The 72089-nt window shown below is 43.6% G+C and overlaps 2 protein-coding genes across 3 annotated transcripts; one reads left to right on the forward strand and one right to left on the reverse strand.

Moving 5' to 3' along the window:
- The first annotated feature begins 5954 nt into the window (after positions 1-5954).
- Positions 5955-19924, forward strand: cfap144 (cilia and flagella associated protein 144). The gene is made up of 4 exons (XM_070863386.1): positions 5955-6102; positions 12640-12699; positions 12811-12914; positions 19676-19924. The coding sequence occupies exons 1-4, from the start codon at positions 5973-5975 to the stop codon at positions 19784-19786; spliced, it is 405 nt and encodes a 134-aa protein (XP_070719487.1). The 5' UTR covers positions 5955-5972; the 3' UTR covers positions 19787-19924.
- A 10358-nt stretch (positions 19925-30282) lies between these two features.
- Positions 30283-49171, reverse strand: zbtb43 (zinc finger and BTB domain containing 43). Of its 2 annotated transcripts, none has more exons than XM_070862630.1 (2): positions 49109-49171; positions 30283-35963 (listed from the first exon to the last, which is right to left on the reverse strand). In XM_070862630.1, exon 2 carries the CDS (start codon positions 35958-35960, stop codon positions 34521-34523), a length of 1440 nt encoding a protein of 479 aa, XP_070718731.1. In that variant the 5' UTR covers positions 35961-35963; positions 49109-49171; the 3' UTR covers positions 30283-34520. The 2 variants fall into 2 exon arrangements, with proteins under 2 accessions (XP_070718731.1, XP_070718733.1); XM_070862632.1 differs by lacking the exon at positions 49109-49171 and adding an exon at positions 42392-42424.
- Positions 49172-72089: the final 22918 nt, after the last annotated feature.

The raw sequence follows: 72089 nt of genomic DNA on the forward strand, positions 1-72089 counted from the left end.
AATAGCGGATGCATTGACAGTCATTTTCCAACATTCCATTGACTCTGGATCAGTTCCTATGGAGTGGAGGGTAGCCAATGTAACCCCACTTTTTAAAAAAGGAGGGAGAGAGAAAACTGGAAATTATAGACCAGTCATCCTGACATCGGTAGTGGGTAAAATGATGGAATCAATTATTAAGGATGTCATAGCAGCGCATTTGGAAAGAGGTGACATGATAAGTCCAAGTCAGCATGGATTTGTGAAAGGGAAATCATGCTTGACAAATCTTCTGGAATTTTTTGAGGATGTTTCCAGTAGAGTGGACAGAGGAGAACCAGTTGATGTGGTGTATTTGGACTTTCAGAAGGCTTTCGACAAGGTCCCACACAAGAGATTAATGTGCAAAGTTAAAGCACATGGGATTGGGGGTAGTGTGCTGACGTGGATTGAGAACTGGTTGGCAGACAGGAAGCAAAGAGTAGGAGTAAATGGGTACTTTTCAGAATGGCAGGCAGTGACTAGTGGGGTACCGCAAGGTTCTGTGCTGGGGCCCCAGCTGTTTACATTGTACATTAATGATTTAGACGAGGGGATTAAATGTAGTATCTTCAAATTTGCGGATGACACTAAGTTGGGTGGCAGTGTGAGCTGCGAGGAGGATGCTATGAGGCTGCAGAGTGACTTGGATAGGTTAGGTGAGTGGGCAAATGCATGGCAGATGAAGTATAATGTGGATAAATGTGAGGTTATCCACTTTGGTGGTAAAAACAGAGAGACAGACTATTATCTGAATGGTGACAGATTAGGAAAAGGGGAGGTGCAACGAGACCTGGGTGTCATGGTACATCAGTCATTGAAGGTTGGCATGCAGGTACAGCAGGAGGTTAAGAAAGCAAATGGCATGTTGGCCGTCATAGCGAGGGGATTTGAGTACAGGGGCAGGGAGGTGTTACTACAGTTGTACAGGGCCTTGGTGAGGCCACACCTGGAGTATTGTGTACAGTTTTGGTCTCCTAACTTGAGGAAGGACATTCTTGCTATTGAGGGAGTGCAGCGAAGGTTCATCAGACTGATTCCCAGGATGGTGGGACTGACATATCAAGAAAGACTGGATCAACTGGGCTTGTATTCACTGGAGTTCAGAAGAATGAGAGGGGATCTCATAGAAACGTTTAAAATTCTGACAGGTTTAGACAGGTTAGATGCAGGAAGAATGTTCCCAATGTTGGGGAAGTCCAGAACCAGGGGTCACAGTCTAAGGATAAGGGGTAAGCCATTTAGGACCGAGATGAGGAGAAACTTCTTCACCCAGAGAGTGAACCTGTGGAATTCTCTACCACAGAAAGTTGTTGAGGCCAATTCACTAAATATATTCAAAAAGGAGTTAGATGTAGTCCTTACTACTAGGGGGATCAAGGGGTATAGCGAGAAAGCAGGAATGGGGTACTGAAGTTGCATGTTCAGCCATGAACTCATTGAATGGCGGTGCAGGCTCGAAGGGCCGAATGGCCTACTCCTGCACCTATTTGCTATGTTTTTATGTTTTCCTGCTACTGGGGGGCATCAGAGGCCTTGAGAGGTTAGGGGGGAAAGGGGGGCGGGGATCCGAGGCCGCGGGGGAAGAGATCGGATGCCTCGGGTGATGAGATCAGAGACTGGGGGAGAGATCGAGGTGATGTCGGAAGGGTCGGGATGGGGGCTTTCAGATCGTGGGGGGTGGGCGAGGCAGGTACGCTGGATCCAGCGGCTAAGTGGAAAGGCACTTACCTCCTGGATCCAGCAGTCCTTGCCTTTCTTTGGCTGCCCCGTTCCCCGAGGCCTGGGAAACCCGGCCCGCCCCCACAATTAAATTTAAAATGGAGCTTCAAAATGAGGCACGCACCCTCATTATAATATTTAAAGTGGCAATCCGCCTCCTGCAAGCAGGTTGGCTGCCCCTTCCTGCATTGCATTAAAACCGGAAGTGGGCAGGCTGGGGTCAGGATTCAGATTTTTTATAATTTAACCTCTCACCTGACCCAAACCCACCCGTTTTTTGGGATTAAAATTCCTCCCTATTAGTCGGCATTCACATATACAACGGTAGTAGGGTTGCCAACTCTGGTTGGGGGCATTCCTGGAGGGTTGATCACCTGACATTCTGACCACATGATGCCTGATCATGCCTGAACAAATGACCTCCGATCGCATGACATTCGATCACGAGACATTTGTTCACATGACTTCTACAAATGCCATTGCTTTTATCTTCTAAAAGGTTGGGTCCCCTGTAGTTGAGTATTTTTGCTTGTCATCATCATAGGCAGTCCCTCGAAATTGAGGAAGACTGGCTTCCACTTTAAAAAAGTGAATTCTTAGGTGACTGAACAGTCCAATATGGGAATTACAGTCTTTGTCACAGGTCGGACAGACAGTCGTTGAAAGAAAGGGTGGGTGGGACAGATTTGCCGCGCGTTCCTTCTGCTGCCTGTGCTTGATTTCTGCACGCTCTCGGTGACGCGACTCGAGGTGCTCAGCGCCCTCCCGGATGCACTTCCTCCACTTAGGGCGGTCTTTGGCCAGGGACTCCCAGGTGTCGCTGGGGATGTTGCATTTTATCAGGGATGCTTTGAGGGTGTCCTTGAAACGTTTCCTCTGCCTACCTTTGGCTCCCTTGCCGAGTAGGAGTTCCAAGTAGAGCACTTGTTTTGGGAGTCTTGTGTCTAGCATGCGAACAATGTGGCCCGCCCAATGGAGCTGATCAAGTGTGGTCAGTGCTTCAATGCTGGAGATGTTGGCCTGATCGAGGACGCTAACGTTGGTGCATCTTTCCTCCCAGGGGATTTGCAGGATCTTGCAGAGACATCATTGGTGGTATTTCTCCAGTGATTTTGCTTGTGGTTTTGCACCAGCAGCTGCTGTGCGACAAGTTCGAAGAACCAGGAAACTACCTGTGAGCAAGTGAAGAGGGGAGACCGAGGACCCCCTCCCCCCCCCATTTCAGAGACTACCCGAATGCTGAGAATCCCTGATATTAGTGCACTTCCGAATGCTGAAACCTGCCATTCCCGAGCCATGAACTCTCCAGCTTCTTCCACACGGTCGTGGCTCTCCAACAGTGACATCGCTAATCCAGAGGCTTCACTAACAGCAGCCGGTGATGTCATTAAAGTGGCCGGGGGTGGGGTTGCGTACTACAGCAGGAAATTTTTTTAAATCGCTGGATCTCCCGGGTTGCTAGAGACAGCGCTCGGGGGAGGAACCCGGGATTCCTGGAAACTCCTGGCCATTCCGCAAGGGTTGGGAACCCTAGATGGTGGGATTGTCCATGTTCCTGCATAAACAGCGTGGTAGGAAACCTCTCCTGGAAGGGTGGTAAGTTGCTTAATTGGCAGCTTTATTGGCCAACTCCAGGCAGGGAAGGGGCGAGGGGGACAAACTTTATGCTCAGGGGGACACAAAAGTTCAAAGTCCCACATGACTTTTAAAAATTACACTGGTCATGAAGGAACATTGCATTTACATTAAAGCGTTTTTAAACAAACCTTTTAAGCGGTAGATTTATTGCTAAATTAATTAAAAACCTATTCTAACTTTGATGAAGCTTTAATCCAGAAACTTCATAAGGATTAAAATATTGAGCAAGTATCTTTGAGTTACTATAATTCCCCATTCAAAATATTTAAAAGATCAGTTGATACTTCCTTACTTTTGCAAATCAACTCATTACCATCTGATTACCCCTTCTTATTACTGGTTATCCCTTCTTAGATCCCCATGACATTGTTCATGGTAAATCAGAAGATATGCTGTCAATTGTGTCACATAATGCAATCTACAATGTACTACAAGTCCTGTCTATCTGACCTGTCCCTTTATGGACATAAAATCTAACAGGACCAGCACAGAAATCTGATCCATTGCTCCTTCTGGGTTACGTGCTATAAATAGCCACATCCTGAGGTCAATTAGAGTCTAGTTCTTGTTGCTCAAGAAAGTTTTATCTTATTTAGAAAATACTTGTTCATTAATAGTTCAGTGATACTTGGAATTCTTAGACAGGTATTTCTTTTTAACTAGAGGCAACATTTGGACATTTTGAACAGTTTTTTTTAGGATCTGGGCAGGTTGTGCAGTGATGCTGTGGACACAACACTGCCAGCGCTGGCCAGGAATGGGAGTGCGGGACAGACTGGAGAGATGGGACACGGGCAAAAACAAAGTCTGCCTACAAGGCTACGGTCCAAGAGCTGGGAAGTGGGATCAGGCTGAATAGCTCTTGCGGACACGATGGGCCGAAATGGCCTCTTTCCGTGCTGTAAATTTCTATGATTCTATATCAGTGGTTCTGGGACTAGTCTAAGTGTCCGATGTGAAACAGAAAAAACATTTTCCCATAAGGATTTCCTCTGGCGAAGGCAGTCAGTTTGCCATTGCCACATAATAATACCCTTTTGACTTGGAGATTCCCTAATCTCTGATAAGACACACATTCTTCACATTTTTTTCACAATACATTTCTGTTAAGTGTTGGTAGCACAAAAGTTTAGGCCGACACTCCACTGCAGTGCCGAGGGAGCGCTGCACTGTTGGAGGTGCTTTCTTTTGGATGAGGCATTAAACCAAGGCCCCGCCTGCTCTCTCAGGTGGATGTAAAAGATCCCTTGGCACTATTTCAAAGAAGAGCAGGGGAGTTATCCCCAGTGTCTGTTTGTGGGAGCTTGCTGTGTGCAAATTAGCTGCTGCGTTTCCTACATTACAACAGTGACTACACTTCAAAAGTTTTTCATTGGCTATAAAGGCTTTGGGACGTTAGGTGGTCGTGAAAGGCAATATATAAATGCATGTCTTTGTTTCTTTCATGTTTCTTAACAAGAGCAGTATTGATGACAAGATCCAACACCACCTCCAGTGCGGCAGTGTGGCCTTCGGCCGCCTGAAGAAAAGAGTGTTTGAAGACCAGGCCCTCAAAATTATCACCAAGCTCATGGTCTACAGGGCCGTAGTAATACCAGTGATGTCTCCGCAAGATCCTACACATCCCCTAGGAGGACAGATGCACCAACATTAGCATCCTGATCCAGGCCAACATCCCCAGCATTGAAGCACTGACCACACTTGATCAGCTCCGCAGGCCACATGGTTCGCATGCCAGACACGAGACTCCCAAAGCAAATGCTCTACTTGGAACTTGTCCACAGCAAACGAGCCAAAGGTGGGCAGAGGAAACGTTACAAGGACACCCTCAAAGCCTCCCTGATAAATTGCGACATCCCCACTGACACCTGGGAGTCGCTGGCCCAAGACCGCCCTAAGTGGAGGAAGTGCATCCAGGAGGGCGTTGAGCTCTTCGAGTATGGTTGCCGAGAGCGTGCAGAAATCAAGCGCAGGCAGCGGAAGGAGCGTGCGGCAAACCAGTCCCACCCACCCCTTCCCTCAACGAATGTCTATCCCATCTATAACAGGGTCTGTGGCTCTCGTATTGGACTGTTCAGCCACCTCACTTTGGGAGTGGAAGCAAGTCTTCCTCGATTCCGAGGGACTGCCTATGATGATGATGATGTAAAAGATCTATTTCAAAGAAGAGCAGGGGAGTTATCCCCAGTGTCTGTTTGTGGGAGCTTGCTGTGCACAAATTGGCTGCTGCGTTTCCTGCATTACAACAGTGACTACACTTCAAAAGTACTTAATTGGTTGTAAAGGCTTTGGGACGTCAGGTGGTCGTGAAAGGCGATATATAAATGCAAGCCTTTGTTTCTTTAATGTTGATAGTTTAAAAATAAATATTTTTATAGTTAACATTTCCGTTTCCCATCGGTTACAAACCAGTCTTAAGAAAAAAATACAGTTAGTTAAGATAAAATTCTAACGCAGTTTGCTGGTTGATTTAATCCGCGGGGCGTGTTTGAGGCGCCACGTGTGTTTGGGTTCGTGTGCTGGTTACCTGGCAACAGTGCAACAATCCGTGTGTCCTTTAGCAGGAGAGAGCTTCTGAACAAGGGACTAAGAGGATGGCGCGACCGGTAGAGAAGGCACCAAAGGACTTGGTGCATCAACTTGCAATTGACCGTGAAACGATCAAGAAAGAACTGCGCTCTCAGAAACTGTACACACACTTCAGCATCAACCCCCGCACGAAATGTAAGTGCTCAGTCCGGAGAGTGAATGGTTACTGTGCGCCCTGTTCGCAGCCTCCTGGACAGGAGACGTCCGTCAATTCTGAATCTGTGCATCAATTCACAGAATCCAGCAACATCCCGCAATTGGAATTCAAACTGAAAAGCAACAAATGCAAAAAAAACACCACCTCGGCAAAAAAGAGTAGGAGTAAATGGGTACTTTTCAGAATGGCAGGCGGTGACTAGTGGAGTACCGCAAGGTTCTGTGCTGGGGCCCCAGCTGTTTACACTGTACATTAATGATTTAGACGAGGGGATTAAATTTAGTATCTCCAAATTTGCGGATGACACTAAGTTAGGTGGCAGTGTGAGCTGCGAGGAGGATGCTATGAGGCTGCAGAGTGACTTGGATAGGTTAGGTGAGTGGGCAAATGCATGGCAGATGAAGTATAATGTGGATAAATGTGAGGTTATCCACTTTGGTGGTAAAAACAGAGAGACAGACTATTATCTGAATGGTGACAGATTAGGAAAAGGGGAGGTACAACGAGACCTGGGTGTCATGGTACATCAATAATTGAAGGTTGGCATGCAGGTACAGCAGGCGGTTAAGAAAGCAAATGGCATGTTGGCCGTCATAGCGAGTGGATTTGAGTACAGGGGCAGGGAGGTGTTACTACAGTTGTATAGGGCCTTGGTGAGGTCACACCTGGAATATTGTGTACAGTTTTGGTCTCCTAACTTGAGGAAGGACATTCTTGCTATTGAGGGAGTGCAGCGAAGGTTCACCAGACTGATTCCCGGGATGGCGGGACTGACATATCAAGAAATACTGGATCAACTGGGCTTGTATTCACTGGAATTCAGAAGAATGAGAGGGGATCTCATAGAAACGTTTAAAATTCTGACGGGTTTAGACAGGTTAGATGCAGGAAGAATGTTCCCAATGTTGGGGAAGTCCAGAACCAGGGGTCACAGTCTATGGATAAGGGGTAAGCCATTTAGGACCGAGATGAGGAGGAACTTCTTCACCCAGAGAGTGGTGAACCTGTGGAATTCTCTACCACAGAAAGTTGTTGAGGCCAATTCACTAAATATATTCAAAAAAGAGTTAGATGTAGTCCTTACTACTAAGGGGATCAAGAGGTATGGTGAGAAAGCAGGAATGGGGTACTGAAGTTGCATGTTCAGCCATGAACTCATTGAATGGCGGTGCAGGCTAGAAGGGCCAAATGGCCTACTCCTGCACCTATTTTCTATGTTTCTATGTTTCTAAATGCAGGAAAGCTTCAACTGGAACATGTTGAAAATCGACAACGGGGCCAGTCAGTATCTGTGGAGAGAGAGTATGAACATGTCAAGGTTTTGGGCCCTTATTCAGCATTGGAAAAAAAAATAACCACGCCTTTTAGTTGAATCAAAAAAGGAGGGGAAATGAATAGGCAGATCCTCCAAGTAGAGGGAGGAAGGTGAACAGTTGAATAACTCGTAACTTGCTTGAAAAGAGAAACAGGAGATTGCTAGATGATGTAAAAGATCTTCTCATTCAGATCTTCTTCTTTTGCAGTCCCTCCAAGTCGAGGATGACCTGCTTCCACACTAATACGAGTTCTCAGGTGACTGACGAGTGCAATGCGGGACCCACAGTTTCTGTCACAGGTGCGGCAGACGGTGGTTGAAGGGACGGGTGGGTGGGGTACTTGGGTTGTCGTGCGCTCCTTCCACTTGGCTTCCGCGTGCTCCCGGCGAAGAGACTCGAGGTGTTCGGCGCCTTCCCGGATGCTGCTCCTCCACTTTGGGCTAGGGATTCCCAGGTGTCGGTAGGGATGTTGCACATTTTCAAGGAGGCTTTGAGGGTGTCCTTGAAGCATTTCCACTGCCCACCTGGGACTCGCTTGCCGTTTCAGAGCTCTGAGTAGAGCACTTGTTTTGGGAGTCTCGTATCGGGCATGCAGAAGATGTGGCCTGTCCATCGGAGCTGATCAAGCGTGGTCAGTGCTTCGATGCTGGGAATGTTGGCCTGAGCAAGAACACTGACGGTATGCCTATCCTGAAAATGGATTTACAGGATCCTGTGGAGGCAGCATTGGTGGTACTTCTCCAGTGCTTTGAGGTGCCTGCTGTACATAGTTCATGTCTCTGAGCCATATAGGAGGGCGGGTATCACCACCACTCTGTAGACTATGAGCTTGGTGCCAGGTTTGAGGTCCTGGTCTTCAAACACTCATTTCCTCAGATGACCGAAGGCTGCACTGGCACATTGAAGGTGGTGTTGGACTTCGTCATCGATGTTTGCCCTTGTTGACAGTAGGCTCCCAAGGTATGAAAAATGGTCCATGTTGTCCAAGGCCTCATCATGGATTTTGATAATCGGGGGGCAGTACTGTGTGGCGGGGGCAGTTGGTAGAGGACATTTGTCTTATGGATGTTTAGTGTAAGGCCCATACTCTCATATGCTTCGGTGAAGGTGTTGATGATAGTTTGGAGTTTGACCTCCGAGTGTGTGCAGATGCGAGCGTTGTCTGCATAATGTAATTCAATGACACAGGATGGGACGACCTTGGATCTGGACTAGAGGTGATGGAGGTTGAACAATTTCCCATTTGTTCTGTGCATTAGCTCCACTCCAGTGGGGAGCTTATGGAGGGTAAGATGGAGCATTGCAGGGAGGAAGATCGAGAGGAGTCTTGCTTGACCCTAGTGCATACATGAATTGCATCTGTGGTGGATCCATTGGTCAGGATCACGCCTTGCATGTCATCATGAAGCAGGCGGAGGATGGTGACAAACTTTTGAGGGCAGCCGAATTTGAGGAGGGCACTCCATAATCCCTCACGGTTGACAATGTCGAAGACCATGTACAGAGGTTGGTGCTGCTCCCTGCATTTCTCTTGAATTTGACGCACGGTGAAGATCATATCCATTGTGCCCCTTTAGTGGGCGGAATCCGCATTGCGATTCTGGGAGGAACTCTTCAGCCACTGGGAGAAGGCGGTTGATGGGGATTCCTGCGATGACTTTCCCTGTGGCAGACAGCAGGGAAACTCCTCTGTAATTACCGCAATCGGACTTGTCACCTTTCTTGAAAATGGTCACGACTATGGCTTCTCTGAGATCCCCTGGCATGTTCTCCTCCTTGCAAATAAGAGAAATTAGTTCATGTATTCGTGCTAATAGGGCTTCTCCGTTAATGCTTTAGTGCTTCGGCGGGGATTCCATCGGCCCCTGAAGCATTGTTGTTCTTCAGTTGTCAGATGGTCTTTTCAACCTCATGCTGGGTTGGAGTTGTGCTGAGGTCTTGGCAAGTGGCATGCTGCGGGATGGAGTCGAGGACACTCACGTCGTAGAGTCTCGGTTAAGGAGATCCTCGAAGTGCTCCTTCCAGCGGACACTGACTGCCTCTCTGTCCTTGATGAGTACCTCTCCATTCTTGATCCACAGTGGGGTAGGACCTTGGGTGCTTGGGCCATAGGTGGTCTTAACTGTGCTAAAGAATCCACGCATGACGTGGTTGTCGGCTAGTTGCTGGATCTCCTGTGCTTTCTCCACTCCGCGAGTTTTATGTTGGACCTCGGCCTTCAGATGTCTATAGAGCTGCTTTCTTGCTCTTGAGTTGTGTTGCTGCTTCCAGTTCAACTGAAACTGACTGCAACTTGACTGACCACAACTTCAGGATTTCTGCGTTTAGATGTGAAGTTGTGGTCAGTCATTCATTATTCCAACATTAGCCCCCCATGCATCAAAAAAGGCAAACATCTCGTCACAGAAATAGTGAGAACTCTCTGGGCGGTTTTCTTCAGGACCAACAGCAAAGACCTTTGCTTCGCCGCTGACCGCAAATTCTGGACCATTAAGGAAATAAAAGACATTGGATCTGAATTTGCGCTCCCCACGGTTGCATACGAGGTGAGCTCGTGACCATAGGGTCCGCTCAAGTTCCAGGTTTAGGCATGCTAAGCGCATGTGCCGAAAACCAGAACTTGCAATCGGTCAAGAATTCTCTTGATAGATTGCATGCCTCCAAAACTAAAGGGCCTCTGCGGGCGGAGATTTGGGTCGGGCTATTTGCTCAACTCCTGCCCTACGCAAGACTTTTAAAGCACAGATGAATAAATTTTTTTTCAATAATTTAAACATTTAAATCCTATTAAATAAGGCAAGTTTATTTTTAGAACCTTTAAAATAGTGTACATTTATTTTTCAAAAAATTAAATTTTTGTTTTAATTAAATTCTATTTTGATTAATTTGAAATATGTGATGTTTTTTTAAATTAATTTCCCATGTTTGCATGTTTTTGGGGCTATTCTCATTCATGCTTGTAGTGGTTCCATATATAGGGAACCACCATAAGTATGAATGGGAATACCCCATCTCTGATATGTTGGGCTAGCCCACTTGATCCCAGTGATGCGTATAAAGCGTATACACTGTTGGGATATGTGTGTCTCTCTGAAGGCCTTCGAGTAGAGGCCCAGGACCACAAGTCTCTGAACCTCCGGGACCACCAGGTACTTTCATAGAAATTTTTGTAGTTGGAAGCCTCCGAACACAAATTCTGGACCATTATATTTTTTGAAGTGTAACTAGCTATGGCAAGGAGAGGCTCAGCTCACACAAGTAATGCAAAATGGGAAAAATTGAAAAAGCTTTCTGCCAATCAGGTCTGAAATTAAATCAGAAATTGAAATGATCAGTTAAGCAAGTCAATCATGCTAGATAGTGGCTTTGTGGGTATAAATGCACACCCCTACTCTCTGCATTGAGTTTCTGGTGCAATTGCACTGCTGTCTGCAATCCATAATCAGATACGGTTTCCAGAGTTCTTCTGTTACGGGTGCAGGGGAACGGAGCATACACTGGTCATTTCCCAATGTGGAGCTGAACCTTATTGATGCATAGACTTTGCCAAATAATTGAATTTCCCTAAAGGTTCAGCTGGTTAAGCCAGTGAGCGACTAAGCAATACAGACCAAACTATCATTTCAGTCCCTGGTTTGTGCTGCGTTAGCTAACCTCAGCTAGGGCAGTGGTGAGGTTCTGCAACTGGTCTCGGTGCCCCTGGGCGATGAAACAGAAAATTGCCCAAGCTTGCCACACTTGTGCATTATTTAGCAACCCCTAGATGGATACGTGTATATGTGTGTGTGTGTTGGGGGGGGGGGGGAGGATCGAGTTCAGCTAAAATGACACCTGTAATTGAATTGCTTACCAACCCTTATCATTTAAATTCACAGTGGAAGAATGGCACTTTGAGTTGGGTTCATTGCTATCAGTAGCTGACTATCTAAAATTGATTCCTTGACATTGTATTTTGCAACATACCAATTGGTCAACAGATAACATTTTATCAATAAATTTTAAATACGTGAAATCAATCCATAAACATGAAAATCCAGTAGAATTTTTATTCATTCACGGGATGTGGGTGTCCCTGGCAAGGCCAGCATTTATTGCCCATCCCCAGTATCCCTCGAGAAGGTGATGGTGAGCCACCATGAACCGCTGCAGTCCGTGTGGTGAAGCTACTCCCACAGTGCTGTTAGGTAAGGAGTTCCAGGATTTTGATCCAGCGACGATGAAGGGCCAATAATTACTGTCTTTAGATGTATTTTCACATTGGCTGCATAGAAGACAACTGTGTGCTGGCTTTGCTCCCAGAGAAACAGCACATTTGTGGTGTACAGCTTTCCTACTTTTTTTTTCTCCAGTCAGAATAATTAACTGTGAGAAGATGAAACCCTGTGCTATAGCCAATCTCTTCGTGTCTGTAAGTTGATTCAATGACTTACCTCACTTTGAATGGTTTATTGTGGTAATCATTTTAGCCTTTACCAGAAATCATTGGCACACTTTGCAAAGGGTTTAAAAAACAAATCAATGGGCAGACATCATTACTAGGAGCAGTGGTCGCAATACAGAATGGCCTCTCGCCCGATGAAAAATTTCAAGGCATACACCTATATTTTAGGGAATTTATATTAATAACCCAGTTTCAGATCAAAGTTCCAAATATATGATGCAGTAAAATGTTGAAGGAAAAAAAAATCAGCTCAGACAGCGTAATAGTGAAATTAGGGGGGTGGGTGGGAAAGTGTTATGTATGTAAACTTTACTAGTGTGTAAGACTTGCCACTAGGGGGTGCACCTGTGGGAGACCCAAGGGTCACCTGCACACCCCGGGCAAGCAGGTATAAAAGGCAGTGTGCCATGCTACTTCCTCACTCTGGAGTTACATTAAAGAGACCAAGGTCATAACAGTTTGAGCTTATAGTATACAGTCTTGTGGAGTCATTCTGAACATAACAGAAAGTAATTGAAGATTTCTTTCCATTCATTACGGCTACAAGGAAGGAACACTTAAGAGTCTCTGAAAAGGACAGGCAATCTGATTTTTAGGGTGAGACAAGCTCTTTTATCAATGATGCTTGGAGTATAAATGTTTGTTTTGTTGGGTAGGGAATATTAGATCACATTTAACTCTAAATGACATCAATAAAGTTTATTTTTTGTAAATCATTCACTGGCTAAATGTGTATCTTGTATTTACTTTCTCAACAGTTCATTGTATAACAGGAAAACCTAATGTCCGGGACATAGACATGGAAGGGGAAGAGGACCGTATGTACCCATTTTGCATAACAATTCATATAGATTTTCCCATTTTACGCAAAAGTCATTTTGTACTACTAAATCTGAAGATGGTTTCTACATATGTTTTTTTAAAAATAGAGAATTTAGCAAAAATACTCGGGCGCAAGTATTTGGAACCAAGGATGAAATATGCATTCCCACAAACAGAAGCTCAGGAGATTGGCTGGATGACCGCTTCACTGGTAAGGACCTGAAAGCCCCTAAAGAAAAATACAAAGGGACAATTGAGTGTAAAAACCTATCAGGAGAAAGCAGATTGAGATTGAAAAGTTCTCCGATAATGGGGGTTTGAAATTTATGATGGGGCATTTACAAACGAGGTCAAAGGAGCGGAGACATACAAGACCTCGAACTTGAGTAGAACGGAGTTTCTTGCAATCGATTTGTGAGTTGCAAATCGGTTCTTAACACAATCTGTTATTTTGTACTCCAGTTACGTTGAGAGTTTTTCATGGTATGGCCACTATTTTTGGTAAAGACAGTTCAAGATGCCGATGCAAGGACAGATTGAAAATGCCAGTTAGGGCAGATAGAAATTTGGCAGGGAGTGAACGTAAAATAAAAACCGGTTATCGCCCCTTTCTGCAGTGTTCCCACTGAGAAATAGGAGGGTAAGTAGACGCAGGAAGAATGTTCCCGATATTGGGGAAGTCCAGAACTACGGGTTACAGTCTAAGGATAAGGGGTAAGCCATTTAGGACCGAGATGAGAAGAAACTTCTTTACTCAGAGAATTGTAAACCTGTGGAATTCTCTACCATAGAAAGTTGTTGAGACTAGTTCGTTAGATATATTCAAAAGGGAGTTAGATGTGGCCCTTACGGCTAAAGGGATCAAGGGGTATGGAGAGAAAGCAGGAATGGGGTACTGAAGTTGCATGATCAGCCATGATCATATTGAATGGTGGTGCAGGCTCGAAGGGCCGAATGGCCTGCTCCTGCATCTATTTTCTATGTTTCTATGCATCAAAGGAGATCATTTTTAGACAGATACTCCTGCCTTTTGGTTGCTTTTTGCAGAAGAAAGTCCCAATTAAACCTGCTAGTGAGCCTAGTACAATCATTTCAGATCAACTTCCTGAAATTTAGAAGAAAACTAAAAATTCGCAAATTAATCATTGCAAACATTCATCAACATCTGTTACAAAAAACACTACCCCAAGGCATAGTTCTTGTGACCTGAAGGAAGTTCCTAGCTGTGATTGTTTGCATTCCTGAAAACCACATCAGGTCACAAACTATACATTGGCCATCCATCAGGTGTTCTGTTCTGAGCAAGATGTTAAAGGTATAATTCCAGGAAATAATCTACTCAAACATCTATTTTCTGTAGTAAACATTAATCTGTTGACTAATTTCATTTAAAGACAACTTCACATACCAGAAAAATATCATTTTTTTACACCTTGTAAACATAATCCAGGTTAACATTTATTGCATTTTCTGCCTCTCTCTAGTTACCCAAGTCTCCATATTAATAACAGGCGAATTGCTCCTAGGCACATGCTAATTATATCCTGCTATGTTCTGGCTGCTAAGAAGACCGGCTTAGTTTTCTCTCCTGTGGGAAGGTGCTCAGTATAGCCCCAGTAGCATGGCTGAGATAGAGTTAGTGCTGTACCAATGTCTCCACCTGTGTTGAGATACAAATAGTACAAATTGACCAAGTTGGCTTTAGCTCCTGATCTATGTTCAACATTTTTCATTACCCAAGTTCTGAAGAGCAGGATTCAGTCATTTTTTTTTTGTACAGCTAACATCCATTAACCACGACTATTTCTTAGGTACATTAAAGACGTTAGTTCAGAAGCTCAATACAAACTTGTTAAATTTGCAATGATACTAAATTGGGAGTGGAAGTTGAATCGGAGAACCAATTCAAGAACTAAAAATGAGTTAGACAAAATATGTAAATAGCAATGGCCAGAAAAATGACAAATTATGTTTAATACAGCGTAAATACTGCACGTAGAGAGAAGAACTGTAAGATGTAAGTGCTCCATGAATGGCGGCAAAATAGCAAAATATAAATTTGAAAGAGATCCAGGGGTTTTGTAGGACACAGCTGCCAGATTGGTCCTGCAGCAGATGATGAGAGAACCAACATGAGGGAAAAACCTACTTGACCTCATCCTCACCAATCTACCTGTCACAGATGCATCTGTTCATGGCAGCATTGATAGGATTGACCACCACACAGTCCTTGTGGAGGCAAAGTCATGTCTTCACACTGAAGACACCCTCCACTGTGCTGTGTGGCATGACCACCGTGCTAAATGGGATAGGTTCAGCACAGATCTAGCAGCTTAATTCCGCTCGGCATCCATGAGGTGCTGTGGGCCATCAGCAGTAGCAGAATTGTATTCCACTACAATCTGTGACCTCATGGCCCGACATATCCCTCTACCATTATCATTGAGCCAGGTGACCAACCCTGGTTCAATGAGGAGTTTAGAAGAGCAGCACCAGACGTACCTAAAAATGAGGTGCCAACCTGGGAAAGCTTCAACTCAGGACTTCATGTACGCTAAGCAATGGAAGCAGCTACTATAGACAGAACAAAGCGATCCCACAACCAATGGAATGATCAAAGCCCTGCAAGTCCTGCCACATCCAGTCATGAATGGTGGTGGACAATTAAACAACTAATGGAAGGAGGAGGCTCCATGAACATCCCTATCTTCAATGATGTTGGAGCCCAGCACATGAGTATAAAAGACAAACGTGAAGTATTTGCAACCATCTTCAGCCAGAAGTCTCAAATGGATGATCGATGCTGGCCTACTCCTGAGGTTCCCACCATCACATATGCCAGTCTTCAGCCAATTCGATTCATTCCACGTGATATCAAGAAACGGCTAAGTACACTGGAAAGAGCAAAGGCTATGGGCCCTGACAGAATCCCAGCTGTACTGTTGGAGTCTTACTCCAGAACTAACTTTGCCTCTAGCCAAGATGCTCCAGCAAAGCTACAACACTGACATCTACCCGAGAACGTGGAAAATCGCCCAGGTATATCCTGTCCACAAAAAACAGGAAGAATCCAATCCAGCCAATCAGCGTACTCTCAAACATCAGCAAAGTGATGGAAGATGGCATCAACAGGGCTATCATCATCATCATAGGCAGTCCCTCGGAATCGAGGAAAACTTGCTGCCACTCCTGAAGTGAGTTCTTTGGTGGCTGAACAGTCCAATACGAGAACCACAGACCCCGTCACAAGTGGGGCAGACAGTTGCCGAGGGAAGGGGTTGGTGGGACTGGTTTGCCGCATGCTCTTTCCATTGCCTACGCTTGACCTCTTCACGCTCTCGGCGTTGAGGTTCAAGGTGCTCAACGCCCTCCCGGATGCACTTTCTCCACTTAAGGCTGTCTTTGGCCAGGGATTCCCAGGTGTCAGTGGTAATGTTGAACTTTATCAGGGAGGCTTTGAGGGTATCCTTGTAACGTTTCCGCTGCCCACCTTTGGCTCGTTTGCCATGAAGGAGCTCCGCATAAAGCACTTGCTTTGGGAGTCTCGTGTCTGGCATGCAAACTATGTGGCCTGCCCAGCGAAGCTGATCGAGTGTGGTCAGTGCTTCAATGCTGGGGATGTTAGCCTGGGCGAGGACACTGATGTTGGTGCCCCTGTTCTCCCAGGGGATTTGCAAGATCTTGCGGAGACATCGTTGGTGATATATCTCCAGCGATTTGAGGTGTCTTTTGTACATCGTCCATGCCTCTGAGCCATGCAGGAGGGCGGGTATTACTACAGTCCTGTAAACCATGAGCTTGGTGGTAGATTTGAGGGCCTGGTCTTCGAACACTCTTTTCCCTCAGGCGGCCGAAGGCTGCACTGGCGCACTGGAGGCGGTGTTGAATTTCCGTGTCTGCTTTTGTTGATAAGAGATTCCCGTGGTATGGGAAATGGTCCACGTTGTCGAGGGCCGTGCCGTGGATCTTGATGACTGGGGGGCAGTGCTATGTGGCGAGGACAGACTGATGGAGGACCTTTGTCTTACAGATGTTTAGTGTAAGGCCTATGCTTTCATATGCCTCAGTAAATACATCGACTATATCCTGGAGTTCAGCCTCAGAATGTGTGCAGACGCAGGCGTCGTCCGCGTACTGTAGCTCGATGTCAGAGGTTGGGGTGATCGTGGACCTGGCCTGAAGGCGGCGTAGGTAAAACAGCTTCCCACTGGTTCTGTAGTTTAGTTCCACTCCAGCGGGGAGCATGTTGACTGCGAGGTGGAGCATGGCAGCGAGGAAGATTGAAAAGAGGGTTGGAGCAATGACGCAGCCCCCTTTGACCCCGGTCCGAATGTGGATTGGATCTGTAATGGATCAGTTTGGAAGGATCACGGCCTGCATGTTGGCATGGAGCAGGTGGAGAATGTTGACAAACTTTTGGGGGCAGCCGAAATGGAGGACGCTCCATAGACCCTCGCTGTTGACAGTGTCAAAGGCCTTTGAAAGGTCGAAAAAGGCCATGTATAAGGGCTAGTGCTGCTCCCTGCATTTTTCCTCCAGCTGTCGCGCTGCAAAGATCACGTCCTTTGTGCCCCGTTGGGGACAATGTCCGCACTGCGACTCCGGGAGGAGCTCCTTAGCCGATAGCCACTATATGCGAGGATTCTTCATCGTAATCAAGGCCACCTACGGTCCAAGCTCCCAAGGCCCCACCCCACTGCTGGCAAGAATGGGGAAACACTCATCAAGGACACTGAGGCTGTCAGGGCCCGTTGGAAGGAGCACTTCGAAGATCTCCTCAATCGAGACTCTGCCTTTGACTCGAGTGTTCTGACTCCATCCCATAGCATGCGACCCACCACCAGCTCAGTAAAACCCCAACATTGCACGAGGTAGGAAAAGCCATAAAACAGCTCAAGAATAACAAGGCTATGGGAGCGATGGAATCCCTGCTGAGGCCCTAAAGTATGGCGGAGAGGCGCTGTTGGCGCAGATACATGACCTCATCTCTCTCATCTGGAGGGAGAAGAGCATGCCGGGAGATCTCAGAGATGCAGCGATCATGACCATCTTTAAAAAAGGGGACAAGTCCGACTGCGGCAACTACAGAGGTATCTCCCTGCTATCAGCCACTGGGAAAGTTGTCGCTAGAGTTCTCCTCAACAGGGCTATAAAGCAGCACTAATTCACTAATAACCTGTTTATCGATGTGCAGTTTGGATTCCATCAGGATCATTCGGCTCCAGATCTCATTACAGCCTTGGTCCAAACATGGACAGAAGAGCTGAATTCTGGAGGTGAGGCAAGAGTGACTGCCCTTGACATCAGGCCAGCATTTGACCAAGTGTGGCATCAAGGAGCCCTAGTAAATTTGAAGTCAATGGGTATCAGAGGAAAAACTCTCCACTGGCTGGAGTCATACCTAGCACAAAGTTGTTAGAGGCCAATCATCTCAGTCCCAGGACATCACTGCTGGAGTTCCTCAGGGCAGTGTCCTCGGCCCAACCATCTTCAGTGGCTTCATCAATGACCTGTCCTCCATCATAAGATCAGAAATGGGGATGTTCGTTGATCATTGCAGAGTTCAGTTCCATTCGCAACTCCTCAGATAAAGAAGCAGTCTATGCCCGCATGCAGCAAGACCTGGACAAGTTACAGGTTTGGGTTGATAAGTGGCAAGTAACATTTGCACCACACAGTGCCAAGCAATGACCATCTCCAATAAAAGTCTACCCACCTCCCGTTGACATTAGCATTGTCGAACCCCCACAATCAACATCCAGGGGGTCACCATTGACCAGAAACTTGACTGAAACCAGTTACGTAAATACTGTGGCTACAAGAGCAGGTTAGTGGCTAGGTATTCTACAGCGAGTGACTCACCTCCTGACTCCCCAAAGCATGTCGGCCACCTGCAAGGCACAAGTCTGGAGTGTGAATACTCTTCATTTCCATGGATGAGTGTAGCTCTAAGAACACTCAAGAAGCTCGACAACATCCAGGACAAAGCAGTCTGTTTGATCGGCACCCCATCCACCATCTTAAACATTACTCCCTCCACCACTGGTGCAACGTGTCTGCAGTGTGTACCATCTACAAGATGCACTGCAGCAACTCACCGAGGTTTCGTAAACAGCACCTCCCAAGCACATCTACCATTGGAAGGACAAGGGCAGCAGATCCATGGGAACACCACCACCTCCAAGTACCCATCCAAGTCACACACCATTCTGACTTGAAAATATATCGTCATTCTTTCATCGTCGCTGGGTCAAGTACCTTCACCACACAGACGGCAGCGGTTCAAGAAGGTGGCTCACCACCACCTTCTCCAGGGCAACTAGGGATGGGCAATAAATGCTGGCCTTGCCGGCGATGCCCACATCTCATCAACGATTAAATAAAATATACTTTGTAGCAATCAACAAAACAAATCTCTGGATGCACAAAAGCGCCACAAAATGGCGTCCCAGCACCAAGATCTGAGTGAGGTGGAAATACTGGAAAACTTGGGGTTTTCATCCTTGAAAGAAAGCAGCTGAGAGATCTTATAGGGGTATACAAGATAGTATAAAAAAGGGAAATCAAGAACATTATTTCAAATTAAACCTGTATAGTAGGGCAAGGGAAACAGGCTCAACCTAGTAAAAGGCACAGAGTGATCAACATCTGGAATAGATTTCCAGGGAAAGTACTGAAGGCAAAATCTTTGGAACTTTGGGATAATTTAACAGTTGGATACCTTGTTGTGCGGCGGGAGTCGGGGGGAAGGTGGGCTGTATGGTATTCCTCATCAGTATTTCTCTTGTGAAGTCAGCGGGATAGTTGTTTCAGTCAATATTCAATACGCATTTCAATATTAAAATGGGGTTACAATTGTACATTCAGGGGTTTGTTCTTGGATCATTGTTGCTTATAATTGGGCAACCTTTAGAAAATGCAAGTTATTTAGATATCCAGTATAATCAGTTAAAATATCAATTTCTCCTGTAGACAAATTCAGATCTGCATGATCCGAGACTGAATTTTCATCGCCATAGTAATGAAATTACGAAATTCATGGCACATTGCTCTCTACATAAAGAACGAAACCCAGAAAAATGATACTTCGGTGTGTGTCAATGTTGCTGTTATTTTAGCTTACCTGCTGAAACATTGGTGATTACGGGACATGGGGAACCATGTACATAGAAATATTGTGCAAGATAGATGTAACCTTATATGTGTGAAGAATAAAGTAAACATGGTGCCTAACAACTGGGAAAAAAAGTTTGTTTTATTGACATTGTGCAAGTTGCCATGGCTACAGTTAAGTGAATGTAACCCTTGGTGGAATGTGGTAGTTTAATTTGTCTGCAACAAATAAAGCATTGAGTTTTATGATAATGTTCCTCAAGAACATAATACAAATACAGAAAATATTTCTGAACATGTATAGAATGGGTTTTGAGATGCTTATCAAAGCTATTCAAACCTGGGTGTCTCACTTAACGTTCAAATTTAAATGCTTATTAAAAGCTGCAAATAATGGTGTCTTGATAGGGGCTGCAGCTGATGGAGCATTGAAGCTGGGGAAACTCACATTTCATTGCTAGCTTCAGCCCCCACCCTATAATTACACCGATCGCTGTGGTGTTTCACTGCCATTCTAGGCAGGAAAGTGTAATTCAGTGTGACAAATTTACATAGGCAGTTTGCATTATAAATGTGGACATAGAAATTTATAATGGACGTGTGGATAGAAAGTTTGAATTTAAAATGGGGACTGAATTATGCCTATACATTCTGATCTAATTAAAAATTGAACCATTTTTTTACATCTCACTTTTTGAAAATAATCCCAACTTTATACTTAAGTGGCTTTTTTGATCTGACCCATTCTTGTAGTCAGAAAACCTCATCTGTGAGAGTGCTCACACATTGGCAGTTCCAAGTTCAGGACAAAGATTTAGAGTATGGTCGTCAGATTACAGTCGCACACCCAATTTAAGCAGAGAAAGTTTCCATGACTTTAAATGGAGTTAACATTAAAAATTTATTTGGTTTAATTATAAACCCCAGCTACACTTGGTCAGACTGTTTCTTCATGTGGTTAGTTGGAGTATTTATCCTAATACCTAGTTTTATTAGTGGGATGCACAGCTTATGATCTGTGAGACAAAGTCCTAAAAGACATTAGAATCGCAATCTTCAATTGATGCCTCAATGGTTTTGCATTCCAGTATCTTGTATTGCAGGATATCCATTACTACATTCATCTCTCCTACATCCCATCTCAACTATTGAAATCATTTACTGAAATCATTGCTTAAAACTGGTTTCCATAACTGAGCAATTTTGGTATTTGCAGATCTTTCCAATAAATGAATATCCTTTTGATAGTTCAGAGTTAATATTACACAGATCAAAACCCCGTCACAAAAAAACTTACCACATTTAATGCTCTTACTCGTTTCTATAAAAAGGTACCGAGGCCACAATTGTTTCAAGAATCTCTATTTTATTAATGTACTGGCAACTGCTTCATACTTAAGACGGTGTAGAAGTTTGGTCTTTTGTCTGAATGAATAAACTGGGAAAATGTTAAATACTAAACCTGAGCTCCATGATGTCCTCCTATTTTATGAGTGTAGAATTCTCTTGTCGAACAAATACACCTTACAGCATATTAAAACAATATGAATATGAAATGCATTGCTTCAGCATTTTGTGGAAAATGCAGACAGAATATGTGTGCCTGTGTTTGCAGAGTTTTATTCTCTAATAACATCAGATTTTTATACTTAACACTAAGTGAGCAACAAAATAACGACACTTATCGATTTGAAATAGTACAATCCAACATGTTTGATTTTTCCCCGTCATAGTTTGGTACAGCCAGCCCAGGAATAGTAGATGATGTCTCCATTCTTTAAAGTGAACAATAAAATCCTATTCCACTCAGAGCTGTGTCATGTAGCTCAGTTAAAAGCTGTGAGAAACTCACTGTCTTTATTACCTTCGCACATAGTTTCATTGCTTAAACTGCAGCAACAAAAGTGGAGAACAGAACAAGGTTCTCTACATAGCACCAATTCAAGTTCATTGTCTAAATAACCAATAGGAAAGCTTTTTATTGCAAAGTGAATTCAAATATGGAGATTTGCTGCAATTACACCGGGCTTAAGGAAATTAGCCTTCCTCCCTGCAACTTCACTAGATCAAAAGTAGATTTATTTCTGGCACTCTCCATCTTATTGCTTTGTCACAAAGTGCACTAATTAAAAGAACAAGCAGCCTTGATAATTGGAACTTACTATTACAAATTCAAGCTGTACATCCACTCGCTCCACCACCAGCACACCGTACAGGATGCATTGCAGCAACTCGATAGGACTGCTTCGACAGCATCTTCCAAACCCAAGGACAAGGGCAGCAGGTGCATGGGAGCACCACCACCTCCAAACTCCCCTGCAAGTCACACACTATTCCGACTTGGACATTAATCGCCATTCCTTCATAGTCCCTGGGTCAAAATCCTGGGACTCTCTCCCTAACAGCACTGCGGGAGTACCTTCATGACACGGATTGCAGCGGTTCAAGGAGGCAGCTCACCATCACCTTCTCAAGGGCAACTAGGTTATGGGCAATAAATGCTGGGCATGCTAGCGGCGCCCATATCCCAAGAATTAATCTTTAAAAAGTGTTAGTGATAGCTACACCCTTCAAACTATCTGGAGCAAGGATATATCAACTTGTAGTCAACTGGTATGTTACGTAGGTCCCACAAAAGCTTCCTTGTAATACAGAATAGCAGATTTTGCAAATTAACTCTGACACTTTAACTTGCGTCACATTGGATATAGGAGCAGGAGTAGGCCATTTGGCCCCTCGAACCTGAGCCGCCATTCTATAAGATCATGGCTGATCTGATCTTGGGCTCAGCTCCACTTCTCTGCCCGCTCACCATAACCCTTCACTCCCTTATCTTTCAAAAATCTGTCTTATCTTAACTACATTGAATAACCCAGCCTCCACAGCTCTTAGGGGCAGAGAATTCCAGATTTATGATCCTCTGAGAGAAGAAATTTCTCCACATTTCAGTTTTTAATGGGCGACCCCTTATTCTAAAACTATGCCCCCTAGTTCTAGATTCCCCCATGAGTGGAAACATCTTCTCTGCATCTACACTGTCGAGCCCCCTAAGTATCTTGCATGTTTCAATAAGATCCCCTTTCCTTCTTCTAAACCCCAATGAGTACAGGCCCAACCTACTCAATCTTACTTTATGTCAACCCCCTCATTTCAGGAATCAACCTAGTGAACCTTCTCTGAATTGCCTCCAATGCAAGTATATCCCTTCTTAAATAAGGAGACCAAAACTGCACGCAGTACTCTAGGTATGGTCTCACCAATCAATAACCTGTAGTTGCAGCAGTACTTCCCTGCTGTTATACTCCATCCCCCTTGCAATAAAGGTCAACATTCCATTTGCCTTCCTGATTACTTGCTGTACCTGCATACTAACTTTTTGTATTTCATGCACAAAGACCCCCAGGTCCCTCTGTACTGCAGCATTTTGTAATCTCCATTTAAATAATAATTTGCTTTTTTATTTTTCCTGCCAAAGTGGATAACCTCACACTTTCCCACATTATACTCCATCTGCCAACTGTTTGCCACTCACTTAGCCTGTCTATATCCCTTTGCAGGTTCTTTGTGTCCTCCTTGCAACTTGCTTTCCCACCCATCTTTGTATCATCAGCAAACTTGGCTACATTACACTCGATCCCTTCATCCAAGTCATTAATATAGATTGTAAATAGTTGATGCCCCAGCACCGATCCCTGCGTCACCCCACCAGTTACTGTTTGCCAACCGGAAGTGACCCATTTATCCCGATTCTCTGTTTTATGTTAGTTAGCCAGTCCGTTATCCATGCTAATAGATTACCCCCAACCCCGTGAGTTTTTATCTTGTACAGTAACCTTTTATGTGGTACCTTATCGAATGCTTCTGGAAATCCAAATACACCAGATCCACTGATTCCTCTTTACTATTTTGAAGAGCAGGGGATTTATTCCCGGTGTCATGGCCAATATTTATCCCTGCAGGGTGACTTGGACAGGTTAGGTGAGTGGGCAAATGCATGGCAGATGCAGTATAATGTGGATAAATATGAGGTAATCCATTTTGGGGGCAAAAACACGAAGGCAGAATATTATCTGAATGGTGGCAGATTAGGAAAAGGGGAGGTGCAACGAGACCTGGGTGTCATGGTTCATCAGTCATTGAAAGTTGACATGCAGGTACAGCAGGTGGTGAAGAAGGCAAATTATATGTTGGCCTTCATAGCTAAGAGATTTGAGTATAGGAGCAAGGAGATCTTACTGCAGTTGTACAGAGCCTTAGTGAGGCCTCACCTGGAATATTGTGTTCAGTTTTGGTCTCCTAATCTGAGGAAGGACATTCTTGCTATTGAGGGAGTGCAGGTTCACCAGACTGATTCCAGGGATGGCTGGACTGTCATATGAGGAGAGACTGGATCAACTGGGCCTTTATTCACTGGAGTTTAGAAGGATGAGAGGAGATCTCACAGAAACATATAAGATTCTGACGGGACTGGACAGGTTAGATGCGGGAAGAATGTTCCCGATGTTGGGGAAGTCCAGAACCAGGGGACATCTTAGGATAAGGGGTAGGCCATTTAGGACTGAGATGAGGAGAAACTTCTTCACTCAGAGTTGTTAACCTGTGGAATTCCCTGCCGCAGAGAGTTGTTGATGCCAGTTCATTGGATATATTCAAGAAGGAGTTAGATATGGTCCTTACGGCTAAGGGGATCAAGGGGTATGGAGAGAAAGCAGGAAAGGGGTGCTGAGGGAATGATCAGCCATGATCTTATTGAATGGCGGTGCAGGCTCGAAGGGCCAAATGGCCTACTTCTGCACCTATTTTCTATGTTTCTATGTTTATCCACCCTGCTCATTACATCCTCAAAGAACTCCAGCAAATTTGTCAAACATGATTTCCCTTTCATAAAACCACGCTGACTCTGCTTGACTGTATTATGCTTTTCCAAATGTCCTGCTACCTTAATAATGGACTCCAGCACTTTCCCAACGACAGATGTTAGGCTAACTGGTCTATAGTTTCCTGCTTTCTGTCTGCTTCCTTTTTTAAATAAGGGTGTTACATTTGCAGTTTTCCAATCCGCTGGGATCTCTCCAGAATCCAGGGTATTTTGGTAATTACAACCAATGCATCCACTATCTCTGCAGCCACCTCTTTTAAGATCCTGGGATCCACCTTTAGTCCCATTATTTTACCGAGTACTTTTTCTTTAGTGATAGTTTTAAGTTCCTCCCTCCCTATAGCCCCTTGATTATCCATTATTGGGATGTTTTTAGTGTAATGAGAGAGGACTAATTGGCAATCTTGTTGAGCGAGGCCCCTTGGGGAAGAGTGACCATAATATGGTAGAATTCTTTATTAAGATGGAGAGTAACAGTGTTAATTCAGAGACTAGGGTCCCGAACTTAAGGAAACGTAACTTCGATGGTATGAGGCGTGAATTGGCTAGAATAGACTGGCAAATGATATTTAATGGATTGACAGTGGATAGGCAATGGCAAACATTTAAAGATCACATGGATGAACGTCAACAGTTGTACATCCCTGTCTGGAGTAAAAATAAAATGGGGGAAGGTGGCTCAACCGTGGCTAGAAAGGGAAATTAAGGATAGTGTTAAATCCAAGGAAGAGGCATATAAATTGGCCAGAAAAAGCAGCAAACCTGAGGACTGGGAGGAATCTTGAATTCAGCAGAGGAAGACAAAGGGTTTAATTAGGAGGGGTAAATAGAGTATGAGAGGAAGCTTGCCAGGAACATAAAAACTGACTGCAAAAGCTTCTATAGATATGGGAAGAGAAAAAGATTAGTGAAGACAAATATAGGTCCCTTGCAATCAGATTCTGGTGAATTTATAATAGGGAACAAAGAAATGGCAGCCCAGTTGAACAAATACTTTTGTTCTGTCTTCACGAAGGAAGACACAAATAACCTTCCGGAAGTACTAGGGGACCGAGGGTCTAGTGAGAAGGAGGAACTGAAGGAAATCCTTATTAGGCGGGAAATTGTGTTAGGGAAATTGATGGGATTGAAGGCCGATAAATCCCTGGGGCCTAATAGTCTGCATCCCAGAGTACTTAAGGAAGTGGCCATAGAAATAGTGGATGCATTGGCAATCATTTTCCAACAGTCTTATCGACTCTGGATCAGTTCCTATGGAAGCTAATGTAACACCACTTTTAAAAAAAGGAGGCAGAGAAAACGGGTAATTATAGACCAGTTAGCCTGACATCAATAGTGGGGAAAATTTTGGAATCAATTATTAAAGATGAAATAGCAGCGTATTTGGAAAACAGTGACAGGATCGGTCCAAGTCAGCATGGATTTATGAAAGGGAAATCATGCTGACAAATCTTCTGGAATTTTTTGAGGACGTAACTAGTAGAGTGGACAAGGGAGAACCAGTGGGTGTGGTGTATTTGGACTTTCAAAAGACTTTTGACAAGGTCTGACACAAGAGATTGGTGTGCAATATCAAAGCACATACTATTGGGGGTAATGAACTGACGTGGGTAGAGAACTGGTTGGCAGACAGGAACCAGAGTCGGGATAAACGGGTTCTTTTCAGAATGGCAGGCAGTGACTAGTGGGGTGCCGCAGGGCTCAGTGCTGGGACCCCAGCTCTTTACAATATACATTAATGATTTAGATGAAGGAATTGAGTGCAATATCTCCAAGCTTGCAGATGACACTAAACTGGGTGGCGGTGTGAGCTGTGAGGAGGACGCTAAGAGGCTGCTGGGTGACTTGGACAGGTTAGGTGAGTGGGCAAATGCCTGGCAGATGCAGTATAATGTGAATAAATGTGAGGTTATCCACTTTGGGGGCAAAAACACAAAGGCAGAATATTATCTGAATGGCGGCAGATTAGGAAAAGGGGAGGTGCAACGAAACCTGGATGTCATGGTACATCAGTCATTGAAAGTTGGCATGCAGGTACAGCAGGTGGTGAAGGCGGCAAATGGTATGTTGGCCTTCATAGCTAGGGGATTTTAGTATAGAAGCAGGGAAGTCTTACTGCAGTTGTACAGAGCCTTGGTGAGGCCTCACCTGGAATATTGTGTTCAGTTTTGGTCTCCTAATCTGAGGAAGGACGTTCTTGTTATTGAGGGAGTGCAGCGAAGGTTCACCAGACTGATTCCCGGCATGGCTGGACTGACATATGAGGTGAGACTGGATCAACTGGGCCTTTATACACTGGAGTTTAGAAGGATGAGAGGGGATCTCATAGAAACATATAAGATTCTGGCGGGACTGGGCAGGTTAGATGCAGGAAGAATGTTCCCGATGTTGGGGAAGTCCAGAACCAGGGGACACAGTCTTAGGATAAGGGGTAGGCCATTTAGGACTGAGATGAGGAGAAACTTCTTCACTCAGAGAGTTGTTAACCTGTGGAATTCCCTGCCACAGAGAGTTGTTGATGCCAGTTCATTGGATATATTCAAGAGGGAGTTAGATATGGCGCTTACGGCTAAAGGGATCAAGGGGTATGGAGAGAAAGCATGAAAGGGGTACTGAAGGAATGATCAGCCATGATCTTATTGAATGGTGGTGCAGGCTCGAAGGGCCGAATGGCCTACTCCTGCACCTATTTTCTATGTGTCTTCTACCATGAAGACCAGTACAAAATATTTGTTCAAAGTCTCTGCCATTTCCCTGTTCCCCATTAATTCCCCAGTGTCATCCTCTAAGGGACCAACGTTTACTTTAGCTACTCTCTTCTTGTCTGTAGAAGCTCTTACTGTCTGTTTTTATATTTCTTGCTAGTTTATTCTCATAATCTATCTTCCCTCTCTTTATTATTTTTTCAGTCATCCTTTGCTGGTTAAAAAAAAAATCCCAATCCACTGTCTTCCCACTAATCCCGGCCACTTTGTATGCCATTGTTTTCAGTTTGATACCATCCTTTACTTCCTTAGTAGTCACTGATGGTACTCCCTTCTCTTGAAGTCTTTTCTTCTCACTGGAATATATTTTTGTTGAAAGTTATGAAATATCTCCTTAAATGTCTGTCATAGACCCTATTTACTTACATTTCACACACAGAACAGTCTGCAGCTTGATGAAAGACATCAAGATTATGTCATCTCAACTCAGAAATATTTTACTGCCTTGGAACACACGCTACTCTTTAATGTATGCGAACTTTGCATTCATTGCTACAGTTTATTGCCATGTAGTTTCTTTGCTGCTGAGGGTGTTGTAACAAGTGGCTCCCTCCATCAACTTCCCCGATGAACAGAAGTGGTAATGTATCACTTGATTTAGTCAACAGCAAGATCAGGATTTATTTTGCTGCACACTACAGTGAACTTTCACTTGGACAGAAACATATAGCTTATCAATGGTGATATGATCGGAAAGGAAGAACTTTTGGAGACCGGTTCAATTGTGTCTCCATCACAGAGTTGCTGGACAGATGTTGTACAGCAAGGTGGACAGAAAGCATGCAGACTAGTCTCAGGATGTTAATAATAATTATTGCTATCCTATACATTTAACATTTTTGTACTCTCTCACCACACGCAGAAACTAAAGAAAAACAATTTTAATGCATCTTGTGACATGAAAGAAGTTCTATTGTTTTGAGACAAATGGAACAAACCAGCAGCCAAATGATCTGAGTCAGCTTACATTTATTTTACTATATGTAGTTATACAAACAGTCACAGTTTTCTTCTATGAGAAGAAGTTAATACTCACAGCATTGGCAATTGAAATAAACAAGCCATCTACTGTATACTTATTAGAATGGAAAAAAAGTTTAAACCACAGAGAAAAAATAGATTCACATAATAGCTGACATTACCGTGGTTAGTTTCAGTGTAAATTCACATTGACAGCACTTTTTAAATAACATTGGACAAAACATGAACACTTGCGATTTAACAGTTAATAAACAACTTTTGATAACAATTGTTCAGAAAGATAGTGATCATTTATATTCAAAAACCTAACCCACATAGGTTAAACTAACATAGAAAATCATGTAGTGACCCACTTGATTTTTAAACCGGAGTAGAACACAATATCAATTTGATATGTCTTTTTGAAAATGTTCTGATACACACTGGGGCTTGGAGAACTGCAACCTCCTAAAAAATTGCAATCTCTGCTGCACCATTTGCTCGAAAGGTCAAATGACAAGATGTATTTTGTGCCAAAATTTCCTAAATACCTATCTTCTTATTTACACTTTACGCAATTAGCTTAAAGTTATACAACTGGAAATCTCATTGTTAAACATGTTTGAGTATTTGTTTTCGAAAGGACGTTCCTTAACTGAGGACTTTGTGCTACCAGACTTAATGGACTTTGCAACTGAAAATAAAAAGGTGAAAATATTACATGAATCCTTAGCTTCTATAATATGTACCAAATTAGTAGCATTATTACTGATTTAGTTAATAAAACTGCCAAGGAAACAAATGAGCTTGAAGGCCCATTATATAAACATTACTAAATAACAACATGATGGTACAGAAAGCAAAACAATACTGATTTCTTTGTTCATTGCATTGATAAAATTTGCAAAAATAACATCCTTGTTACTTGACCGTCAAACCAAAAATCCTATTTATTTATTCAAGTTGAGGTTGTGTGTATGTCCATTTTGTAACAGCTAATCAAGATAAAGAACCAGGAACGAGAACAAAAGGTGCAACGGTGAAATAGAAGCCTAATTTACCATCTTGTATTCAGTCGCTACTGCTTTGTGATATATCTTCACACATAGCACAGTACCAAGGCAACAAACACACAACAGTATGTTCCGAGCTTATTTTTCTGTACAGTACCTTGATCAGGCATCACGGTTTATTCCCTTAGTCATAATGACCCAAGTCCAGCACCAGAAATGTGCATGATACTGTGCGTGGATATCTGAACTTACGACATTCAAAGCTTAGCTGTGTTGACACATAAATATCAATACTTTAACACAATGGGAAACGTGACAAACTAGTGATGTGCAATAGAGAGGAACTCATTAAATTCACTGGAATTCCACTTGGCATCAAAAAGCTACAGTAAATACCATTTCACAAAACCTAAGTTTGTTGTAGCTAGCACTTTAAACTTTTACATTTGATATTTGGTAGCATTACAATTTAACATATAGTTTTATAGAGTAGCCTTTTACATAGACAGGATATCTGCTGGAAACTTACTGTGTGGAGTTATACTGAATATTTATCACAGAAAAGGTCACATTTTTGAAGTTATAGTAACACGAGAATGCATCTCAAAGATGAGTATGTTAATTATTGCAACCACTACTGTAATTCACTGATTAAATTCTTCAAAGTATATTTTTATACATCTCTCCAATATAAATTCCTTTGTTAGTATCCAGTCAATTGTGCCTCTAAAAACAGTAACTGTTTCAATGAGTCAGTTTTATTATATATAAAAGTCTAAAATCAATTTATATTAATCTACAATATAATAAACTATCAAATTCAAAATCTGATAAACTAAAACTCTGTAATCTAATAAAATAATCAGTGCATATAATGTTTAATTTTACATTATTTTACTTATTTCAAATAAGGATGAAATGGTTAATAATGGTAAATGATAGAATAGTTGTGGATTTAAAATACTGATTTTAAGGTTTGTTAAAAATGTTTTATTTGAAATGTAGTCATTATTCCATGTCACTTATAGTACTTCCAAAAGAGTTTCTCTCAATATTATTTGTCACACTACACTCACAGGTATTTATCCATTAATATATCCTTTGTGATAACACCAATGATGCTTGACATATGTGCAATGCCGGTATTGAATTTTAATATACTATGATCAGTGACAGCAAAAGTTGTTTCAGGAGTAGAGAAGATGCAGGTGTGTCTCGGAGAGGAGGGGGAACCTAGTTGCATCGCTACTCACATTAAAAAAAAGTCAAAATGTGGTAAAACTGTGGAGTATAATTCGAATTGAGGACTATATCTTAAATAAGACAATTTGACAAAATTAGCTTTGTTCAATCAGGCGCAGGATACCATAATGAAGGGCAGGATGTTCATTTAACAGATAGTTCAGTTATACATAATACATACACACAGAATCATTGAAGTTTTTTTTATTCATTCACGGGATGTGGGCATTGCTAGGATGTGAACCAGGCTAGCATTTATTGCCCATCCCTAATTGCCCTTGAGAAGGTGGTGGTGAGCCGCCATCTTAACAACTGAGTGTCTTGGTAGGCCATTTCAGAGGGCAGTTAAGAGTCAACCACATTGCTGTGGGTCTGGAGTCACATAAAGGCCAGACCGGGTAAAGACAGCAGATTTCCCTCCCTGATGGACATTAGTAAGCCAGATGGGTTTTTACAACAATCCAGTAGTTACATGGTCACTGATACTAGCTTTTTATTCCAGATTTTTATTTAACTAACTGAATTTAAATTCCCTAACTGCATGGTGGAATTTGAACTCATGTCTTCGGATCATTAGTCCAGACCAAGTTTCAATAGTGAAGCATACTATTTGGAGCATTCTATAATGTGCTCATTCCCTCAGCTGACATAACTACTCTAATCCCACTTCCCTGTACTTGCTGCTGTTTAGGCTGTGGAGACAGCATATTCCAGAATGGGAGTGATTGAGGTCCCTTGTCAAACACACAACATTTACATAATGCCAAGTATATATTTTCTACTAACAGTGAAACCCAAGTAAAGCAGTCTGCTAGAAATTTACAGTGAATAATCTAGAGTAAGTGAGTGGAGACATGTTTAGGATAGGGGAAGGGATTTAGCCTCATCATTTTAAGCATCATTTAGCAGTATGTTGTACTGCACTGACTCCAAAAATCCAATATCTTTTGGGGACTGCATATTTTTAAAATTGCACTTTTTAAAATCACTACTAGAATCATTCACTGTTCACAAATGGATTACTGAAATAGATAAATCAATGTTTTACAAATAAGTAGTCAATTTTTGCTCTGCGATTAACCTGGGGGGGTGGATTTAAAAAAAAAATACAGGGATATAAATTTCTTGACTGTTTTCTTCTCTGGGTTCTATTTTTGAGAGTTGTGTCATGCAGGTCCGTGCAATTCGTACACTGGACTACAGTGGAGAGGGAGTTAAATAAACTCAAATAAAGTTGGCAGGCCTACAGCTCATTATAGTGTACCCTTTTGCTTTATTCCAGAATTAACTATTCACGGGAAAGGACATACAATAGATGTTGCAAAGATTAAACAACACTTCAGTCTCTCTCTAACTGTCAAGGCACAAACAAATCCCTCCCTCCAGCTCCCACCAAACACAACGAGCAGGCTTCAATTTAAACAATGTGCTTGACATTTTGATAAATCCTGCTCGTACTGGAAATGGCATGAATGGCAGCCTCAGGTCACTCACATCACGAATCCTTCATTTGATGCCTATGTATGTACTTATAGGCAACGTCCACAACCCATGAATGAATTAAAAAAAATCTAATATTCTGAGGCTGAATGGCAGCCCTTAGAATAAATGCTATGGAGCAGATTTTAAACTTGCTGCCCGGGTGTAAATCTGGCACTGGAGATCGGGTGCTTTCTACAATGGGCGGCCAATCCACAACGCCAGTTTTGTGCCCAGGTGAAAGGTTTAAAATCTACTCCACGTATCTACATTCACCTTCAAGTTCACCAGTAAGCTTAAGATGTTAAGAGATTCGCCACGGATGATTTAAAAAAAGAAATCAGCTTAGAGTCTGATATTGGCAGGAGCGTGCACACTCTTTCCCTCTTCAGGCACACTCCACTTAACCCAGCCCAGAGAACGTAGGCCAAAGTTACAGACCTTTAAATACACTTGGCACTGGTAAACTTGCTGCTGCTTGTCCAGCTAGGTCGATGTTAACCAGCTCCCATTGACACACCTACCCTCCACATCCTATCAATGAACCAGTCTGGCCCGTCCATCATCAACCGCATCCTGAAGTACTGACCTTCGAATCTCAGGTATCACATTACCACCTGGTTTCAAATTCCTGCCGACAGATGTGTCATTTTGGAGCTAAATTGAACCCAGAGACTCTGTTTACAAGGGATGAAAGGATATGAATTCAATACACAAGTAGCAGCTTTTTATAGATACAACTTGCAAACATTCTAACTTTTTGGAAGTAATGTAAAATTGTAGCACTGAAAGTAATCTTCGTGTGCTACAATTAACAGTCATCAAATCACTTTAGCTAAACTATTGCTTTAGTTCTTGGAAATCAACAATTCAACTGTTTGCAGTAGTTTTAAAAGTTGCAGCTTAAAATTCAAAAGTATTTCATTTCCAGACTCCCTTTAGTCCTATTTCCTAACGACAGTAATGCAAAACTGGAATGGATGTGTACTGGACATCACTGGCCATTTTCAAGAAGACAATTAACTTCAGGTAATTTACTATGCACCATTAACAAACTATTAAATATTTATTGATGGGACCAAAAAGTGTTTCATCTACTGCTGTACTTTTGGCTTTGGAGCGGCCGATAAGAAGTCTTGTGTCTTATTAGTTTCCCCCCCACAACCATTCCTTTCTCTCCAAAAGGCATTATCTTATTATTGTGTCATGGTTTTAAGAGCGTAGGTCTGTTATGAATAAGGTTTTATTAAAGGGAATCGTTTATACCTCAGGTTGAATAGCTGATTATTTAAACCATCAATAAGACTGACTGATAACTCGCTCATCATTTATCATCCTGTGCTCAACATTTATTGTGTCTAAGACACATATTAACTTCAAATATATACATCCAGTATGTAAATAATATAATTTTGAACAATCATCAGTTGACTACCTTTGTTATTCCCAACTTGCTGCCCACTTAGTCATTCAAAGCCAGCATCAACTGATACAAGTTTGTAGGACGCATCACAACGCTACCAAGAAGAATTACTAAATGCGTCAAATATTCCAATGTTGAATATTTTTCTGAACTGTTCTCATCGTCCAACATCCCAAATGAAAGGTCTGGCTGGAAGATTTCAGAAGTTTGAATGACTGCCGTAATTTGCATTTCTATATCTTTTGCAAACTGACCTGTCGCCTATTTAAACAAATCACATTCGGAACCAATTATCAGGGGTCTGACTTAATTGCTAATTCTCAAAACCCAAATATAATCTTTTTGAGAATCGGGCTCCAGAATACAGGAATTTAAATGGATTTTCCGTTAACATGCCCTTTCCAGTCTGCGAGCACAAAGTGATTGTAGATAGTTTTCACGTTTGGTTTCTGGTTTTCATGCAAGTGATTAAAAGTAAAGCCAGTTTAAACTGCTACCTCAATCCTCTCTGTTACACAGAAGTGCCTTTGTGAGTTGAATAACATTTTGACGCACAATCTAAACTCAACATACAATATTTGTGTGCAAATGGGGCTTACAACACATTAGCAAAACACTGTTCTAAGTCTATTCTTGGTTTTGTTTCTCCTTCTTTCTACTCATTTCAATATATATGTAAGGCTCATCTCTTCATTTCAGTTCACTAAGAGTTACACAGTTGTGCAATATTTAAGTGTAACACTATTGGAAAATGGTTTTGGTTAAATAAGTGTTGTCATGGCACCAACACATTTCTAACAGACTCCTAGGCTGTCACCACTGAGACCGTTGATTTTCTACTGCGAATGAGAACACCATTGAATGAGTCAAAAGCACTTAAAACATCTTCACTACATCAAGTATCACATATCATTTCACTGAGCCAGTTGGCCCGTACGTTCTGTCAGCGGATATCAGGTACCTTATACAGCCTAGTGCATGACGTCACATGACGATGGAAACTGTCTCGCCACATGAATTTCTTACCACAGATGTGGCACTCGTACGGTTTAATCCCAGTGTGGATCTTCATATGGCCGACAAGATGATGCTTCATTTTAAATTTCTTACCACAAACACCACAGCCGTAAGGCCGAAGGCCAAGGTGCATGCTCATATGTCGATCTCGCTGACTCTTGTGGGTAAAATTTTTGCCACACTGGCACGGATAAAGTTTGTACACAACAGCGGTGAAGCCAGTGTGAGAGGTCTTCTCACTGAGGCCTGTTCCTAGTTCAGCTTCGATGCCATACCCTGGCAACCGATTCACCTGCAATTCAGCTGCCATTAAAGGGTCCTGACGGTGCCCACTGACAGTTATATCTCCCCGGTCAGCTGAAAATTCATCCAGTGACGAACCATAGTAATCAACCTGCTCATCATAGGAACGATTCTCATGCTTTTCCTCAAACGCCTCCTGCATTTTGGCAGCAACAATATTAAAGCTGTCATCGATGCGAGAAGATTGTATTACTGGTTCGGCCTGAGTAATATTGTCCGATTCCGACACATGTTGTTCTCCAGCAGCAGGACGAGTCATTCCATTGCCATAATCCTGTTCAAATTTTTCCTGTTTCACATACACCCAGCGTTTGTGAGGCATTATACTAGGTTGGCTATAGATTGGCCTGGCGTATGCATACTCTGCACTGTCACTTGCTCCTTCCTCACCATCCTGACTATTCATTTCTGCACTTAAATGATCATGCTCCCCGGAGGAATTGCTCGGAAGGTTGTCATGATCGATTAATTGGGGCGGTGACATGTCGTCCTCTTTAGGACTCTCTTCGCCATTTTCGTCAGCCTTTGAATCTTCTTCATTCACACTTTTATGGAACTCGGGCTGCCCCACAGCTCCAAGTTCTGAAGGCTCTCCTGAACCATTAAAATTGCTGCTGCTGGGTGACTGGTGATCATTCAAATGATTAGACTTCGGATAATGAACTGCCGGGCACACCCTTAAAAGTTCTGTACACTTATCTACAACGTGCCACATTTGAAGAAAGCTTGCCACTGTTAAGTAACTGACAATGTCAGTGGCTGGGAGTATAAGTTTTCCTGTGTAGCAAGACAGCAAGACATTTTCGAATGCCTTTGGATTCATCACATCCGGTAGAAGGATTCGATTGCTGTTCTTCAGTAGTACCTGGTCACAAAAATAAGGTGAGCTGGCAGCTAGGACAGCCCGATGGGCCCTGAATAAATGGCCCTGAACTTGAATAGCGATGTCACACAGCTGTCCCTCCTGACGTTGTTGGTTTAACTTCTGTAGTAGAGTATTTGTAAAATTTGGGAACTCCACACGATAAAAATTAGTTGCTAGCTCCATCGTGGATGAAAGCATGTACTGTTCAAAACATAAGACAATAGATATGTTAAACATGATTTCAGAAAATGCTAATGTACTGCATTGCTGATAATCAAAAGGTCATTCTGAAGAATGTATTTCCCTTAGCCCTAAAAGCTAGTTGTTCAAATATACTATTTGCTCCCAAGCAAAACAGACATATTGCAGTTCAGAAATAAATCATCATATCTTTACAAGCGCAGATCAAATCCTAGGCTCCAAATTTCCCCAGTCGCTTAGAGCGGTGTATCTCGATGTGGTGCGCCGACTTCCTGGAGGAGAAAAAGCGCCAAAAATCTACCTGTGAATTTGTCCGCTCCCTCGTCATCCGCATCCACTTGCGCAGCAGAGTGGGGGAGTTTGGGGGGGGGGAGAGCTTTGGTTGTGCTTGCTCAGCGAAGCCGGCAGGGGAGGCGGGGCTTGGGCCCAGCGTATTGTGCAGTGCCTTCAGGGGCACGCATGACTGTTTCAGTGTGCGCGCATGCGCAATGGGTGCTCCAGTCTGCATACATGCGCAGTGAAACAGGAAGTTTGGCAATCGGCCAATTAAAGGGAGAGCGTCCTCAGAATAAGTGGCTATGGAGCATATATAAAGGTGAGGTCTCAATATTGATTTTTATATGGCTGAGGGAGTGGAAAGGAGTGCTGGATAGGTGTAAGAGAGGTGTAAGTGTGATCTTTGAACATTACCTGCGTTTGAGTCCGATAGACGAATGGTGCAAGAGCGTGCAAGAAGAACCAAGAATTTCCTCCATGAAGAAGTGGAGAAATGAGTAACGGTTATTGAGGAGAAATGGCTGGAGCTGGATTATCAGCAAGAATGGTCCGTCAAAGGTCTCCCCCAAGGAAATGAGGAAAAGGTGGAACCTCGTTGCCGAAGAATTCTCCGCTGGGGTCAACACTGCAAGATCTGGAAGTCAGTGCAAGAAGAAATGGCAGGACATTGGTCAAGTAGTGAGTGTAAGTAATATCTTCATCTTTAAATTGAATTGCAGTGGAAAATATGAGCATCTGTATGTGTCCCACCCATCAGAAGCGCAATTTATATTTTCATCTTTGCAGAAGAAATTGGCCCACAAGAGGGAGCAAAGTAGAACAGGAGGAGGTCCGCCAAATCTGCACCAACTGACACCCCTGGTTGCTGCCTTGCTGAGTCGCATTGGCAGAAAAAGAATCAGCTCTGCACAAGCTGAACCCACACGCGAGGGTGAGGGTGAGTCATTAAAATGCATAGTGGCCCTTTAAATCAGCCTGCTGACTGGCCTGCAACGCATGAGACTACTCATGCCACCCATCCTGCCCCCTCCTGTGCTGCTAACCATTTGACAGTTGTGTCTTTTGCAGAAGAAGATGGCACTCCTCAAGATCCTGAGGATCCAGATGCGTGCGCTCCAGACCAAGGTGGGTGGGGGGAGGAGGGGTCCATGGAAATGTGTGCTCAGGAGAATGCTGACAGCGATATCGATCATGACATATCACAGGGCATCACACAGCCAGAACCCTCCATTAGCTCCTAGGCAACCTTCCATGGGTTCACACCTTCCGAGGTCGCGGGTCCGAGTGGCGGTCAGGAAATGCATCTTGCGACACCCAGTGCTCCACCACCCCAGCCTGCGCCTCGCACTGGAGGGGTGCCACTAGGTAGACCCACGGCGAGGGGAAGGAGAAGCCAACCAGTCTCTCCTGAGAGGCAGCCCTCAGCAGAAGTAAATCAGGTTTTTTCATTGGGTGAGGAGACCAATGCCCTCACAAGATCACTTGTGACGGCCGTCACTGGGGTGTGTGATGAGGTCGCCACACTATCGGGTAAAATCTCTGCACTAAGACTGGAACTGAGGGCAGGCATTGCAGAGGGTGTGCAGACGATGGCAGATGCCATGAGGAAGCTGGCTTCTGCAATAAAGGCACAAAGGTCGGAGACTCAAATTTCACTCCATGCACCAGCCACCGGTCAGACCCAAGCCGGGCCCCCAACCCCCCCCCCCCCCCACCACCATCACCGACCCAATAAGGAAGTGCACTTTCCCCGAGATGTGGGTGAGGGATGGGTGCAGACTTTCTTTCCTGCTGTGGATGTTGTTGTTGTTGTTTGTATCGTTGAAGTGCATTGTAAAATTCACAATAATAGATATTTTGCATCAAAACTGAATCATCCTCCATTAGGACCACGCAACATTTAGGGTCAACTATAAAAAGTTAAAATCCCTCACCCCTACAGTCATGCGTACCCGCTGCCCCTAGCCCTGGCGTGAGGGCTAGCCGGTGTGTTCTGCAGTCAGCAAGGTAGGACTGCTCTATTTTCTGTAGCTGATTTATCTTTCATTTATTTGTGGTGATGTTGTGCAGCTGTTGTGCTGAAGATGTTGTAATGTTGTGCTGATGTTGTGAAGGACTTTAGAGCTTTGGAATCCTCTAACTCACCTTTACCACTCAGTGATACTAAATCAACCACCAATGTGGTGAACCATCGAGTTAAACACGCTAATGCTCATCTAATTAAGCTTTTCGGATCTCACTCTTACTTCTTCCACCCTACCCAAAAGGGAATCATGCACATGTAAGAATACTACGTCATGACTTTTACTTTCCATTTCAAAATGCTTTCTCCAAGTATTTTTTTTTAATGCAATTTTACTCTCATATTTCTTACGTATTTTCTTGGACAGTATGAGAACCCATGGTCCAATGAAAATGCTGGCATAGATCCAATCCTGCCCAAGTCAAAATATATTCAAAAGTCATTTGGCTGCAGTTACTTTCCACTCAGTCATTTCTACAAATTATTCAAATTTCTAACTAAAATCATTATACTTGTTCTCCCATGGACTAATGGGCAAACACGCCAGGTCAGAAACATTCCCTGTGGGGGAACGAAATCTGACTGTACTGCTTAATCTGGAAGTGAAACATTGGTTTAAATTTTGAGGTGAAATAAATGTTCTATTTTAAAGATACTGTGCATTTCAACTCGACATAGATGTTTAACTATCCAGATGCTCACATACTTGTGAACGTGTACATTAATGTAAGAAATTGTAGTTTACTGCATCTTTAATGTAGGGTTGCAGTTTTTGATTAGCTGGACTGTCATTTAATACAAAGTAGATGCAGTTTCTGTTTTGGTAGTCATAACATTTTTATTTTTCAATTTTAAAATGCTACAGACGAAAATTCCCATTAATGGAATTGATCATGCCAAATATGTATAATATGAATTCAACTTTCCTCGTCCTTGGTCTTATTCATTAAGTAATATTGGTTTGATGGCCTAAGAAAGGACAGCAGTCAAGCAGAAATTGTTTACTTTGGGCCCGTTGACAAGTTGAAAGCAGCTAAATCTAAAATCAAACACATCTTCCCTCCCCTTTCAGCAATCTGAAGAAATCATTCCCTCCGTGGCACCCTGGTCCACTCTTCCTCACCCCCAACAATCCTTCCCCTGGCACCTTCCCATACAAGTGCAGGAATTCCAACACCTTCTCCTTTCCCACCATCCAGGGCACCAAACACTCTTTCTGGGTGAAACAGCGATTTACTTGTACTCCTTCCAACATAGTATACTGGATTCGCTGCTCATGATGTGGTCTCCTCTATACTGGGGACACCAAATGCAAGTCGCTTTGCTAAACACCTCCGTTCAGTCCACAAGCCAGGCCTAGAGCTTCCAGTCGCCGTCACTTTAATTCTCCATCCCATTCTGAACTTGTTCCAATGAAGCTCAATGCTCGAGGTACAGCATCTCATCTTTCTAATCGGCACTTTACAGCCTTAACATTGAGTTTAACTCAGACAGCAGGTGATGAGAATGGAGAATGGTTGCACCAGAGGCTTGGGATGGAGATCCCCTATCAGTACACGGCCGGCGGGATGGTCGGCACTCCTGGTGTCTACCTGCCTTTCTTCCGCCATGTTCACGGGTCACAGCAACCCTCGTCGCTTTGCCAGAATTTCCATGCTTCCCTCCCCCGTTATTCCGCTGTAACTAGTTACTCCTCCTCTGGACCCATCTTTTGCTTCTATACTTCTCCCATTATCTCTTCCTGTTGCCTTGCACCATTATACCGTTTGTCATTTAGTAACTTCTGCCCTCCACCCTATCATAGACCTCCCCCTCCCCACTCCATTGCTTGAAAGTAACAGACTCGAAACTTTAACTCTGTTTCTCTCTCCTCAGATGCTGCCTGACCTGCTGTGTTTTTCCACCATTTTCTGCTTTTATTTAAAATTAACATTTGCCATTTATCTAGCTGCCTTTAATTTGATCGTCAGACATTAACTGACTCAAAAAAGAATGACTCCAGATCATCATCAGTAGTGATCAATGCTTTAACAGCCACGGATGGTCTCTGACGAAATTTCATCAGCCCCTAGTGACATGCAATTTGGATAGCTATCAAGTGTCAGTTCCGATTCAATTTTCAATGTCTGCAATCCCAATCAGAATTCTGTTCCAAACATGCTCATTTTGCTGTGATTCAAATTCACAAGCTCTTTAAATTTCAACAAATTATCCACAGCTTCTTGGGTGGTGGAAGAGTGCCCTTTTGTAACTCAATCAATCTAAAATATAAGAAGAATCCGGTTGTCTGACAAGCAATCAGTCTCTTATGACTAGCCTCTATCGCTGTCAGAATCTTTCTATTTCTATTTTATTAATACTAGACTGGCCAGTGCTCCTCTGAACTTTCCTCTTGTTTCTTTTCAGCTCTAAATAAGCTGTCCTATATGCTCACCTGACATGCTCATCCTCCAGCTTGTATTTAATCTAGAATCACTGCAGAGACCCTTTGCATAGTATTCTGCTCAAACTCATTCTTTCCCAAGGCCCCAAACTAGATCTCGTTACTTCTCTCAGTCTTCCCATTCTAGTTACAATCTTCAAACTTGGTATAACCCAACAATTAATTTGTAGTCCTCTCAATTCAACTTTATTAGTGCCCAAAACCATGGGCTTTGTCCGTCCACCTTGGTCTCTGAATAATAACGCATCTCTTCTGAATAGCTTGAACACGAATAATCTGATCTGATCTTTTGATTGTAAATCATTTATCATTTTAAGTCGACCAATTTTGCCATGTCCAACAAAAGGCAATTCTTGTGAATTCCTATTCCTTACAGACATGGGTAAACTATTACATATCAGAAGTGATAATGTCAACTAATGCTTTACTTTTGAAAAGAGTAGAAGCATACTGTAGTTTTAAATAGCAATTCAATCCAAATGACTTCTTAGGCTTGAAATGGCACAAGGCATCATGGCAAGTTGTTTTGTTAAGCTGAGTAACAGTGATGATATGGGAGACTGCATGTCACTCACTAAATTTTAAAAATACTCCATACAATCATTGTGCTCTCTGGTCATCAAACTGTACTTCACGAGTTTTTGCATTGTGATGAACAAGGAGTATGGTACATTTCAAGTCGCGAGTGCAACAGAAGACTCTGGTCACACCTCGTGCCATGTTAGGTACTGTATCATCTACAATCATTCCAGGGCAAGGAGTCCAAGTGTGGAAAAATTCTACAAAATTGCACTGTTTTTGTAAACTCTTTCTTTACATCAGCTGAGAAGAACTGAATGCAAAAGTGATTCAACTACCTGCATATTGGGGTTTCAACATTAAACCTGGACAATTTCAGCCAACCACACATTGCAAACTTAAATTTTGAGAAATTGGCATTCAAGCAATTTGCCTTGATACATGATGGGCAAGAATCTACCAAATTAGAACTGGAGTTTAATTCAAAATTGTTCATCATATGAAGACTGTTTTGCCTGATGATCATAATTATGTTTCCTTATGTCAACAATATTGAGCCAAAATAGTGAGGCAACCTTGCCACTTTATAAATCATTGGTGCAACCGCATTTAGGATACTGCATACAGTTTTAGTTGCCACAGTACAAAAAGGATATAAACAGCTATTGAAAGGCTAAAGAGAGCAACCAGAATGATTGAGGGGATGGAGGGATTGAATTATGGAGAGTGATAATGGCCTGGAATTTGCAGTTGTAATGACGGCGAAACTGTCAGTGTTCGACGTCATTACAACGATGAGTGAGACAGCAGCTTCTGGAGTACACACATGCGCAGTTAAATGCGGAAATCCAGAAGTTGCTGTCAGTCATTCCCTGCTCCTCCAAAGGACATGCTGGTGAACTCCCCACAGCTGGCAATCAATTGAAATCACTGAACTGATGAAAACTTCCCCTTCTAAGCTGGAATATCGTTCTTTTAAAAAAAAACAATGGGGTGTAACTTAGTTCTAATGGCGCACCTCATAATTACTTCTGAACAACCGTTCTGGCCCTGAAAAACTAATTATACATTTGTGGAATTTCCAATTTTTCCATTATGATAAAAATTCCATGTTTCTTTTTTAATAATTTGAAAAAAAGTGTTCGTTTATGATATTTCAGCTTCTACCTTAATGCCTTGTTATGTCCCAATCTTTATTTCGCATTCTGTAAAATAACTAAAAAGCGAAGGAAAATCAGTGCATTTTACTTCCTGGTTTGCTGTCTGTGAGAATTCTTCAATGTGATTAGCTGCTTAGCCAGCTTGATGACACCACTGTTGATGGATGCCAAAGATCCCCTAGACTTGGTGTCAGATGCAAATGAATGTTGGGAGAGGTGAAATTGATAGCAGAAAGATCGCTAGATCATTGTCGGCAGCTTTCTTTGGGGTCAGCAATGAGCGCCATCACTTCTCTGATGACCGCAAAATCGGGGCCATATATGTAGATTGAGCATGTCCTCACTGGAGAAAAGAAGCTTGAGAGGTGATAGAACTGCTGTTTTTAGGTTCAAAGAGGACTATATAATGTAGACCATGACAAGCTATGTCCAGAACAGCAGAACCAGAGGACACTGCCTGCGCTCAAAGGGGGGTAAATTCAAAACTAATCTGTGGAAACAATATTTTAATGAGCGAATCTATGGAACAGGCTCCTTAGGGAGACGGTAACAGTAATTAGTATTCATTTTTTCAAACACAAGTTCAGTAGATTTCTGTCTGAAGATAACATACAGTATATGAATAATTTAAGACAAGGCATGTGGTAACTGTAGCATGCTTGGAAGGAAAAAGGTGACTTTGGACCTATGGTTTCCAAAGCTCTCTATCACTGCAGTTTTTCTTGTGTCATGTATGGGTCTGTTGTAGACTAATTGATAGGAACTAATTGCTGCAATTAGTCAACAACTCCGTTATCATGGTATCATCCGACTACCAGGATAGTAGAAGACAAACTAGAAGGATCTTGATTTTTTTTTTGTCTAGCAATTCCTATGTTCCTATTCTCAGGTGGTGGTGGGCTTTCTTTTTCAAAATGAACATGACTATTTTGGAACAGGGATTTACCATGCCAATTAAGCAGCACATCAATATGGTTAAAAAAAAATATACACAGGCTTTATAGTTGTCCTTCGAACCAATTCACTTTTCAGTAATTAAATTTCAATTGTTGAACACAACTTTATAAATCTCTAACTATGGAGCTAAATGGACTTTAATATGGTAAAGGAGAAGCCAACAAAAATTGTTCGGCAGCAATATTTGGGAGAATGCAATTAAAGTTCTAAAATTAACACTCTGCGTCAGGATTTTGCAGCAGTGATAGTCAGCCCTAAGCCTTACTCTTGATTCCAAATGATCTAGTATCAACAATCAAAATATAACTACATCACAAATTCAACTTTTCTCCCTTCAGTTAATTTATGCAACATAATAATGGACAAACTTTTTGTGTGCGCTAAGTGTAGCGAAATTGTAAATCTATTCTTTATAATTGGAAGGCATTCCTGAAGTGTTTGAAATCAAATCTACAAATCTGAAGATTGCTGTTGCAGCACTGAAATGTAAAGTGATGAAGGTAATGACATAGTGAAATGTATCATGAAACAATATTGGGAAATTCTAAATAAAAGTTAATATTGCTGCAGATGAAAGGAATAATTAAGAGTAAATTAGTGGAACATTTAGTATTCTACATATGTAATATATATTGCTAAATAACTGGTTAAAAACGCACACCCTCAAAAGAAGATATTTACAATTAAAATGCATTACATCCTCATGAAATACGTAACAGAGAACTGTGACATTTAGCTATTTGGGAGGTGACTTTCCAGGGAACTGTGAACAGGGATTTCATAAAATTTCCATTGCAAAACCTCCATATTCAAGATGAAAATGAATGTTACATATAAGGCAAGGTCATTACCTTCATCACTTTACATTTCAGTGCTGCACAGGAGGGCAGGAAAAAGAGTGGGACAGCGATAGTGATAGGGGATTCAATTGTAAGGGGAATAGATAGGCGTTTCTGCAGCCGCAACCGAGACTCCAGGATGGTATGTTGCCTCCCTGGTGCAAGGGTCAAGGATGTCTCGGAGCGGGTGCAGGACATTCTGAAAAGGGAGGCTGAACAGCCAGTTGTCGTGGTGCACATTGGTACCAACGATATAGGTAAAAAAAGGGATGAGGTCCTACGAGACGAATTTAAGGAACTCGGAGCTAAATTAAAAAGTAGGACCTCAAAAGTAGTAATCTTGGGATTGCTACCAGTGCCACGTGCTAGTCAGAGTAGGAATCGCAGAATAGCTCAGATGAATATGTAGCTTGAGCAGTGGTGCAGCAGGGAGGGATTCAAATTCCTGGGGCATTGGAACCGGTTCTGGGGGAGGTGGGACCAGTACAAACCGGACGGTCTGAACCTAGGCAGGACTGGAACCAATGTCCGAGGGGGAGTGTTTGCTAGTGCTGTTGGGGAGGAGTTAAACTAATATGGCAGAAGGATGGGAACCAATGCAGGGAGACAGAGGGAAACAAAATGGAGACAGAAGCAAAAGACAGAAAGGAGATGAGGAAAAGTGGAGGGCAGAGAAACCCAAGGCAAAAAACAAAAAGGGCCACTGTACAGTAAAATTCTAAAGGGTCAAAGTGTAATAAAAAGGCAAACCTGAAAGCTCGGTGCCTCAATGCGAGGAGTATTCGGAACCCTCCGAGCTAGTTGGAGTGGGTGAGAGCTCAGATGAACAGGACCCCAAGAAAGAATGCAAAAGGCAGGAGGCAACAGAGCAGAGTAGCACTGGGGTAAGTGTAAATCACAAGGTGATAGGAAGGGACAATATCTATGAATATAAAGGGGCTGCAGGAGGGGTCAAAACTAAAAATGATGGTTTAAAAACTAGTATTAAAACACTCTACCTAAATGCACGCAGCATTCGAAATAAAGTAAATGAGTTGACGGCACAAATCATTACAAATGGGTATGATTTGGTGGTCATTACAGAAACGTGGTTGCAGGGTGGCCAAGACTGGGAATTAAACATACAGGGGTATCTGACAATTTGGAAGGATAGACAAGAAGGGAAAGGAGGTGGGGTAGCTCTGTCAATAAGGGATGATATCAGGGCAGTTGTGAGAGACGATATTGGCTCTAATGAACAAAATGTTGAATCATTGTGGGTGGAGATTAGAGATAGTAAGGGGAAAAAGTCACTGGTGGGCGTAGTTTATAGGCCCCCAAATAATAACTTCACGGTGGGGCGGACAATAATCAAGGGAATAATGGAGACATGTGAAAAAGGAACGGCAGTAATCATGGGGGATTTTAATCTACATATCGATTGATCAAATCAAATCGCACGGGGTAGCCTTGAGGAGGAATTCATAGAATGCATACGGGATTATTTCTTAGAACAGTATGTTACAGAACCTACAAGGGAGCAAGCTATCTTAGATCTGGTCTTGTGTAATGAGACAGGAATAATAAACGATCTCCTAGTAAAAGATCCTCTCGGAATGAGTGATCACAGTATGGTTGAATTTGTAATACAGATTGAGGGTGAGGAAGTAGTGTCTCAAACGAGCGTACTATGCTTAAACAAAGGGGACTACAGTGGGATGAGGGCAGAGTTGGCTAAAGTAGACTGGGAACACAGACTAAACGGTGGCACAATTGAGGAACAGTGGAGGACTTTTAAGGAGCTCTTTCACAGTGCTCAACAAAAATATATTCCAGTGAAAAAGAAAGGTGGTAAGAGAAGGGATAACCAGCCGTGGATAACCAAGGAAATAAAGGAGAGTATCAAATTAAAAACCAATGCGTATAAGGTGGCCAAGGTTAGTGGGAAACTAGAAGATTGGGAAAATTTTAAACGACAGCAAAGAATGCCTAAGAAAGCAATAAAGAAAGGAAAGATAGATTACGAAAGTAAACTTGCGCAAAACATAAAAACAGATAGTAAAAGCTTTTACCGATGTATAAAACAGAAAAGAGTGACTAAAGTAAATGTTGGTCCCTTAGAAGATGAGAAGGGGGATTTAATAATGGGAAATGTGGAAATGGCTGAGACCTTAAACTATTATTTTGCTTCGGTCTTCACAGTGGAAGACACAAAAACGATGCCAAAAATTACTGGTCACAGGAATGTGGGAAGGGAGGACCTTGAGATAATCACTATCACTAGGGGGGTAGTGCTGGACAGACTAATGGGACTCAAGGTAGACAAGTCCCCTGGTCCTGACGAAATGCATCCCAGGGTATTAAAAGAGATGGCGGAAGTTATAGCAGATGCATTCGTTATAATCGACCAAAATTCTCTGGACTCTGGGGAGGTACCATCGGATTGGAAAGCAGCGAATGTAACACCTCTGTTTAAAAAAGGGGGCAGACAAAAGGCAGGTTAGTTTAACATCTGTAGTGGGGAAAATGCTTGAAGCTATCATTAAGGAAGAAATAGCAGGACATCTAGATAGGAATAGTGCAATCAAGCAGACGCAACATGGATTCATGAAGGGGAAATCATGTTTAACTAATTAACTGGAATTCTTTGAGGATATAACGAGCATGGTGGATAGAGGTGTACCGATGGATGTGGTGTATTTAGATTTCCAAAAGGCATTCGATAAGGTGCCACACAAAAAGTTACTGCAGAAGATAAAGGTACGCGGAGTCAGAGGAAATGTATTAACGTGGATCGAGAATTGGCTGGCTAACAGAAAGCAGAGAGTCGGGATAAATGGGTCCTTTTCGGGTTGGAAATCGGTTATTAGTGGTGTGCCACAGGGATCGGTGCTGGGACCACAACTGTTTACAATATACATAGATGACCTGGAAGAGGGGACAGAGTGTAGTGCATCAAAATTTGCAGATGACACAAAGATTAGCGGCAAAGCGTGTTCTGTAGAGGACACAGAGAGGCTGCAAAGAGATTTAGATAGGTTAAGCGAATGGGCTAAGGTTTGGCAGATGGAATACAATGTCGGAAAATGTGAGGTCATCCACCTTGGAAAAAAAAACAGTAAAAGAGAATATTATTTGAATGGGGAGAAATTAAAACATGCTGCGGTGCAGAGGGACCTGGGGGTCCTTGTGCACGAATCCCAAAATGTTAGTTTGCAGGTGCAGCAGGTAATCAGGAAGGTGAATGGAATGTTGGCCTTCGTTGCGAGAGGGATGGAGTACAAAAGCAGGGAGTTCCTGCTGCAACTGTACAGGGTATTGGTGAGGCCGCACCTGGAGTATTGCGTGCAGTTTTGGTCACCTTACTTAAGGAAGGATATACTAGCTTTGGAAGGGGTACAGAGACGATTCACTTGGCTGATTCCGGAGATGAGGGGGTTACCTTATGATGATAGATTGAATAGACTGGGTCTTTACTCGTTGGGAGTTCAGAAGGTTGAGGGGTGATATTATAGAAACATTTTAAATAATGAAAGGGATAGACAAGATAGAGGCAGAGAGGTTGTTTCCACTGGTCGGGGAGACTAGAATTAGGGGGCACAGCCTCAAAATACAGGGGAGCCAATTTAAAACAGAGGATTGTGAATCTGTGGAATTCTCTGCCCAAGGAAGCAGTTGAGGCTAGCTCATTGAATGTATTTAAATCACAGATAGATAGATTTTTAACCAATAAGGGAATTAAGGGTTATGGTGAGCGGGCAGGTAAGTGGAGCTGAGTCCACAGCCAGATCAGCCATGATCTTGTTGAATGTCGGAGCGAGCTCGAGAGGCTAGATGGCCTGCTCCTGTTCCTAATTCTTATGTTCTTTTCTAAACTAGGCTGGCCCTTACGGCTAAAGGGATCAAGGGGTATGTGTGTGTGTCTCTCGCCCTGTGTGTGTGTCTCTCGCTGTGTGTGTGTGTGTGTGTGTGTGTGTGTGTCTCTCACTGTGTGTGTGTGTGTCTCACTGTGTGTGTGTGTGTGTGTGTGTGTGTGTCTCTCGCCTACTCCTGCACCTATTTTCTATGGTTCTATGTTAAGTTTTTGAAAACAACCTATTTCTAAAATTCAAAACTTCAGCTGCAAAAATCGAAACATACGTAACCTTTTGAATAATCATTTTAAGTTAGCAAATTTGAAGAACGGAAATTTATTTGTGGCTTTATGTTTATGATTTGAAGATGACCAAATTAGATTAGTGGGAATCATCAAATGACTATGCAGCACATTATGATTTATTTTTCAAGAAATAGTAAGGATTTGGATGAAAACAGACTTTATATTAAAAAAATATAGTGTACCTTGAATGAGTTAAACATTATATTCACATTGTATTGGCTAGAATCTAACTACTTTCTTGCATTATTGTGACACATCCTTGGTAGTTGTACTCACTGTGAAATCAAGGAGAGCCGGCCCATTCCCGGATGTAGTTGCCCGCCCAACCCACCACCCACAACTGCCACCTGATTGGCCCAGCCCCCCGCCAATCAACTCACACACCCCCCTCCGCGCGCCCATTGCCAGTGACAGCGCGTTGGGCGAGACACCTGTCAATCATCGGAGCCCGGCCTATCGGAGGAGAGCGCGTTCGCCCGCCCACGCACGGACGGCCCGCGAGACGTCAACAACAATGTCTCCCGCCTCCACCCACTCCCCCCCCCCCCCGATTCCCTCACCCGCCTCCCCTCTCTCTATGTGTGTGTGAGGCCTTCGCAACCTCACGTCAACCGGCCGCGGCAGGACAGGACAAAGCGGGCCTGGGAAAAGAGGGCCGGAGTCAAGTAACTGCACAGAGTGGTCGAGCGCCTCAGGCCCCGGTAGGAAAGTTTACCGGGCGCCCTCTTTTACTGCCCCCTCCTCCTCTCTCTCTCTCTCTCTCTCTCTCCCCTCCCCCACCGTCACGTACCTGCGGAGAGAGTCCCTTCACCTGAGAGCTCGCATCGTCAGGTCCCCGACAACTGCGCCGACGTCACCCCCGCCCACGTGACCGCAGCGGCACGCATGCTGTGTAAACAAACGGGTTGGAGTGGGGCGCATGCGCAGTGCCCCTTCGCTCCAGCAGCAAGCAGCAAGCAGCAGGCTGCATGCATCTCACTCTTGTCACCCATCCTTCTCCACTGTGTGTGTAAAACACACTGCATGCATTGCACAGGTTATACAGCGCAGAAACAAGGTCACATTCGGCCCAAAGCAGTCCTCTCCACTGTGTGTGTGTGTGTGTGTGTGCGCAAAACATGCTGCATGCATTGCACAAGATATACAGCGCAGTGGCCCAGGCCACATTCGGCCCAAAGCAATCCTCTCCACTCTGTGTGTGTGTGTGTGTGTGTGTGTGTGTGTGCTGCATGTATTGCAGAGGATATACAGCGCAGAAACAAGGCCACATTTGGCCCAAAGCAGTCCACACTTCATAGTCCACAGTTTCATCATCATCATTGGCAGTCCCTCGGAATCGAGGAAGACTTGCTTCCACTCCCAAAGTGAATTCTTTGGTGGCTGAACCGTCCAATTCGAGAGCCACAGACCCTGTTACAGGTAGGACAGACATTCGTCAGGGGAAGGGGTGGGTGGGGCTGATTTGCCGCGCAATCCTTCCGCTGCCTGCCTTGACCTCTCTGCGTTGAGACTTGAAGTGCTCAATGCCCTCCTGGATGCACCTTCTCCACCTCGGGTGGTCTTCGGCCAGGGTCTCCCAGGTGTCAGTGGCGATGTCGCACTTTACTCGGGAGGCTTTGGGTGGGTGTCCTTGTAACGTTTCCGCTGCCCACCTTTGGCTCGTTTGTCATGAAGGAGCTCCGCATAAAGCATTTGCTTAGGGAGTCTCGTATCTGGCATGCGAACTATGTGGCCTGCCCAGCGAAGCTGATCGAGTGTGGTCAGTGCTTCAATACTGGGGATGTTAGCCTGGACGAGGACACTGATGTTGGTGCGCCTGTCCTCCCAGGCTTAGGCCCCACATTTAGGCTCCAATCGAACCTCCATCCTTCCATCTCATACGAAAGCAAAATACTATGGATGTTGGAATCTGAAATAAAAACAGTGAATGCTGGCAATCTCAGCGGGTTCAGGCAGCACCTGTGAAGAGAGAAACATTCATCTAACTCTTACCAACTTACATTAATGACTTGGATGCGCTTCATCATCATCATAGGCAGTCCCTCGTGTCGAGGATGACTTGCTTCCACACTAAAAAGTGGTGAGTTCACAGGTGTTTCAATGAAGGACCTAATATTCCAGGTCCCGAACTACGTCTTGAAGGGTGGAAGATGCCTATGCATGGATTTTTTTAAACGTGGGATGGCCGTTGCACACCAGCCACCACACGGGTCTGCGTATCGAATGAAAGAAAGATGTGAATTTACACAGCGCCTTTCACAACCGCCGGGCGTCCCAAAGTGCTTTACAGCCAATGAAGTGCTTTTTGGAGTGTAGCCACTGTCGTAACGTGGGAAACACGACAGCCAATTATTGCACAGCAAGCTCCCACAAACAGCAATGTGATAATGATCAGATAATCTGTTTTTTGGTTATGTTGATTTAAGAGATAAATCTTGACCAGGACACCGGGGATAACTCCCCTGCTCTTCTTTGAAATAGTGTCACAGGATCGTTTACATCCACCTGAGAGAGCAGATGAGGCCTTGGTTTAACATCTCACTGGCAAGACGGGCACAATTTCAAAATTTTCAGATGGCACAAAACTTGGAAGTATAGTGAAGAGTGAGGAGAGTGGTGATAGACTTCAAGAGGACATGGGCAAGTGGGCGGACCTGTGGCACATGAAATTTAACTCAGAAAAGTACGAAGTGATACATTTTGCTGGGAAGAACAAAGAGAAGCAACATAAACTAAAGGGTACAATTCTAAAGAGGGTGCAAGAACAGAGAGACCTGAAAGTATATGCATAAATCGTTGAAGGTGGCAGGGCAGGTTGAGAAAGCGGTTAAAGACAATGCGCCGTGCACGCTCCACATAGTTTCTGCTGGCAGTCCAGCCGAAGAGAAGCCCAGAAGTTAAGTATTTTTGTGGGACAGGGAGGAGCAGGAGCAGTCCTTAGGACGTAATCAAAACAACTTTCATTACATTTTGTTTAACTTTAGTGAAACTATGAACAAACGTAACTAAACAGACTACAAATCACTTTAGAGACATTGTTACTTGTTAAAATATTTAGCAAGATGCTGAAGAGGATTCAGAACCCTGTCTGCGGCTATTCATGTTAAAACATGCGAAAAGTACTTGAAAAAAGGATGCACTTTGTTAGCTACAGCACATATTTAGCCCAGCAGCCATTGCACTGACAACTTAATGAGATGTTTGGAACTGGCTACTTGAGAACTTAGCACGACATTAAACACACCTGTAGGGCTTTTGAATTTATATATTTTCAAAGGGCAAGAAAATAGAAATAAGATATTTCTTTATCATCACTTTTGCTGATTTATTTAGTTTTAGTCTCCTCTGTGTCACATAGCATTCCTTCTCTGTGGTCCATGCTGCTCTGTCTCGAGAACTAAAACTGAGTGCCCAAAGGTGCGCAGAGCTATTGCATCATTAAATTTCCCTCCATCATAAGGTCATAAGTGGGGAAGTTCACTGATGGTTGCGCAGTGTTCGGTTCCATTCGCAACTCCTCAGATAATGAAGCAGTCCGTGCCCGCAAGCAGCAAGACCTGGACGATATTCAGGCCTTCTAAGTAACATTTGCGCCACACAAGTCCCAGGCAATGATTATCTCCAACAAGAGAGTGTATAACCACCGCCTCATAACATTCAAAGGCATTACCATTGCTAAATCCCCCACTATCAACATCCCGGGGGTCACCATTAACCAGAAACTTACATGGACCAGCCACATAAATATTCTGGCTACAAGAGCAGGTCAGAGGCTGGGGATTCAGCGACGAGTGTCTCCCCAAAACCTTTCCATCATCTGCAAGGCACAAGTTGGGAGTGTGATGGAATACTCTCCACCAGCTTCAACCACACAAGCTCAACATCATTCAGGACAAAGCAGCTCGCTTGATTGGCAGCCCATCCACCATCATTAAACTTCCCTCCATCATAAGGTCATAAGTGGGGAAGTTCCAGAACTTAAAGAAGGGTAACTTTGAAGGTATGAGGCGTGAATTGGCTAGGATAGATTGGCGAATGATACTTAAGGGGTTGACTGTGGATGGGCAATGGCAGACATTTAGAGACCGCATGGATGAACTACAACAATTGTACATTCCTGTCTGGCGTAAAAATAAAAAAGGGAAGTTGGCTCAACCGTGGCTATCAAGGGAAATCAGGGATAGTATTAAAGCTAAGGAAGTGGCATACAAATTGGCCAGAAATAGCAGCGAACCAGGGGACTGGGAGAAATTTAGAACTCAGCAGAGAGTACAAAGGGTTTGATTAGGGCAGGGAAAATGGAGTACGAGAAGAAGCTTGCAGGGAACATTAAGGCGGATTGCAAAAGTTTCTATAGATATGTAAAGAGAAAAAGGTTAGTAAAGACAAACGTAGGTCCCCTGCAGTCAGAATCAGGGGAAGTCATAACTGGGAACAAAGAAATGGCAGACCAATTGAACAAGTACTTTGATTCGCTATTCACTAAGGAGGACACAAACAACCTTCCGGATATAAAAGGGGTCAGAGGGTCTAGTAAGGAGGAGGAACTGAGGGAAATCCTTATTAGTCGGGAAATTGTGTTGGGGAAATTGATGGGATTGAAGGCCGATAAATCCCCAGGGCCTGATGGACTGCATCCCAGAGTACTTAAGGAGGTGGCTTTGGAAATAGCGGATGCATTGACAGTCATTTTCCAACATTCCATTGACTCTGGATCAGTTCCTATCGAGTGGAGGGTAGCCAATGTAACCCCACTTTTTAAAAAAGGAGGGAGAGAGAAAACAGAGAATTAAAGACCGGTCAGCCTGACCTCAGTAGTGGGTAAAATGATGGAATCAATTATTAAGGATGTCATAGCAGCGCATTTGGAAAGAGGTGACATGATAGTTCCAAGTCAGCATGGATTTGTGAAAGGGAAATCATGCTTGACAAATCTTCTGGAATTTTTTGAGGATGTTTCCAGTAAAGTGGACAAGGGAGAACCAGTTGATGTGGTATTTTTGGACTTTCAGAAGGCTTTCGACAAGGTCCCTCACAAGAGATTAATGTGAAAAGTTAAAGCACATGGGATTGGGGGTAGTGTGCTGACGTGGATTGAGAACTGGTTGTCAGACAGGAAGCAAAGAGTAGGAGTAAATGGGTACTTTTCAGAATGGCAGGCAGTGACTAGTGGGGTACCGCAAGGTTCTGTGCTGGGGCCCCAGCTGTTTACATTGTACATTAATGATTTAGACGAGGGGATTAAATGTAGTATCTCCAAATTTGCGGATGGCACTAAGTTGGGTAGCAGTGTGAGCTGCGAGGAGGATGCAGAGTGACTTGGATAGGTTAGGTGAGTGGGCAAATGCATGGCAGATGAAGTATAATGTGGATAAATGTGAGGTTATCCACTTTGGTGGTAAAAACAGAGAGACAGACTATTATCTGAATGGTGACAGATTAGGAAAAGGGGAGATGCAACGAGACCTGGGTGTCATGGTACATCAGTCATTGAAGGTTGGCATGCAGGTACAGCAGGCGGTTAAGAAAGCAAATGGCATGTTGGCCTTCATAGCGAGGGGATTTGAGTACAGGGGCAGGGAGGTGTTGCTACAGTTGTACAGGGCCTTGGTGAGGCCACACCTGGAGTTTTGGTCTCTTAACTTGAGGAAGGACATTCTTGCTATTGAGGGAGTGCAGCGAAGATTCACCAGACTGATTCCCGGGATGGTGGGACTGACCTATCAAGAAAGACTGGATCAACTGGGCTTGTATTCACTGGAGTTCAGAAGAATGAGAGGGGACCTCATAGAAACGTTTAAAATTCTGACGGGTTTAGACAGGTTAGATGCAGGAAGAATGTTCCCAATGTTGGGGAAGTCCAGAACCAGGGGTCACAGTCTAAGGATAAGGGGTAAGCCATTTAGGACCGAGATGAGGAGAAACTTCTTCACCCAGAGAGTGGTGAACCTGTGGAATTCTCTACCACAGAAAGTTGTTGAGGCCAATTCACTAAATATATTCAAAAGGGAGTTAGATGAAGTCCTTACTACTCGGGGGATCAAGGGGTATGGCAAGAAAGCAGGAATGGGGTACTGAAGTTGCATGTTCAGCCATGAACTCATTGAATGGCGGTGCAGGCTCGAAGGGCTGAATGGCCTACTCCTGCATCTATGTTTCTTTCTATGTTTCTATCATAAACATTCACTCACTCCACCACCGGCGCACCATGGCTGCAGTGTGTACCACCTTTTAAGATGCACTGCAGCAACTCCCAAACCCGCGACTTCTACCACCTAGAAGGACAAAGGCAGCAGATGCATGGGAACACCACCACCTCTACATTCCCCTCCAAGTCACACACCATGCTGACTTGGAAGTATATCGCTGTTCCTTCATCGTCACAGGGTCAAAATCCTGGAACTCCCTCCCTAACAACACTGGGAGTACCTTCAATACAAGGACTGCAGCGGTTCAAGAAGGTGGCTCACCACCACCTTCTCCAGGGCAATTGGGGATGGACAATAAATGCTAGCCTTGCGAGCGACGGCCGTATCTCATGAACAAATAATTTAAAAAAAATTGAAACCTAAATATTCCGCACCTCTGAAATGTCATTACCTGAGAGCTTGCACTGGCGTGGTCCAAAAAGCCATAGGAACTTCACACATTACAAACCTGGAATTAAAAAAAAAAGCTAGTATCAGTTATGGTGACCATGAATTGTTATAAAAACCCATCTGGTTCACTAATATCCTTTAGGGAATGAAATCTGCCATCCTTATCCGGTCTGGCCTATATGTGACTCCAGACACACAGCAATGGTTGACTCTGAACTGCCCTCTGAAATGGCCTCGCAAGCCACTCAGTTTTAACAAAGCACTACGAAAAACAATAAGAATAAAATGGAAGGATCAAGAAGGCTGCTCACCACCATCTTGTCAAAGTTATTTAGGGATGGGCCTTGCCAGCATCGCCCACATCCCATGAATGAATAAAAAACCTGCCAGGTTTTGCTTGTTTCTGGTCAGGGTTACTTTTGTGACGATCACTCTTTTTCTTGTAAAAAGATAATTGAATTCACTCCAGTGAGTTTTCAGTCTGTGTCAATGTTTTTCTCCACTCTTCCAAAAGTTTGGCCTTTACGGTTAAGCATAATCCAGGTGCCCAGTGACATTCTATCGAGTTTTGGTGCTTTAGGAAAAAGCCAAGTGAGCAGCTTGGTGATAGTTTTGCCAAGGTAAATTAAGAATATAAACTAATGTATTCCATTGTTGGTTTACTGTTTAATAAATTAAAAGAATATACTCTGAGGTAAGAGTCCCAAAATAGTGTTACTTTTGAGGACCTGTTCAAAACATATTTAGTTTAAAAAGGAAAATATTTTTAAAATCACGTTGAAGTAATGTTTCTCTTTGCACTATCCAGTAGATGGCTGTCTTCTGATTGAAACCTTTATTGTCCCTAATTCTCTGAGACTAATCACTCAAACATGTGGTTAGGGCCTTCAACCTTAGTTTTCATTGGAACATGCTGGCAACTGAGGCATAGTACCATAGTGTCACATTTCAGCAACCAGTGTCAGAATCGGTGTGAAGACGGTGGTTCTGCCTTGCAGACCAGTCATTGACAGATAAATTACAATATAATTTCAAATTACATTTAAAAGACTAAATATCGTTTGAAGACTCATAGATAAGACTGTTGTAGGTCCTTTCTTCAGAATATTCCTTTACCAAAAGAGTGTCTAATTTATAAAGTGATTACTAATATCTAATACAGTAATGCTCAGGTTTTGCTGGAGTCTTTTTTAGGAACGCTGCTTTTCAACAAACATTCCTATGTTTCCTGCTGCACCTTTTTCTTCAAACTCCTGGTTGTTGAGTAGTGAAATACAGCATAACAGGGTGATACAGTGTAGTCGTATTGTGGCATTCTCCAGAGTTCCTTCCTACAATGACTCACACACACACTGAGCTCTCTGTCTTCACTGACTATGGGAGGTGCTAATCAGAAAATAAGTTTCCCAATTAACAGAAAGGGGAAAATCAGTAGCTAAATCCCCGCAGAAGGGAACACATTTGGACACCTCTTGGTAATCAGCAGCAGAGTGGCATCGAAGAACCCTTGAAGCAGGACACACTTGACTGGGGAATGACATATGACAAGGGGGATTTAAATGAAGGGAGAAAAGTAATTGAAATGGGAAGTTATTTTAAACAAAAGTGAATGAATATCATAAGAAATGGGCCCATGTTACTGAAAATTTGGAACTGATCTTTGGAATTCTCTGCCCCAGAGGACGATGGATGCTGAGTCTCTAAATATATTTAAGGCTGAGATAGATTTTTGGAGTCTGGGGGAATCACGGGATATGGAGATCAGGCGGGAAAGTGGAGTTCAGGTCGATGATCAGCCATGATCTTATTGAATGGCAGAGCAGGTTTGAGGGACCGTACCTATTCCTTATGTTTGAAAACTGCAAGAGTGGCTTTTATTGCATTGGTTTAACATCAATGATCGCTTTGGGCATGGAAAAAGGAAAAAGCTCGACAAACAATATAAAAACAAAAATATATTTTTTAAATTTTCAAATTGATCCGAAACTCAGTTTGAAAGTTTTCAATTAAGCATGTCACTCAGAGTTTGATCCGACTTAGCATTTACCTGTATACCCATTCCTGCTTTATGCAGGGCTGGTTAAAAGCAGCTTCTTTGTTTGTCCCAGCCTACATCACACACAGTGACAGGATTTCCATTCACCGTCAATAGCTTGCCCTATATTGCAGAAGTTAACATATTTGGTTCATATCCAGGAACAGTTGCATCATGATGCTGGCTGACACACTCGAGGGTTTTGAAAGCTGGCCATTTTATTTCTTCATCGTTTGCAAAATCTGAAGCACTGTGAACCAGTAAAGGTCATGTACAACAGGTGGAGTGAGTCAATTTGTTGAAGCACTTTTCCTTTGAAGAGGAGATTTGGATGAAAATGCTCTTTGATTCCTTCAGTATAGATAATTTTTTGGGATGTAGCAGATTTTCAGTAGGTGCTGTGTTAGGTGTCTCTCAAGACATGCATGATATAAGAGGAAATGCAACAGTTTGGATAGAAAATTGGTTGATGGACAGGTAAGAGTTAGGGTAAATGGGCGTGGTTCAGACTGGAGAAGGATTGGAAGTAGTGTACCCAAGAGGTCAGTGCTGGGCCCCCTTTTGTTCTTGGCATTGTACAGACAAATTTTAGACTTGGGCATAGGGAACACAATCTCAAAATATTGACACCACACAAGTTTGGCAAACAATGAGGAGGACTGTAAAAGGCTTCAACAACACATAGACAGGGTTAGCAGAATGGCCATATGCAATTTAATGTGGATAAATATGAGATAATACATTTTAGGGAGAAAAACGAAAAATGGGAATATACACTCAGTAGAAATTTATTGAAGAGTGTAGATAAACAGAGAGAGACCCAGGGGTTTAAATAGATAATTCCCTGACAGCATGAATGAAGATAGATAAAGCTTTAATAAAGGCCAACAACACTTTGGGTTTTATAAACATGAGCACAGAGTACAAGATTTAAAAAGTAATACTAAATTTGTACAAAACATTGGTTCAACCACAGTTAGAGTACTGTGTGCAGATTTGGGTCCCACATGATAGAAAGGACATTAAAGCCATAGAAAGCATACAGTGGAGATTCACCAGGATGATGTCTGGGATGGGAAACTGTAGTTAAGAGAAGAGACTTGCGACACTAGGACTATTTCCACTGGACCAGAGATGGCTCAGAGGAGAAAATATTGTTTTTCTTTTAAATTAGGAAGGGTTTTGATAGAATGAATAGAGAATGGTTAATTCCTCCGATTGGGAAATCAGTGACAAAGGGTTAAAATTGTCACTAAGAGAGTGAGGAGAGAGGTTAGGAGAAACGTCTTTATGCAGGGGGTTATTGGATCTGGGAATGCTTTCCCACGGAGTGTTTGTGGCAAAAACTTTTATCTTTTAAGGGGAAATGGGCTAAATAATTGAAGCAAAGAAAGATGCAGGGATGTGGGAGAAAGCAGGAGAGTTGGATGTGTTTGAGATTGCTCCAGCAAAACGAGGGCACAGACACGATGGGAAAAATGGCCTCCTTGTGTGATGCAAACATTAATGGTTCCAGGCATTAAAGTCAGCAAGTTTTTTACAGAACCATTTTCTGTTTCTTTAATTCCAAAGACTTTAACTGGAAAACCATCAAACTTTAAGTTAAAAAGTGAACTGCAGTAGCAAATAAGCAAAGACCAGTCATGCTATTGTCTTCAAAACCATTAGTATGAAGAAGAAATAATATTCTCTCCTCTGTAATATTTTCTGATATAACAAATGCACTTTGTAACAATCAATTCAAAACAATTTGCCTGGAAACAATTGCAAATTACATTTTCAAAAAGGGAAAGGAGATGACTATATATACAACAACTACTTGTATTTATATTGTGCCTTTAACGTAGTGAAACATCCCAAGGCGCTTCACAGGAGTATTATGAGCTAAAAAATTTGACACCGAGCCGCATAAGTAGAAATGAGCACAGGTGACCAAAAACTTGATCAAAGAGATAGGTTTTAAGGAGAGTCTTGAAGGAGGAGAGAGGTGGAGAGGTTTAGGCAGGGAGTTCCAGAGCTTGGAGCCCAGGCAACAGAAGGCATGGCCACCAATAGTTGAGTGATTATAATCAGGGCAGAATTAGAGGAGCGCAGACATGTGGTGGGGGGGGTTGTGGTGCTGGAGATTACAGAGCTAGGGAGGGGCGAGGGCCATGGAGGGATTTGAAAACACGGATGAGAATAAAACCATATCAAGGAGGCTGTAGAGAAGAACGTTGCCAAACTATGGGAAACCAGAATAAATCCATGTGATAACATAACATTTTGATGGATGAACAATTGATCAATTAGGAAGAGTGATTATCATGGAATCCATAGTGGTGCTGCAAAGCAGGCTGTTGTCATCAAGATGTTGAACGGTAATTCCATTCACAAGCCTCATGCCCAGGAGGAATATTGCGTTGATGGATCAACATTCATAGAAGTGTTGGGTCTCCCTATTTATATAAAAAAAATACTCTTTGCACGTTTGTATAAAAATAATTATAAACTGCTTCTTATAAAGCAAAAATGTATCATATTACACCTGGACTGCTGGCTGATACAGTGCAAACACACTTTAAATGAACTGGCTGAATAATTTAATTCATTTTGAAGTCCTTTACATTTCTCAAGTTCTGCTCAGACACCTGAAAACTCTTAAGTCTATTTAAGTATTATTCACTATGTTAATGATGTGTATGTTGTAAAGGGAAGGGGGACTGATCCATTTAATATTGCCTTAATATTGGGGGGGGTGGTAAAGTTGGTAAGAATATTTCCTGCACATTTGCATTTGCACCTAAAAGGGGAGTTTACAAAACCAGGAGGAAATAAGATGAAAAATGATAACGATGGGATAATAAAATAAAAGGTACTGTGAATAACTCACTGTACAGCACTATCAATAATTATTTGCAGTTTCTCCCTTGTTAAAGAAAGCGTATCATTTTGCACAGCGGTCTAACAGATTAATCCTTCATACCCTACATTAATAACCCCAAAGTTACAATGGTAGGATGACAATGGTATCAAATCATTGTCACAAATGATACACTCTGGTCCTAGAACAACATTATGATAGGCTAAGAAACCAGTATTAAAATAAAGACAAATATTCCTTTTCATATAAACACTATTCATTTACCAGACACATTTGGCACAAAACAATCTGTAAAACCTTTTTTTCGTACCCATTCAGTAATAGAGATACAGAAAAATCAATGGTTCCAATCACACATGTTAATAAAAATTTGTTCTTAAAATATTTTCTGCGGCTTCGTCCTTTGTGTATTCATATTTATTAATGTTAACACTATAGTCTTAAATAAATCATTGAAATACATTACTCCCTCCGTCTCCCCCCACCCACACACAAACACATGGCACAGAAACATCATTGAAATGTGATTTAATTCAGAAATGTTACTTTTTTGGAGCAAGTGACAACAGTATAAATTACTCAAATAAATACAGCAAATGCTGGAAATGCTCAGCAGGTCAGGCAGCATCTGTGGAGAGAGAAACAGGGTTAACGTTTTAGGTCAATGATCTTTCATCAGAAGTAGAAGTAGTTAGATAAATTACTCCTTTGGGTTACTGATCAACAGCTGCATATTGCTAGCTTGTACCATTGACTTCAGATCTATGCCATTTATAAGTAAAAAGCACTGATTAAATTATTGAACCCTGAAATAGATTCCAGCATTTGTTGAGATGTGTTTTTTATTTTTATAATTTTGCCACTGATTAAATTTATTTTCCCCTCCACCCGAGAGTATTCCCAATACACTGTACATTCTCCAGTTGAGAAAGCAATTGGAAGACCTGCTTTCGAGCTTCTACTGATGCCCTTGCCAGCTGTTGGGAGGTGCAAAGGAATGGCCAATACTAGCTATTTTTATCTCTGTTCTTGTGGAGGGATTCATCATCTCTGCTTGGTGTCTCCTAAGGCTGACGGAGAATGTGAACTCCACTCCATGAACTATGCTGAGCTTTGGATACCCATGTGTCACCTTTTTAAAATTATAATTAATATTTTCTCTCAACAAGGTTCTTGCATCAGATGTATTCCTCCATCGCCAACAGGTCTGGTTGGTGACCAGCTCCCAGGTCTGCCTGTGCAATCTTAAATAAGAACATAAGAAATAGGAGCAGGAGTAGGCCATACGGCCTCTCGAGCCTGCTCCGCCATTTAATACGATCATGGCTGATCCGATCATGGAATCGGATCCACTTCCCTGCCTGTTCGGCATAACCCCTTATTCTCTTAAACTAGTTGATAGGGATATTCAAAAGTAACACAGCTAAGTTTTCCGATATTTGTTCTTCCGCCCCCACTGCCCTGAGAAAAACTTGAACTAATAAAATAACGTTCAACGCAGGACATTAATAGACTGCACCAGGGGTGTTGCTTGTTAAATGTATTGTATTTAGCTGGCCAAGTTGGTAAAGATAGTTTGTCATTCAGTAATGCAGGATCCAGGTTTGATTCTTGGTCTGATGTGATCTCAGCTGAGGTGGCACAACTGGCTTCAGTGATATTGTGCTATGGAGGGGGAAATCACCCACCCTTCATGTTCCATCCAGTGAGTCCCACTTGGAAGTTTAGAAAAAGATGTATTTGTTCATAGGATGTGGACGTCGGCCATCCCGAATTGCGCTCAAGAAGGTGGTGGTGAGCTGCCTTCTTGAACCGCTGCAGTCCGTGTGGTGAAGGTCCATCCATCATAGACAGTCCCTCGGAATCGAGGAAGACTTGCTTCCACTCTTAGAATGAGTCCTTAGGTGGCTGAACAGTCCAATGCGAGAGCCACAGGCCCTGCCACAGGTGGGACAGACAGTCGTTGAGGGTAGGAGAGGGTGGGACAGGTTTGCTGCACATTCCTTCCGCAGCCTGCGCTTGTCTTCCGCATGCTCTCGCCGATGAGTCTTGAGGCATTTAGCACCCTCCCGGATCTGCCTCCTCCACCCAGGGTCTTCGGCCAGGGACTCCCAGGAGTTCATGGGGATGCTGCACTTTACCAGGGAGGCTTTGAGGGTGTTCTTATAACATTTCCTCTGTCCACCTTTGACTCGTTTGCCATAAAAGAGTTCCGAGTAGAGCACTTGTTTCGGGAGTCTCGTGTCTGGCATGTGGACGACGTGGCCCGCCCAGCGGAGCTGATCAAGTGTAGTCAGTGCTTCAATGCTGGTCGAGGACACTGATGTTGGTGCGCCTGTCCTCCCAGGCGATTTGCAGGATCTTGCGGAGACATCGTTGGTGATATATTTCCAGCGACTTGAGGTGCATTCTAAACATCGTCCATGCCTCAGATCCATACAGGAGGGCGGGTATTACTACAGCCCTGTAGACCATGAGTTTGGCGGTAGATTTGAGGGCCTGGTCTTCAAACACTCTTTTCCTCAGAAGGCTGTGCTGGCGCACTGGAGACGATGCTGAATCTCCGCATTAATGTCTGCCTTTGTTGATAAGAGGCTCCCGAGATATGGGAAATGGTCCACGTTGTCCAGGGCCGCGCCGTGGATCTTGATGACTGGAGGGCAGTGCTGTGCGGCGGTGACAGGCTGGTGGAGGACCTTTGTCTTACGGATGTTATAAGCGTAAGACCCATGCTTTCATATGCCTCAGTGAATACATTGCTTATATCCTGGAGTTCAGCCTCTGAATGTGCACAGACGCAGGTATCGTCCGCATACTGCAGCTCAACGACAGAGGTTGGGGTGATCTTGGACCTGGCCTGGAGGCGGCGTAGGTTAAACAGTTTCCCACTGGTTCTGTAGTTTAGTTCCACTCCAGCGGGGAGCTTGTTGATAGTGAGGTGGAGCATGGCGGCGAAGAAGATTGAGAAGAGGGTTGGAACGATAATGCAGCTCTTTTTGACCCTGGTCTGGATGTGGATTGGGTCTGTAATGGATCCGTTGGTAAGGATCACGGCCTGCATGTCATCGTGAAGCAGGCGAAGGATGTTGACAAACTTTTGGGGGCATCCGAAACGGAGGAGGACACTCCATAGACCCTCGCGGTTGACAGTGTCAAAGGCCTTTGTAAGATCGAAAAAGGCCATGTATAAGGCTGGCGCTGCTCCTTGAATTTTTCCTGCAACTGGCGCACTGCAAAGATCATGTCTGCTGTGCCCCGTAGGGGACGAAATCCGCATTGTGATTCTGGGAGGAGCTCCTTGGCCACAGTGAGAAGACGATTAAGGAGAACTCGAGCGACAACTTTCCCAGTGGCTGAAAGCGGGGAGATTCCCCTGTAGTTGCCGCAGTCGGACTTGTCCCGCTTTAAAAAAATGGTCACAATCACTGCATCTCTCAGATCTCCCGGCATGCTCTCCTCCCTCCAGATCCGCGCCAACAGCACCTCTCCTCCATATTTTAGCGCCTCAGCAGGGATTCCATCTGCACCCATAGCCTTGTTATTCTTAAGCTGTTTTATGGCTTTGCCTACCTCGTGCAACGTTGGAGTTTCACTGAGTTGGTGGCGGGTCGCATGCTGTGGGATGGAATTGAGAACACTCGAGTCAAAGGCAGAATCTCGATTGAGGAGATCTTCAAAGTGCTCCTTCCATCGGGCCCTGACAGCCTCGGTGTCCTTGTTGAGTGTTTTCCCGTTCTTGGCCAGGAGTGGGGTGGAGGTTGGACCGTAGGTGGCCTTGACTGCAGCGAAGAATCCTAAAACCGGCACAATAAACAAATTAAACTTTAGACATTTCAAATCAAATTAAAATTTGGTTGCTGGAGGTGATGATGCACTCCAGTCCCTCTGGTGCCCACCTCTTGCGAAAGGCCGCGAGCATACCAATGTTTCATCTCCAGGGACATCCTGGCTCGGATGTAACCGCGGAAAAGAGGCAGGCAGTCGGGCTGAACGACCCCCTCGACCACCCGCTGCCTGGACTGGCTGATGGCACCCTTGGCCGTGCCCAGGAACAGTCCTACAAGGAGACCTTCCGACCTGCCTGCTCCCCTCCGCACAGGGTGTCCAAAGATCAGGAGTGTGGGACTGAAGTTCAACCAGAATTTGAGGAGCAGCCCCTTCAAATATTGAAAGAGGGGCTGCAACCTCACACACTTAGTAAAAACGTGGAACACGGACTCTTCCAGACCGCAGAATTTCGGGGCTTGGCGCCGATGAGGAATTCCGTCGCAACAGCTCTACAACTCTCTTGGTTGTAAACAATTAAACAAATAAATCAAGTGCCCCCCTGATCAAAGGGGGAGGACACTCCAAACATTTTTCAAGTGCCTTTTTTTTTGTGGGTTTTTTTGGGACACCGAGAGGCAAATTATACAAGTGCCCCCTAACTGGGGGGACACTAAAACCCGGCAATAAAACAAAGTAAACTTTAAAGCATGTAAAATCAAATAAAAATTTGGTTGCCAGGGGTGACGATGCACTCCAGTCCCTCCGGTGCCCACCTCTCGCGAAAGGCCGCGAGCGTACCGGTGGACACCGCGTGCTCCATCTCCAAGGACACCCTGGCTCAGATATAAGCGCGGAAGAGAGGCAGGCAGTCGGGCTGAACGACCCCCTCGACCGCCCGCTGCCTGGACCGGCTGATGGCCCCCTTGGCCATGCCCAGGAGCAGTCCTACGAGGAGGCCCTCGGACCTACCCGCTCCCCTCCGCGCAGGGTGCCAAAAGATCAGGAGTGTGGGACTGAAGTGCAGCCACAATTTCAGGAGCAGCCCCTTTAAATAATGGAATAGGGGCTGCACCCTCACACATTCTATAAAAACGTACAACACGGACTCTTCCAGACCACAGAATTTTGGGGCTTGGCGCCGATGAGGAATTCCATCGCAACAGCTTTACAACTCTTTTAATAGGAGACAAAATAAACATTAAATCAAGTGCCCCTCCCGTTCTGGGGGACATTCCAAACATTTTTGAGGCCCTTTTTTGTGTGTATTTTTTGGGTTTTTTTTTGTATTTTTTTTTTGTTTGTTTTTTTGGGGTTTTTTTTGGGGCATTAAATCATATTTTTTCAAGTGTCCCCTATAAAAGGGGAGGGAACACTAAAACCAGCATTTAAAATAAATTAGACTTTAAAACATATAAAATCAAATTAAAATTTGGTTGCCGGGGGTAACGATGCACTCCAGTCCCTCTGGCGCCCACCTCTTGCGGAAGGCCACGAGCGTACCGGTGGACACCGAGTGCTCCATCTCCAAGGACACCCTGGCGCGGATGTACGCGCAGAAGAGAGGCAGGCAGTCGGGCTGAACGACCCCCTCGACCGCCTGCTGCCTGGACTGGCTGATGGCACCCTTGGCCGTGCCCAGGAGCAGTCCTACAAGGAGGCCCTCGGACCTACCCGCTCCCCTCCGCGCAGGGTGCCCAAAGATCAGGAGTGTGGGACTGACGTGCAGCCACAATTTCAGGAGCAGCCCCTTTAAATAATGGAATAGGGGCTGCAACCTCGCACATTCTATAAAAACATGGAACATGGACTCTTCCAGACCACAGAAATTTGGGGCTTGGCGCCGATGAGGAATTCCATCGCAACAGCTTTACAAACCTACATTACAAAGGGTAACAAGGGATATGGAGAAATGAAGGGTAATTGGAGTTGAGGTACAGATCAGCCATGATCGAATAGAATTGCTGAACAGGCTTGAAGAACTGTCAACTCACTGTCTAAGCATGAAGAACAACCAGTTGGGAGAGTAACCAGAAGGTGCTTGGCATTATAATTTGGGTTTTGTTCAATTTTATTTTGTCTACACATTTTTGCCTTCTGTATTTCAGACTACATTCGCAGGTGAGCTCGATGTCACTTGCCTTCACATCAAGGTAAATTCATACTGTGCCCAGGGAATGAACAGAGAACCCTCTTCAACTTATTTCGGCCACTGGTTCCATCACGTGATCTGCCTTGTTTTCAGCAAGTGGTAGAATGACACTATACTGGAATTTGACATTAACTGCCAAACAATTTATGAAACACTCATAGAAAAAGAAAATAGCAAGAAAGAAAGGAATAACTTGCATCTATAAAGTGTCTTTCACAACCTCGGGATGTGTCAAAGTGTTTCATATCCAATGAAGTACTTTTGAGGCATAGCCACTGTTTTAATGTAAGGAAGAAATTTACAATAACATATTGCCCAAATAACAATAATGTATTGGTTATGAAGGGCTTTTATGTCCTGAGAATGTGAAAGGTGCTATATAAATGCAATTTCTTTCTTTGCAGTAGTTATTCTAATTCCTCAAGAATTAGAAAAAAATAGGTCATTTGCAACTACGATATGAGCAATATTCTTTCATAGTGATTTGTTTTTTTCCATCACCATTTATGGAAGCTATATTTCTTCAAAAGCTTCAGTCAGACTCTGATTTGAACAAGACAGGTTGGTAAATACATTCCAAAAAAATTACTGGGGCCAGCAGATTTAAATAACTGTCTGCAATCAAACATATTTGCACAAATCCCACAAGGTGTTTGTATTTGACCTGAATGTCTTGGGTCCTCCCTTCGACAGCAGCAAACCGACTAAAACCTATGACAATTGCATTAAATGCAGATGGGATATGCTTTTTGTGGATGAAATGGGTTATTAACCCTTTATGTGCCAGGTTAAATCCTAGACAAAAATGCTTTCCTTTTGCTACACCTGGCACCCAGGGAAACGCACACCAGCAGGAGTCAATCCTTTCAAATGACAAGCAAAGGTGAAAATTGGCAAAATAAATCTCATTGTGGGGCCATTGCAATTTTAATTATATAATTACTGGCAGTGTATGCACACATCTATGGAAAAATGCCGATACATGAATAAATATCCATTTTGTCAATCATATGATCGATGCAAGTGGATGATTTCCATTTTCTAAGATGACGAATAAGATATTTTTCTGAGCTCTCATCCCTGAACTACATGTCCTGCTTAAAATAAAATCTGCCTAAATTCTTCTTTGTTCTTAAGAAGAAAGTGCCTGCAGGTGTGAACATTGCAACGGCTGAATATCAAGTTACAGCAGTGTGGAGCCCCCGTGATCAGCAATCAGCACATGGCTGCTAATCAGGGAGACTTTATTGCACTGAAAATCATGTCAACCAATGATGCTCAAGGTGCCTTCAAGTAGCACCTCTGGGGCTTCATTATCACTTCACAATGCACGAGAAGTAGATTAACTCTCCTATTGCAGCTCAGTGAACCTTATCATCCAGAGCAATCATTAATTTGATAAGCGCTAATGACTGGCACACTTACCATCAATATTTTATGGGTCATAATTATGTATTTAGAGCAATACTCCCAAGCTTAGTCCTTGCAATTGACTGATGTGTGATTATTTGAACCTATCCTCAATTTAAAGAAAAAGCAAAAGTATCACCCAATGGATGATGTCCTGACTCAAGCATCATCCTTATGCTGTTGTTGAACATATCTGTGTTTAAACAGATAAACTACAGAACTCCTTCTCAGCCCCCAGCACTGCACTGAAAGCAATGAGTAGTGTGAGGGTGCTGGCTACTGAGGTCTGAGTTCTGCATCATCACCTTTCAGTGGCTCAGCTTTGAACATAAGAATGTAAGAATTAGGAGCAGCCCCTTGAGCTTGCTCCGTTGTTCAATAAGATCATGGCTGATCTTCAACCTCAACTCCATTTTCCTGCCCTAAATCCATATCCCTTGGTATCCTTAGTGTCTAGAAATCTATCGATCTCCATCTTGAATATACTCAATGACTCAGCATCCACAGCCCTCTGAGGTAGAGAATTGCAAAGATTCACAACCCTCTAAGTGAAGAAATGTCTCCTCATCTCAGTCCGAAATGGACAGTCCCTTAACCTGAGACTGTGACCCTGAGTTCTAGACGCTCCAGCCAGAGGGAACAGCTTCTCAGCATCTACCCTGTCAATCCTTTGAATTTTATAAGTTTCAATGAGACTTTTATACATTTGGTGGTGGCATGAGTGGGGAGGTAAGGTATTAAATACACCCAAGCCTTTTCTCCCCAATTAAATGAGGACAATATGATGGAGGGAAGTATTTTTAATATAACATACTTCCCCCCCACTAGACAACACTAAAAATTGTACGAGAAGCTCCTGACCTGCAGAAAATATCCTAAGTGTCAGCTGTGGCTCAGTGGGTAGCATTCTCGCCTCTGAGTCAGAAGGTTGTGCGTTGAAGTCCCACTCCAGGGACTTGAGCACAAAAACATCTAGGCTGACACTCCCAGTGCAGTGCTGATCGAGCACTGCATTGTTGGAGGTGCCGTCTTTCGGATGAGACGTTAAACTGAGACCCCGTCTGCTCTCTCAAGTGGACATAAAAGATCCCATGGCACTATTTCAAAGAAGAGAAGGGGAGTTAACCCTGGTCTCCTGGCCAATATTTATCCCTCAATCAACATAACAAAAAGACAGATTAGCCGGTCATTATCACATTGCAGTTTGTGGGAGCTTGCTGCGCGCAAATTGACGACCGCGTTTCCTGCTTTACAACATTGACTACATTCCAAAAATACTTAATTGGCTTTGAGTGCTTTGAGACGTCTGGTGGTCGTGAAAGGCGCTACATAAATGCAAGTCTTTAATTATCTGTATTGATTTCTTTCCTTTTAATACTCACGGAGAACTATCATCAGCGATTGTCCGTCGCAGCTCGCTTGTAGCAGCACAAATTGGGCAGCCAGTAATGAAGAACAGGCAGGAGTTCCCCCTTGTGGGAACACTGTCCACTTTACCTTGTGGCATAATCTCAGGGGGTAGGGACCAGTGATATCTGAAGTGCCCACCTCAAGCAGGAAGGTGCTTCATTTAAGTATTAATTTGGGAAGGGAATGATATGCACATCATTTCTGGCATTCAGGCAGGTAGGATGTGGTTGCTAAAGGTCACCGGGTGCAAAATTATCATCATTATTTCAGTCACCTATTGATCATTTTTGCTTAATTTTTTTTCTGCTCATACTTAGATTCTGATGGTCTTTGTGATAATTGTTCAGTACTTTTTTGATCCCAGCTTCATTATAGGCACAATAGGTTTTCCAATGGGAATTCTCCTATCTGAATGTTTGGAAGAAGAGGAGGAGGACCGGCATGTCAGGCCGTAGAGAAGCTGCTCTATGCTCACCCGCTCAGATACCAACACCTGCAGCTACAGACAGAGATGGCCAGATGCATGAAATACAAAAGGATAGTGTTACATATGTGGACTTGTATTTACTCTGTACAGCCACCAGAGGGCTCATTCCCCGGAGTCCCAAGGGATCCCATAATCCCTTGGGAGCACAGGTATTTAAGAAGGCTTCACAGGTTGGAGCGGCACTCTGGAGACCTGCAATAAAAGACTAGGGTCACACTTTACTTTGAGCTCACAGTGTTCAGTCTGACTCTTTCTCCATACACAACAGCTGGCGACGAGATACAGATAGCAAACCCAAAGATGCAGAGAAGAGTGGGTATCATGGAGAAATTTTAGGAGGGAGATGATTGGGAAACTTTTGTGGAGCGACTCGACCAATACTTCGAGCTAGATGGGGAAGAGAGCGCTGCCAAACGTAGAGCGATCCTCCTCACCATCTGTGGGGCACCAACGTATGGCCTCATGAAGAATCTGCTCACTCCAATGAAACCCACGGAGAAATTGTACGACGATTTGTGCACACTGGTCCGAGTGCATTTGAACCCGAAGGAAAGCATTCTGATGGCGAGGTACCGATTCTACACCTACAAAAGGTCTGAAGGCCAGGAAGTGGCGAGTTATGTCGCCGAGCTGAGACGCCTTGCAGGACATTTGGAGCACATGCTCAGAGACTTTTTCGTACTTGGCATTGGCCATGAAACCATACTTCGCAAGTTTTTGACTGTAGAGATCCCAACCTTGAGTAAGCCATAGCGATAGCCAAGGCGTTCATTGCCACCAGTGACAATACTAAGCAAATCTCTCAGCACACAAGTGCTGCTACAAGTACTGTGAACAAAGTGATGTTGTTTTTAAATCGTAACGTACAGGGCAGGTCACACATACCTGCAGCTACATGTCCGCAGATGTCTGAGTCCACCATCAAGGGTGATGAATGCAAGGCCATTAACACCTTGTTGGCGCTGCAGGGGTGATCATCGTTTTCATTCATGCCAATTCAAAGGATATGTTTGTAAGGGCTGTAGAATAATGGGACACCTCCAACGAGTGTGCAGGCGAGCTGCTAAGCCTGTTAAACCCGCAAACCACCACGTTGCAGAGGAGGACAGATCCAAGGGGGATCACTATGAACCAGAGGCTCAGATAGAGGAGGCAGAGGTGAATCTGTCCCCCGATAATGCTGAATGTTGAACTAAATGGACTCCCGGTGTCAATGGAGCTGGACACGGGCGTGAGCCAGTCCATCATGGGCAAAATGACTTTCGAAAGGTTGTGGTGCAACAAGGTCACAAGGCCAGTCTTAACTCCAGTTCACGCAAGACTAAGAACTTACACTAAAGAATTGATTCCTGTAATCAGCAATGCTACCGTAAAAGTCTCCTACGATGGAGCGGTGCACAAGCTACCACTCTGGGTGGTACCAGGCGATGGTCCCACGCTGCTCGGCAGGAACTGGCTGGGAAAGATATGCTGGAACTTGGACGACGTCCAAGCGCTATCGCCCGCTGACAACACTTCGTGTGCCCAGGTCTTAAACAAGTTCCCTTCGTTGTTCGAACCAGTCATCGGGAAATTCCAAGGAGCAAAAGTGCAGATCTACCTATCACAAAATGAGAGCAGTATCGTACATGATGAGAGAAAGGGTAGAGATCGAGCTAGACCGGCTGCAACGAGAGGGCATCATTTCACCGATGGAGTTCAGCGAGTGGGCCAGTCCTATTGTCCCCAGTCCTCACGGCACCGTCAGAATCTGTGGGATTACAAAGTAACTATCAATAGTTTCTCCCTGCAGGACCAATATCCACTACCAAAAGCTGACGACCTCTTTGCAACACTGGCGGGAGGAAAGAGTTCACGAAGCTGGATCTGACTTCAGCCTACATGACCAGGAACTGGAGGAATCGTCGAAGGCCCTCACCTGCGTCAACACTCACAAAGATCTTTTTGTTTATAACAGATGCCCGTTTGGAATCCGATCAGCAGCGGCGATATTCCAGAGAAACATGGAAAGTTTACTGAAGTCGGTCCCGCACACCGTGGTCTTCCAGGACGACATCTTGGTCACAGGTTGGAACGCAGTCGAGCATCTGCAGAACCTGGAGGAGGTTCTTAGTCGACTCAGCCGCGCGGGCCTCAGGTTAAAACGCTCGAAGTGCATTTTCCTGGCGCCTGAAGTGGAGTTCCTGGGAAGGAGGATTGCGGCGGATAGCATCAGGCCCACCAACGCGAAGATGGAGGCAATCGAGAATGCACCAAGGCCACAGAACGTGACGGAGCTGCGGTCATTTCTGGGACTCTTGAACTACTTTGGTAACTTCTTACCGGGTCTCAGCACCCTGCTAGAACTACTACATATCTCACTACGAAAAGGTGGCGAATAGATTTGGGGCAAAAGCCAAGAAAATGCCTTTGTAAAAGCGAGACAATTATTATGCTCAAACAAATTGCTTGTGTTGTATGATCCATGTAAGCGTTTGGTACTAGCATGTGATGCGTCGTCATATGGCGTCGGGCATGTATTGCAACAAGCTAATGATTTCGGGAAACTGCAACCGGTTGCTTATGCATCCAGGAGTCTGTCTAAGGCCGAGAGAGCCTACACCATGATTGAAAAAGAAGCATCAGCGTGTGTCTATGGGGTAAAGAAAATGCATCAATACCTGTTTGGGCTAAAATTCGAATTGGAAACCGACCATAAGCCACTTATATCCCTGTTTTCCAAGAGTAAAAGGATAAATACCAATGCATCGGCCCGCATCCAGAGATGGGCACTCATGTTGTCCGCATACTACGGCATCTGCCGATGCTCTCAGTAGGCTGCCATTGCCCACCACACAGGTGGAAATGGCGCAGCCCGCAGATCTAGCCATGGTTATGGAAGCATTTGAGAGTGAGCAATCACCTGTCACTGCCCGGCAGATCAAAACCTGGACAAGCCAGGACCCCTTATTATCTCTAGTCAAAAGCGGTGTGCTTCACGGGAGCTGGTCCAGCGTCCCAGTGGAAATGCAGGAAGAGATAAAGCCGTTCCAGTGGCGCAAAGATGAAAT

This window comes from Pristiophorus japonicus, chromosome 20, assembly GCF_044704955.1.
Source record: "Pristiophorus japonicus isolate sPriJap1 chromosome 20, sPriJap1.hap1, whole genome shotgun sequence".
NCBI classification, from domain to species: domain Eukaryota; kingdom Metazoa; phylum Chordata; class Chondrichthyes; family Pristiophoridae; genus Pristiophorus; species Pristiophorus japonicus.

What these genes read in the sequence shown, in the direction of transcription:
- cfap144 (XM_070863386.1), top strand. Translation starts at nt 5,973, where the DNA reads ATGGCGCGACCGGTAGAGAAGGCACCAAAGGACTTGGTGCATCAACTT. An exon ending in CATCAACCCCCGCACGAAAT is followed by an intron (nt 6,103 to 12,639) that starts GTAAGTGCTCAG and finishes CTTTCTCAACAG; the next exon opens with TTCATTGTATAACAGGAAAA. An exon ending in GCTGGATGACCGCTTCACTG is followed by an intron (nt 12,915 to 19,675) that starts GTAAGGACCTGA and finishes TTTCTCCTGTAG; the next exon opens with ACAAATTCAGATCTGCATGA.
- zbtb43 (XM_070862630.1), bottom strand. Translation starts at nt 35,960, where the DNA reads ATGCTTTCATCCACGATGGAGCTAGCAACTAATTTTTATCGTGTGGAG.